The 72,089-nt window shown below is 41.7% G+C and overlaps 2 protein-coding genes and 1 long non-coding RNA gene across 7 annotated transcripts in view; all 3 read left to right on the forward strand.

Moving 5' to 3' along the window:
- The first annotated feature begins 37,072 nt into the window (after positions 1-37,072).
- Positions 37,073-41,908, forward strand: LOC116224356. Of its 4 annotated transcripts, XR_004165549.1 has the most exons (9): positions 37,262-37,314; positions 38,578-38,622; positions 38,744-38,758; positions 38,932-39,089; positions 39,201-39,348; positions 39,544-39,810; positions 39,917-40,225; positions 40,457-40,635; positions 40,741-41,908. XR_004165549.1 is itself a non-coding variant. In XM_031583716.2 (8 exons), coding segments are annotated over exons 1-8 (1,071 nt in total). In that variant the 5' UTR covers positions 37,073-37,207; the 3' UTR covers positions 40,585-41,908. The 4 variants fall into 4 exon arrangements, 3 of the variants coding, with proteins under 3 accessions (XP_031439576.1, XP_031439568.1, XP_031439582.1); XM_031583716.2 differs by lacking the exon at positions 37,262-37,314 and adding an exon at positions 37,073-37,208 and having other exon boundaries at positions 40,457-41,908; XM_031583708.1 differs by having other exon boundaries at positions 40,457-41,908.
- Positions 41,909-46,910: 5,002 nt separating this feature from the next.
- sona (SON DNA and RNA binding protein a) lies at positions 46,911-57,756 on the forward strand. 2 transcript variants are annotated; one of them, XM_031583735.2, is made up of 8 exons: positions 46,911-47,064; positions 49,698-49,822; positions 50,131-50,323; positions 50,425-50,510; positions 51,080-53,848; positions 53,972-54,396; positions 54,510-54,591; positions 55,920-57,756. In XM_031583735.2, exons 2-7 carry the CDS (start codon positions 49,780-49,782, stop codon positions 54,579-54,581), a joined length of 3,588 nt encoding a protein of 1,195 aa, XP_031439595.1. In that variant the 5' UTR covers positions 46,911-47,064; positions 49,698-49,779; the 3' UTR covers positions 54,582-54,591; positions 55,920-57,756. The 2 variants fall into 2 exon arrangements, with proteins under 2 accessions (XP_031439595.1, XP_012697767.2); XM_012842313.2 differs by lacking the exon at positions 46,911-47,064 and adding an exon at positions 47,177-47,330.
- A 7,734-nt stretch (positions 57,757-65,490) lies between these two features.
- LOC105913265 overlaps positions 65,491-72,089 on the forward strand; it is a 6,830-nt gene continuing 231 nt past the window's right edge. The window contains exons 1-3 of the long non-coding RNA XR_001162937.3: positions 65,491-66,012; positions 69,539-69,703; positions 72,053-72,089. The exon at positions 72,053-72,089 is cut by the window's right edge and continues 231 nt beyond it. This is a non-coding gene — a long non-coding RNA (uncharacterized LOC105913265). The remainder of the gene's footprint in view (positions 66,013-69,538; positions 69,704-72,052) is intronic.

Below are 72,089 nucleotides of genomic sequence, written 5' to 3' on the forward strand. Positions count from 1 at the left end.
CATACAGACACATATACACACACCAGTTAAAAGCCTCTGCCTGTCAGTATGTGATTTATCAGACAGTTCAATGCATCGAACTGGCGAGGTCCTGCAAAATAGGAAACTGCATTGACTGCTAGAATGAGGTTGTCTAGACAGGGCATGATAAACACAGTTTTTGTATGTCAGTGTCAGTGCTGTCTATACACACACACACACACACACACACGCACACACACACACACACACACCAGTGCTGCTTGTATACACACACACACACACACAGCCACACACAAACAAAAACAGACACAAACACATTTACAGGCACACTACCCGCAAACAAAGCAAATAACTCACATCCTGGTGCAGTCAATTGGCAGTGCTAATGCTCTTCTTCATGACTATGGGACTGCAGTGCTAATGCTCTTCTTCATGACTATGGGACTGCAGTGCTAACGCTCTTCATCATGACTATGGGACTGCAGTGCTAACGCTCTTCATCATGACTATGGGACTGCAGTGCTAATGCTCTTCATCATGACTATGGGACTGCAGTGCTAACGCTCTTCATCATGACTATGGGACTGCAGTGCTAACGCTCTTCATCATGACTATGGGGCTGCAGAGACAGTGAGCTGGGCTGCTGGAGGAGGCTACGGAACAGTGAGACCCCCATTAACAAGACTGCGAACTGACCACTGGCCACTGAGCACGTGACACACACCCCAACTTCTCCACCACCACCACCACCACCACCACCCCCATACACAGCTCTGCCAGGGCAGGGAAGGGAAGCCTGGTATCCAATATTGATATAGACATTTATTCAATATTAAAACATTAACCATAACCCTGCAGGAACACAAGGCAGCAGCTGCCTGTCCAAAGGAGCAGGGCCAAGATGTTTTATTAATACCTATCTGCTCCTATTAATATGTGAGTGGATAAGACTACAATTTCTTTCTCTTGCTCTCTTTCTCTTACTCTCTCTCTCTCTCTCTCTCTCTCACACACACACACACACACACGCAAACAGTTTTGCTGAGACACTCTCACTGAAACACCAATACACATAGGATCACACACACACACAACATACATGGAATATATTGACTTAAATCCCTTAGAATTCATGCTGCCCTACCAGCTGACAGGGAGGAGGAAATTGCAGGAAAATCATCAACAATACCTTCTGCCAAGTAGACATCTTTGACGACTTCATAAATATCTGTGATTACAGGTATGTGTGCGCACACACAGACTCGCATAAACAGACAAATATTTGTAACAGCCTCATTGCTTGCATTGATGAAATTTGGTGTTGACAGCCAATGCAATATTCAACCTCTTTTGATGCGTTTCAACACATTTCACAACTTCACAAATCATTAATAAAGCCAGACTGCATGCATTACTGACTCGTCCAAAGCAAAACCTGTGTCAGACAAAGCAAACATTCATTACTAAGTCCCACTGTAAATCAATGTAGGACCGCAATCAGTTATAGCAGCTCTCACACTCTCTCACCTCGAACACCCTTTCTCCTTTTCTGCCTATTCTTACTCACCCTTTATCTTACCACTGCTCCATCGTTCTCCTGTCTCACTATTCCTCCTTCTCTCCCACACACTCCTTTCTCCCATCTCCCTCTCGCTCACTCGATACTAGCAAACCAATGCCAATGAGTCTGCGGCATGACCAAAAAAGATGAAGAGAGGGAGAAAAATAAAATGAACACAAAAAAGAAAGCAATACACGATTCTCTCATTCATCCAGTGCTTCCATAGGTCAAGATCCCCATCATGCCCACATGATGCTTTGTGTCTGGTGACATTAATGATGCCTCATAGTAAGCATATATTATGGCTGATTTGTTTGGGTGGATCAGTGGAGCGAGACGACCGTGTCGTCTCGTGCCACAGCACGATAACCACTCAATGCCAGGCGAACAGCCTCTTCTGCTATTTTTTCCCCCCCTTCCGCTTCATAAAGGTCATGTCGCATTTGCTCTATTCAAAACAAATCACTCAAGACAATAGAGGCATACTCGTTATGTGGTGCCTGGAAACGCAAACAAATCAAGTAAATACAATTAGTTCCAGCACAAATGTGGTAAGATTTAAACCTGGATAACAGGCTGTGCTCATTCTTGACGAACACTGACATGTACAGAGAGGGAAATGGCACACGAGGGTTATGGCATATGAGGGTTTAACGTTGGATCCTCCAGTATTTCTTCCCCTCGTCTCTTCCTTATTAACGAATAGGAAGCCACCGCTGAAAAGGCTCCCAGACTGCAACCCTCATCCCTGTCTTGCACTCCTCGTGACATTTATTAATCTTTCATCACCACTGTATAAACCTACGTGCCATCTATCTACTCATACAACATTGATGCCATGCACTGGGCCTCGAGACAAATTCTGTAAAGTATATAGGGAGCATTATTGCCTGTCCCTGAGGAGAAATCTTAGTGTTGAAGTCTGCCTGCACAATGAGGGTGACTTCTCTTGGCTCTCTGCCGGTCACTATTGATTTTTCTTTTTTGCATCCAGACACAGCTTCTCCCTCTTTGTTCGTATTTATTTACACAACACTGAGGATCAATCTTCACATATTCAACAAAACCACACAAACCAGGGGTTAAGTGATCTGGCCATAAAAAATTCATGTCCTTTCATTCCCCCCTGGCTCTCCAGCGATAGGCTTTCGCTGTGCCAGGGCTCCTCTCCGTTGCTCAGTCTCCTTAAAACTTCATTAAGATGTGACAGTGGCTAAGCAGTGCTTTATTGGTGTTGCAAAGGCCACACAAAGCTAATTAATCTGGTGGAGATGAATCTAATTAAGACATCCCCCAACTCCTGCAGACTGGGTATTACCTTGGAAAAGTGGCTTGCTTGGAGAAGGAAGTCAAAACTGTTTTATCTAGTGTGCTCACGGCGGCACCCTGGGAAGGTTAAATGCTGAAAAATTGTTGCACCTGGGGCTTTCCCTTCCTGCCACTCACCCTTGCTGTATGCATCCTGGCGTGGCCACTGTGGCCACATCTCTAGGGGGTGTCACACACTGCAGGGACAAATTTCATCCCTGTTATGTCAGAAGATTGAGGTGGCAAAGTCGTTGTTGGACATGAGATGGATATTGTTCGCTGTGATGGGCTCATTATCAAATCAATATTCTCTTATTCTCAACTATTAAGAGATTACAACCGTATGCGCGTTTGCCGTCACGCTCCGGTACCTTTGATTAAATGCATCAAGTGTATGTTCAGAATAGGCATTTATTCGGACTCCTTGAAATCCGGGCGAAGAGGACAGGCAATTCTAAAGTACTTATTTCATTTTGCTCTCCGACTCTGCCAACGTGCTGCATGTGGGCCTGACATTTACAAAGGCCATAAACCTTTTAACAATGACTGCTATTAAAAACACATTTGCCCATTCCCACTATCCACGAGAGAGTGTGTTTCAAAGAAAGAAACTGCCCATTCATATGGGCCCCAAAAGAAACATTCATGGTGGGGAACTGCCATTTAACCTCTGCTTTTGTCAAATCTGGCTTTAGAAAGCAACATTTATTGGAAAATGGATTGTGAGAAAATCAGAATTTTGATGAGTTCCTCAAGGGAAAAACCTGCAGTGATTTAAAGCCAGGACAAAATGAATGAAAACTTAATGTATTAATCTCTCTATTCAAAATATAAGTCTTGAGGGATGGGGTTTTAAAGGGCAATTCCTGTATTTTTAAACCTGGGACTTATTTTCCCATCTTTTTGGCTCCAAATTTGTACTAGGGACAAAAATGAACATTCTTCCAACATTAACTCTTCTGGACCAGACCGAAAGAAGAGAAAGGTAAGCTAACGACAGTAGAAACAGTCATAATAAAAGGTAGAGGTAGGGATTCTCTCCATGTTCTTTCTCATTTTCTTTGCGCTTATAACAACATTATGAGCCTGTCAGTGGCAAAGAAAAGCAGATTTCTTTGTCATGGAATGCGTGCCCCATGAGATTATATTGTATAGGCATTTTGGGGTTGCAAGTTATAATATTCAATACGTTTTTGTCCCTAGTAAAAAATGTGGATAAGCAACCATATTATATTATACTATATTATATTATTATTATATATACAACAATAACAACACATATAATAATAATTATAATTTGCAATCCTGGATTTAGCTGCTCTGCCCAGTGAGATTAGATGTTTGGTTGCAGCTACTTTAGTGCCTGATTGAGCATTTAACATGAATATGTACCCTTCAGTTCAAATAACTAGACTAGAGTCTGAGCGACTTCTCCAGGGCTGTCTGCAGCTTCAGCACAGTGCCCTTTCCTGAGTACCCTTACCTTGCAGAGAGACGGTCTCTAAGGTCCCTCTGTGCCAACTCTGCCACTGCGTTGCCTGACTGATGTGTGCTGCCCACTCCCCCTGTCACGATTCAAAGCCTCTCTTCGCTCGACGTGCCACAGTGGCAGGCATGGAGAGACGAATCATGGCACTGGAACCCACTCGCTAATTGGCGATCCTTTACCCTTTTTTCACGACATCCCAAAAAGTTTACTCCAGCCTGTCAGACTGTCGCAGAAACCATAAATTCATAATTGTGGGACATTTCACATTCAGACTTTTTTTTTTTCCAACAGTAGAATGTTTTATGGTTGCTAATGTGTTTTTCTGAAGCCTCCTCAGTTTCCTCAGAAACTCTGAGGCAGATATAGTGATTGACAATCTGGAACCAAAACGGAAACAGAAAGCTAACCCCACAGACCAAGTGCGCGTTGAATTATTAATTTGGAAACCACATTTACTGAGAGGAGTTGTAACACTGATGAAATATCCTGCGCATTTTCACATCACACATGGCATTAACGGAATGTAATTACAGCTAATATATGTGATACTTTTACCGAATACTTGAGCGAGTTTTACATGCTGATACCCATCACAAAAATAAATGCACTGAAGAAAAACAAGGTAGTCTCTCGGATTCTCTTGGGCTCTCTAACTGCCGACTAAAATTTTAACTTGGTCTGATTGTAGGCACCAATCAGACAACCTCCAAAAAGACAGACTTGCCAGTGCTTATGGGGGCCAACAGACGTTAGTAAGAAATGCTAACATCACTTCCAGCAGCTGTAACTGACCATGTGATGTCTTCCAGGCCACATGGAGTCCTGGCGTGTGGAGTGATTTTGGGCAGCCAGACCGCAGGCGCATCACATTATGCATTCTTGCCCACGTAGCCACTGCACCTGTCACAATGGCACGGCTCGCTCATGGCCCCGGAGGAGATCTTTCTATCAATTTCCATTTAGTTCAGATAGTATCCCACAACTGAAAACGGGTCTTTGATTCAGATTATATGATATGAATATTTACAAGAAGCAGGGGTGTGCGGAATGGCGATCTTTCAGAAGAGAAATAAAGTTTTCTTTGAGCGTTTTTATACGTTGTGGAGCCACCCATGAGAATTTGCTTTGTACTCTCCAGAACAGCTAGGAGGCAGAAAGTAAACCAGTAGCCTGACCTGGAACTATATTTTTCTCCTCTCCTCAGTCAGTGGATGACATGGTCCTTTGGGCTTTTAGCACATTGGAGCATTCCATACAGAACCCTGTGCGGTTTGGGCTCTCTTTTGGACCAGGAGCTCAGGCATCATCAATCTGTTTTTCACACTGAGACAAAAAATGTGTGTTTGTAGAGTCGTTTTGCACCGAGGAATAAACAAATCCTAAGAACGAACAGATATTGTCACAGAGATAGCACAGTGCAACCCTGGCCCCACTAAATACTCCTCACACGCATTGCTACATTTCCTACATTCTATCAAGATTCAGGTCATCTGATGTCCGCAAAAAAAGCAGGTCCCTCTTATCTCTCAGCAAACGGGCACTGCAGCGTTCCTGAATGGTCACCGGTTTAGGAGTTAAATCAAATTACAGTTTCACCATGTCCAGAAATGGAAAGTGTGTTAACCACCTTTTCAGTGTCTGGAGAAATGGGGTGATGGAAAAGAGAGAAATTGAGGTGAATTCTGTGGGACATGTGCAGTAATTTAAATGTAAATGAGTAATGAGGGAGTGTGGAGGTCATGAATGGAGTTTGCCCTGGGATGATAACGCCACGCGCGTATTTCAATTCCTTTCGTGCAAATACAAAATAGAAATGACATCGCCGGCGTCAGCACAGCAGGGAGTTTTGGGTGGATCATCTGATGGCTTTTGACCTATACTTAGACCAGCACTGGGAACAAAGTCACGGGTCAAAGATCACAGATCAGAGACAGCTTGAGCTGTCATCTTGCATCCAGTCTTTGGCCTTTTGTGGGGTTTGAAAAAGCATGAGAAGCCAAATATATTATTTCAATAATTTATTCCAAAAGTAAGTGATGACCGCATATGTGAGGCAGAAGTCACTGAATTAAATGAAGGATTAAATGTAATTTAAGATTGGATGCTACACAGTACACAATATGCGCTAAATACGCACTGACCAAATCCCTGATATCAAATGTCCAAACCACCACTTTCTCTCTTAACAGGAGTATCAGTTGGGGGTGGCATGAGGCCATATTTGTATTAATCTCTCTGTGGTCAGTGTCTTCCTAATGTGCAGGTAATATCCCACCCCATCAGTGGCGAGCCCCATCCTTCAGTGTCTGTGGGCCGACCCCCTCATCCTGATGACTGCGGTGGTTTTCATCAAAGCCACCCACTAATCCTCTCCGCTGCTGGTGTCAAAGCGGCGGATCATGTCCAGAGTCTGTTAAAGAGCAGAGGCTCCGTACTCACAAAGGCGATTATGGTCTCATCCAATTTTTCCCCACTATTGCCGAGTCAGCCAAGAAAGTGAGCGAAAGAGACAAGGGGAAAAAGAGAGAGATCTCTGTTATGATTGAGGCGGCGAGGCAGTGAATTTGATGGGGTGTTATTTTCTGGTTTCATTTGCTCCACTGGTCCCATAGAAGAGGCGGCTGTGTTAAAAAAAATCAAATATCTATTAAACGTGAATGAATAAATAAATAAATAAATAAATAAAAGTGCCAGAGGTGCCTAAGAGCCAACAGAGATCACGGAGCCTGCATACCTCACACATGCTGTCATAGGCTGGCCACAGTGTGCTCTGATGGTGGTCGGGCAAGGTGACCCTGCCTCTAACACCAGTGTTAATGTGAAACTTATGAGCTGGATAGGATCCCCTGCCATCCGGCTAACGAACATGCTGGACACACTGTGCAGAGGGCCCACACTGACGCTGGGCCAATGTTAAAGCACCTGCTCATAAATGTTTGAATGCAGAGGTCCACTTAGTCATAGAAGCCTTTTATGATTGTGTGATGGGACGGCTGACAAATGACTGTAATGGTTTAAATGAGAGTGAACAAAATAATGGGAAAAAAAATAAATTATGTTTACAAATACGGTTGGGTTATACAAATGCCTTGAAAAGGCCAATATGTGTAGTGTCATTCACAGATGAATGACAAAAGCAGGATGCAAAGAGAGAGGGATGGCTTTACAACACAGCAAAGCAAACAATCAATACTGCTCATATTTCACTGTCTGTCGTCCATTTATGGGCAGAAGCCTTGCCTGACATGGTCACGCAAGACACTGCAGATCATACAAATGTTTCTTCCTTTTAAGTACATTATATCCTATGTGCATATTTCAACTGTTTTATGGAGGTGTTCAGACAACAAACATTATTGCATCTCTCTCTCTCTCTCTCAATCTCAATTTCTCTCTCTCAATCTCTCAATCTGTCTCTCTCTCTCTCTCTCTCTCTCTCTCTCTCTCTCTCCCACACACACACACACACACACACACACACACACACGCACAAACACACGCACACGCACACGCACACGCACACGCACACACACACACACACACATACAGACACACGCCCATCATGATATTGTGCCGGGAATGAACCAAACTATACAATAAGGCATTCTAGCTCTGTAGCCCTCGACCTCTTCATAATGCATCTACTTCAAGGACTTGAATGGTGATCGAGAGATGCACTCATATGGGGAAGTGTTCGTTGTGTCTTGCCCTCCTGGATTCCCAGTGAAAGTTGAAGAGGTCTCGTTATTTTTGCCCGGAGCTCTAGTCAGTGCCAAAAGCATCTCTTCTACTTCACCCACAGCAAGCACTTAAACCAATAGGTCAAAACGATTGGCTCAGCCGAGAAGTGGGAGTGAATAACAAGTGGTAAACAGATTCAAGCAACACTGAAGAAACGAATCAGATACCCTCTGTGGTACTGCAGACAAACTGACTCTGGTATGTAAGCCCAACATTTGCAAGTCTAAATTTGAGCTCTGTTTTTATACCCCTTCCTGTCGTCAATTCTAATTGAATCAGCGTATCCAAATGAAATTTACCTTCTACCGTTCAGGATATATAAACTGTCTGTCTGCCTTTGAGAATTAATTCATTGTTGGCCAATGTACGTACGGACAGCAACAACTCCCGTAAAGCATTCTGTATACACGTGGAGCTGAATGGCGTTAAAAGGACTGCCCGCATACGGACAGGTATTCACCTCCCTTTTTAGAGCCTTGTGGCTTTCTTTACCAGCAGCACGTCTGCTCTGGTGCTGCCTAAAACATAAGGAGCGTATCGACCGGCGCTGGCCCGGGCTGAGGCTGCTGTAAATGATGCTTTTATACGGTGCTTCAGATTGAATTAACTCCCTCAATGGATTTACAGCTCCTGGCATAATGAGGCCTGAGTGGAGCTTTTCCTGCCCGGTTAAACAGTAGATCTAATCTCTCTCTTACTCACTCTCTCTCTCCCTCCCTCCCTCTCTCTCTCTCTCTCTCTCTCGCTCCTCTCTTTTTCTTTTCTCTTCCTTCATCTGTCTTTTTCCCTGCCTCTCTATCTACCCCTCTCTCTCTCCCTCATTCTCCCTCCCTCTGCCATTCGTCCTCTCTCCACCTCTGCTGCACCGTCATTCTTTTCTGCTTTCATGTAAACCTCTCGCTTCTGTCTGGCGAATCTTTACCCCATTCTGCATTGACCTAGCCTTCTAAGAAGTAAAAGGTTAAAGCACTGTGTTCTGTAACAAGTTCTGCTCATTCCAAAACTTGTAGAAAATGACTATTATCCAACCTGCTGGGCATCTAATAATAGGCGTCTCTATGGTCCAACCAAGCCTCTGTAACCTAGACAGTTCTATAAAAAGAAGGGATAAAATGTTCCCCGTGATTATAATAGAGTTTTATGATTACCATTGTGTTCTTGGGTGGACACACTCTCTCCCCCTATCTGCCCCCTCTCTCCCTCTCTCCTTCCATAAAAACAGGGTGATATGAGGCTTTCACCTGGTCCCCTCCCAAAGAGGGCTTTCTATGAATAGTTGAATTAACATGAGGCCCACAATGGCTCACAACCTTGGCTAATGTCACTGTAACATTGCAGCTACTTTCAAACTTCAGGAAAATACTAAAGTGCCACAAGAAGAAGGCATAACACCGTTCCAGTCAAAATGGTTCGTGAAATACTGGCCGCAAGAAGACAAGCCTGCTGCTCACAAATTATTTGGCTCGGTGTAAACCTATTAACTGTGGTACCAAAATAAAAACAAACCTGCATACTAATGAGCCACCTTGTCTTTGGGGGGGGGGGGGGGGGGGAGGCAAAATGTGGGAAAAACAGTCTTCTTTTTTATTTCTCTCCTTCGTCTCTGTCTGTCTCTCTCTCTCACTCAGTAACAGTGTGAGTCTCACATCTCTGAGTTATATATTTAGCAAAGACAGGGACTAAATTAGCCCATTAATTACTTTTTACCGCCACCTACATTCACACCGGTTTAATTAAGGACTCACTGTGAGGGAAGGAGGAAGGAGGAAGAAGTAGGACAGGGGGAATATAGCAGGAGATGGTTGGTTACAGTCAAATGTGTGTGTGTGTGTGTGTGTGTGTTTGTGCGAGTTTGTGCATTTGTATTTGTGTGTATGTGAGTGGGAATGCATGTGCAGTATGTGTGTGCATGTGTGTGTGTGAGTGTGTGTGCGTGTGTGTGTGTGTTAGGGGTGAATAGGGGTCACATCACAATGCATCAATGATGCATCAACTGCCCAGGAGGCACTGGACTCAGGCAGGCTGCTGGCATTCTGCAATACGCATCATGCTGGATGGCAATAAAACATGAGCAAAGCCTCCTGTAGAGGAGGGAGGAGAACGACGCAGCCCAGCATTTCATTGCCCCCAATCTTTTTATTTTCATCCTGTTTTCTGCACAAAATGAAAGCCTGCGATAATGAGTTTCTTAATGAAAGCTGGCTTTTTTCGAGAATGCTACACTCAAGAGTGCATACTTCTGCCTCATCTCTGGTGTAATCTAGTCCATAATGTTGCAATTGAGCCCTTTAACATGCAAATGATTCTCCAAACCCCATGCGTGAAGGCTGAATTAAACAGGCTTTCTGGAGTTACAACTGTTGCACTAATGCTTACAGCATAGAGGTTAATATGGGAAAACACTGTCAAAGATGTCTGTAGCTGAGCCAATTAGAATCAAGCAGGATTTGGGAACATTTCTCCGATGAGGTAAGTTTCAGATACTTGTCAGTACTGGAAAAGCATGAGTGTGCAATTAGAAGGTTGGTGCAGACTTAAAAATAAATGCCAAATCAGTGTCTATGTAGTTCCTGGTTCCCAGTCTTTAGCCAAATAACACACAGGAAGCTGCTTGTTCATTCCCTGTCATAATAAACCAACAAGAATCTAGGATGTAAGAATTTTGGATGTGAGGAGAAACTTCAGTTTGAAAGGAAATCATCATTTAAAAAAAATGATGATGCATTAAAAAAAAAAACTATTCTGGCATAATGTTTGGTGCAAAGCCCAGGCTAAATCAGCATCTCTACATGGAGGGCTCAACCACAACCGACTCCTAGCTTACTCTGCTTTCTCACAGACATTTCACACAAATGCTGTGCCCCTTCCTCCACAGCGCATACCATAAGAAATAAAAAATTGCAAATATATTGTTATAATTCTTACTGTGGGTATAGTAGTATTAATCCCTCGGGATTAATAAAGTATCCATCTATCTATCTATCATGTAGTGTTTGTCTAAGAAGGTCACTTACAGATATTTCACTATAGCATTCTCAGGTGAACAATGGACAAACTTGGTTCAAACACATTACCAGACAAGCAAAATCGCAAAAGCAAAATGCCAATGAATTACTCCCTGTCCTCCATGACTGTGATAAGCAAAATTGTCCACAAAAGCAGCACATCTCTGACCATTTATAACTGTATGGCGCCCTGTTTCTCTTGACATTCTGACCACTCTGTCAAAGGTGTAAGAGGCTGCTCAGCCTAATGGGGCAAATCCAGGATAAGGCCCGGAGCATTCCGTCTACCTCACTTAATAGTCCCATAGATCTACATCCACTCACAGCTGTCGAAGATATGACAGACTATATCACTCTTACACGGTGAACTGGACTAGGATAGCAAATGGCGTGATGCAGCAGGTGTCTGTTATGTGAAATGGTGACTCCTGTGTGTTAACAGGGCTTGTTTAACACAATCTTGTCTTGTTAGTTTTTTTTATTTTATTTTTCATCTCTGAAGTTTAGTCAGGGGTTTATACACATCTGAAACTGTCCAAGAGCTAAATCACAAACTTCTCAGCTAGCAAACACTAATCGCTGTTTCATAACGCCATCCCTTGCTTTGCCATCATTCAAAATTGCAGTCCCATGGAAGCGAAGACCAAAAGTGAGAAGGAGCATCGAAAGCCCTTCAAGCCGCAATGAGTCGAGGACGAGAACAAACACCAGTGATTTAATTTTTTTGCTTGTTTTTTTTTTTGCAGGATTTTTGCCCGTGCGCTAGCAGTTCTAATGACACTTGTGTGCCGCTGAGCCCGGTGTGCGTTGGAACCAAACTGCATATTTATACCCTTGCCTCCTCGGCTGCGCCAGCCCCGCCTGATCTGGGCTTTTCATTTCCCTGCCAGTCGGGGCTCCGGTGAACAGGAGCAGGTGCTGCGCGCCGCACCCCTTTCAGGTTGCTGTAAAAATATTTACATAAATGATCTGAAATATCTGTGTTTGCGTGAGTGTGTTTTTGCATGTGTGTGTGTGTGTGTGTGCTGTCCCATGGTGCTGCTGTTTCTGAAAACAAATATTTTAGACAAAAATATGTCTTTGGTACTTCTCAATGGCTCAATGTTGAATGCTTTTACCACCACTCAGAAGACATTTATACATAAGAGCTACCACTCAATTAGCCTTTAAAGCTTTAAGATGTGGAAACAGCTTGGGGGAAGCCAGTGCGATTGTTTGAAAATAATAATACAAAAAAGAAATGATACAACTGCTTATAAACGTGGCTTGGATATGGATTTGAATTTTACACAGATGCATGTTTTTTCAGCATGAGGCCTAATTACAGATGTCACCCTTATCTCTGCCTCCTCTCACCTCTGCGTGAGGCTCTTGAGAACAAGCCTTTGAAGATGTCTATCTTTCACCTCTCCCTCCTTGTACGAACACACATTTAGCACTCAAAAGCCCCACGGAGGTGGAAGACCAATGGGACGGATGAATACTAATGAAGAGATGAAGTGAGAGGCAAGTCTACAAGGGAAAGCCTGTCTGCTTATCAAAAAGTAAACACAGTTTTAGCGGTGCCCAGGCAGGAGAGCTGAAAATAATTGATATGACCTTATCATTACAGCACATATTCACTGCAAGTACACACATTTAGTAAATATCATTTTCACATCTACCAATGCCATGCAGCACCGCAAATCACAAAACACGACTGCAGTGCTTCAGCAGCTTTAATGTCAGAGGCTTTCAGTATGATATTGGAAAAGCACTACATTCACACCTAAAAGCATTTTTTTTTGCCAAACATAAAATCTAGTCTGTCCGCTGTGTATTTCAGAATGGAACACAAGATCTACAGTTTGTTTTATCATTATTATTTTTTTTCTTTCAGTCTTTTATCCTTCCTACCTCAGATGTAAGGGGTCTTTTTGCACTGGGTCTCTGTAACCTCGAGAACGACAGAAACCAGCTTTCTTCATTACAACTTCCATTCAAGCTGTTTTAGCTGGCAGGAAGGTGGTGGTGCGTGAGGTGTGAGTGCGTGTGTGTGCGTGTGTGTGTGTGTGTGTGTGCCTGTGTGTGTGTGTCTGTGTGCCTGTGTGTGTGGTGGTCCTCATTCTCACAAAACCGCCGGGAGGAGAGAGAGACTGACAGACGCACAAGTTCACCTTAAACAGGCTTTAATTGATTATCCGGCGAGCACACGCTGCTCTCATTTTGATGCTGGAGCTAGAAACGTGAGGGAGTGTTTTTAATTTAATTTCTGGAGTGGAGAGGAGAGGAGCGGATGGAGGATGGTGTGATTACTTTCAGTCCTGCTCACACTCTTTGAGGGTGAAGGGAAAAGGTGTAATACTTGTTTCCTGTAGCCCAACTCTTCAGGAGAATAAAAAGACTACAAGAAGCAATTTAAATTGGATTTAATTTAAAAAATGTCCTGTTCGAATTTGTTGTTTGAAACTGTGTGTTTCTCAACACAGGGGAATCATTGGTGTTCACAGTGTGCAGTAGTGTGAGGACCAGCTTCCGTGAAAGCTCTTATATTTACTGTTTGATTGTTTGATCCACCACCATACCATGTCTCGGTCTATGGAAACATATCTTTGTGATGTGGTTTGGCAGAGCATGATGGAACATGCATTAGAACACATTTCTGTGTATGACTGTTCAGAGAAGCTACAGTCCATTTAATTTGTCTCATTTACACACACACACACACACACACACACACACACACACACACACACACACACACACACACACACACACACACATATATTCAAAACTCATGGTGCATGCATTTCATTGATAATCGTAACAATTGAAGTTACCCGTGTTTTGAAACATCTGTCTGATCAAGGCTGATCCAAGTCTGATCATACCTTTATAGTCGTAACATCTTCGAAAACGTTTTATCTTTTGGTGCATATTTTTACATTCTCCAGCCTGTGCTGTGTGTATGTGTGTACCTGTGCTGTGCTGTGTGTATGTGTGTACCCGTGCTGTGTGTATGTGTGTACCTGTGCTGTGCTGTGTGTATGTGTGTACCTGTGCAGTGTCCTTTGTGAGTATGCGTCGTCTGGATGTTGTCATTCTGAAAGGCTGCTCTCTCTCTCCCTCAGGGCTGCATTATCCTCATCCATCTCTCTCTTGGCATCTGAGAAGTCCTAAATCTCCCTGCATCGATGGTACCAAAAACCTCTTTTGACAGCGCTTATTGTGTGTGTGTGTGTGTGTGTGCTGCGTCTCTCTTGCTCTCACTCTCTCTCTCTCTCTCTCTCTCTCTCTCTCTCTCTCTTTCTCTCTCTCTCCCTCTCTCCCTCTCTCTTTCTCTCTTTCTCTCTCTCCTATTTGAGGCCAAATGACGATGTCAGCCTCCACTGACAGCACATGTGTCTTCTGAAAAATGCCTCCCTGCATCTGATGAAATAGAGCACAAATCTGACAGTCTCTGTCAACATAACTTTCTGCCATGCTGAGTGTGTAACTCCCTGAGTGAGATGTTAGCATGCTGTCCAAGTTTTTAGGGAGGCGTCGTGCTTCAGAGCTACTTCCACGCGCCATAATTCATCCTCCTCCCCTTTCACGAGGAGACAGCGGCATGTTTTTCCACAATGCCTCCAAAATAGGACCATGAGACAGTGGTTGTGCGGACTCCCTGGGTAGAGAGTCATGTTAACACACTATTCTAACTGTGCTTTTAAGTTTACAAATCTACACTCTGGTCTGATAGGAGATGAAGGAGAGGAAATTATATACAGAAAACCTCTTTGTATGGAGTAAATCGGTATAACTGGCTTGGCAGTTACTATGCCATTATTGAAAATCATCACATGCATCATAGTTCACATACATAGGCTCTATCTAATGTATTTTAACTCACCATGTTTATCCTTATCTAATGCTCATCAAGAGACCAACATAATAGGAGAGGGAATGCACCCCAACACACCATTTGCACAGTATGTTTATGAGGCATTAGCAGCAACACAAGTACATATTGTCATGACAGCTACACACAGCACAGTGTTAAACACAGCAATAAGTGATACTTTTCTGGAATGTATTATCTACACTGTCTTAGTGTGATAGCTATCACTGAAATAGATACTCTGAGAAAAACATTTGTCTTTGAGGACCTCTGCCACCCAATTATTTTGCTTCTGCGCAGTGTTTGAAAGAGCGTGGGTGGACTCTTATTAGTCTGGCAGCGAGAACAGTTCACAACAAATATAAAACACTAAAAAATACACTTATATTTGCCTTTTTGCCCCTGAAACTATGAAAAATACTTTAATTTAAGGGATTCTTAATTTGCAAACATGCTCCCTTCATTTTACCTTGAGTTTAGCCAAGCCCTTAGTTTATTTTTAAGAAATGTCCTTAAATATGTGATACAAGGCATGATTCAAATCTTCTCCTGAGTTTATCAAAATTCAAGTGATTAGTAGGGAGTACATTTTTACAGATTGAAGGCCATTTCTTAATAATCCTTTAAGGACAGATGCCTTAAATGTAAAGTTCAAGGTTCAGTTCAAGGCCCTACTCAAAGGGTCTGTGTTAACAATGTTGGGGGGTGTCGCTGCACTTGTTTTGAGCACTGTAAATAAATTCACACAATATTTCACAAATATTTGCTGTGTTCCTCACACCCTCACCAACAAACTCTGTGAGTCCTGGCCGCCACCATCCTGTTGTGGAAGTTTTTTCACACTCCCTTACTTGTCAGAAATACAGAACAACTCTCTTCCTTTCTACATAAAAACAATATCGAAGAAGACCTCCCCTTTTGCTTTAGAGCCCATCACAGCACTGAAACGCCCTTCTGAATGACCTACTTGCATCTGATCATGGGTGCATTTCAGTACTGGTTCTTCTAGACCTTAGTGCTGCTTTCAACACTATAGATCATCATATTTTGCAACAGCGACTTGTTGGCATCAAAGGCCGTGCCCTATCCTAGTTTAGGTCTTCCCTTTCTAATCGTCATCAATTTGTTCATGTCCGTAAGTCATCCAATCACACCAGAGTAAGTTATGCTGGTCCCCAAGGCTCTGTGTTTGGACCCTTGCACTTCTTGTACATGATACCTTTAGGTGCTGTCATAAGGAAGCATGACATTAACTTCCATTGCTTTGCTAATGACACCCAACTTTACTTATCCATTAAACCTGAGGAAATTGTTTAGTTACCCAAGATAGAAGCCTGCCTGCAAGATGTAAAAGCTTGGATGACTAACAACTTCCTGCTCCTTGACTCCTTAACAATTGAGAATGACATTATCTAGCCATCTACCCATACTCAATGGCAAGTCATTAACATCCAACACTAGTATAAAGAATCAGTATAATTATCAACCAAGATCTCCTGCTCCCGGTCAAAAGTAGAATTGATTTCAAAGTCCTCCTTCTAACATACAAAACCCCAAACGACTTAGCTCCAAATTACCTCAAGGAATTAGTTCCTTCACTTCGTTCCCAGAGTGCAGGTCTCCTTGTAATTCCAAGAATATAAAAAAACACAATGGGAGGCAGAGCCTTCTGCTATCGAGCCCCCCTCCTGTGGAATAATCTTTCTGCTTCCATCCACGATGCAGACACCCTTTCCATATTCAAATCGAGCCTAAAGACATCCCTCTTTAGTGCATCCCATAGTCATGAATAATGCATAAAAAACCCGTCACCTGTCGCAACATTCTTCACTTCCTCCTGTTAGCCATGTTGTTGTGTTTAGCAGGAGTGGGCTACAGACAAAGCAGGGCCTTTTACGGATCCTCGGTACAGCATGTTGCGGCTGTCACCAGCCAGTTGTGCACTGCTATTGTATCCTACCACCCTTACTATACTTGCATAACAAAAATCCCCATGCACCAAGTCAGACAACATAACATTACTCATTACAACCAAACACATAAAATTCCCAATATCAATAAAACAGGGCTGCAGACGCATGTTGTACTGTGAATGAGGGCCTTTATGGATCCCGGGTGAAGCATGCAACGCGTTGGACACTGTTGCTATCCTAACTAAAATCCACTTGCACCGTGTCTGCCAACCATAACTAAATATAACTCATCAAAACTAAACATAAACAAAATTTTATCTTTATAAAATTAAAATTAAAATCTTTCATCCCCTTCTAGTCTAGACTGTCTTCACTGTGGGATGCTCCTGTAGTCACTCGACCTGATCTACTTGTAGAAACCCTTGGCCTACAGTTGTGTACACATCTCAAAACTCAATAATCCCCATTTTTTTGCATCACATGGCAAACACAGAAATTCATATGGTTAGACTTTTTTGACCACTAAATACTTACCAGTATGATGAATCTAAAACACTCTTCTGGATGGAATAAAACATATTTGTTACAGTGAAGTTACAGTGTTACAGTGCACTTCATAGAGCAATCTGACAAAAATGGTTACAATAGACTGATTACAGTAAATATACACACAGACACAGTACATTCAGTCAGTTTCAGTCAGACAGTGAACCTTTTAGCCTTTCAGCATTAGCAGACAGTTTTGCAGATTTGGTGTGGGGTTTTACACTTTAAGTGACAGGTTTCAGAAATTTCAGACAGATTTCGTTTCCATCTGCTGTGTTATGTGAATTAAAAATGGACACTCCTAATCAAGGTGTGAAGTTGTGAACAGCCGTGGGATCAAAACGTAAGATTGTCAGGGCAACTCTAATAGAAACACCTAATAAGATTTTATACATAATAATAAACAAAGTTTTATACAAATTTCAAGCGTTTCCACCAGGATTTCTAATTCTAATCGTCAAAATTCACATTACAGTTTTTCTTTATTGCAAAATCACTAAACCAAATGCTCAGTGGCCTGAACCCATTAATTGAATCGACAATTCTTTCTGCAAAATCATCACATTTTGTACTGTGATGGCACTGGTGGCAGAAGTGAAACACGATTAAAACACAGATGTCATAGTATAGCAAACAGTTCACACTTGTTGCTAATGATGTGATGGGATGTGACTTTGTAGAGCAGTAACCGCCGGTGAGACACAGGGTAGGGCGCACTCAAGCATGAATGGGTTGCAAAATTAGTTAGGTGTGGCAAACAAGTCATTCTTTACCAGCCAATTCACATGGAGCATTGTCCCACAATGGGGCAAAGAACACATTTCAGGTCACGAACGGCGGTTCGCCGCTGCCAGCCTCTGACCCCAAATGCCAGGATCTCTATCAGCCAAGAGTTTGGCAGGCTTTGTTGGCATACAAGTTGGTGTTCCAGGAAATGCTGTGAGTTGTATTCATCATGCTGTTTTAAAAAATAAACATGCACCCTAGTCCAAATCAATCACGTTAATTCAGAATACATTTATTGACAAATATAAATCAAATGACAAATTCTCTGTATTTGGGGCCTGAGGCTGGCGTTTCTGTGGAGAGACGGGGAGAGGAGAGGGGGAGAGGAGACGGGGGAGAGGAGAGGGGGAGAGGAGAGGAGAGGGGGAGAGGAGACGGGGAGAGGAGAGGGGGAGAGGAGACGGGGAGAGGAGACGGGGAGAGGAGAGGGGGAGAGGCTGATCAGAGAGACCATTTCAGCATTCTCTACGCCAGTGGTTCTCAAGTGGTGTGCCCATCCGATTTAATCTCTTTGATAATTATTTGACAGTCTGCTGTAGTACAATATGGGTCAAATCTCGCTAATGACATTATTGCCCATCTTAATGTGAGTGACATTCTTCATATCAATAACCAACATTAAGTTGGTGTGCCTTGACGCTCTGGTTTAAGCTTTGATCTGCCTTAGCCCACAAAGAGGTTGAAAACCCTCTGCTCTACATCCCAACTGAGGGGAACAGATGGCCAACAGCAAAGTCCAGGGTGATGTCCTTTGACCAACCACTTCTCCGGACCCAGCAGCTCACCATCCAGAGAGGAATGCATGCGCCAATTAAATGTGCCACCTGACCTGTCCAAGCATCTGAAACGCAAACGCGAACACATGTATAACCTGTAAACTAAAATGTGTCACCACTGAAGTGAATGAGAATGTGTTTACAGTTTTGTAAAAAGAGTAAATGAGATCTGCAAATTGTAATTAACTAGGTGAAATGTTTATAGTTTTGCCAAAAGAGTGACTGATTCAACAAATGGGTTCAGGCCACTGAGCATTTGGTTCAGAGAATGGCCTTTAGTGTTTTAGCAATACAGAAAAACTGTAAGAGAGGTGCTGTACGATGTGCAAGACAGGATGTGCCATATACAGTAGACACATTTATTTTAGTTCTCTACAGCTTTGGTGAGAAGAACATTTTCTAAGAGGCTAGAAAATAAGGGACAACTGAGAAAAGCTTTATTCCTCTGAATTGCATTGAGCTTTTTATACTCAGCTTTTTCTCATTTTCTGGTCCTTAAATGTTTTCATCAAAAGTGCCAAAATTTAGCTGAGGGCAAAAGCAATAGAAACATCAGCAAAATGATTGCCTCCCATTTCAACTTCGGATTCATCTGTTTCGGACTGTTGGATGTTGCCGGCAGCTAAAAGTTTCATATACATTATTTCATTTTCATTTATGCCTTTTCATCTGCTCTGATTTCATTTCCACATGAGCGCTGATTGTCTCTGTGAACTTCATGACAACTAAGGACCCAAGGAATTCGATGCTCGAAAAAACAGCCTATAAATATTAACATAAAAGTAAGCATATAAAAATAAAGACGTTAGCGTCTGCTCCACTCCACTTGATGTCTGAGACGTTTGATATGATCTCCTCGCTGGCTCTGTGAATCCGTTGCCGTTTCCCCTGGGGCCTCCTTCCCCCATCTTTTTCATGTCTGTCTTTGTGTCACCTGAGATCACACCGCACTTCATTTCCAAAGTTGTTCTTGACAAGCCCCAGTAAACAAAGGCCTCACAGTCTCCCGGCGAGAAACCACAAACACTGGACTGGATTTTTAGGATGACATAGGTGCTTGAGGCGGGCCGGATCAATAGGCACTCCAGAAAAAGGTGACCTCATCCTGGGTTCACCTTCATGGTGGTAATAGGGACGTGGTTGGTAAAGGGTAGGGTAGGGAGATCGATACCTGTTCCCGAAAGGTGACCCCTTCCTACCACCTCCTGTGGCGTCACCTGGGCTCGGGGGGTCTCTAGGGAGTGAGTGGAGGTGAGTGTGAGCGAGTCTCCGCTCCCTGCTCCCCCTCGCTCTTAATGACTCGAGTTTATAAAAATAACTCTAGAAAACAATCCCTCACAGCTAGGTGAGCATAGGGTTCAGCTGGTGCCCCATTTATGGAGCCTCACAAGCACTGAATCGTAGTCTAGGTACCTGTTACCATGGCATCGCATAACACAACAGAATGTAGCTATAAGCTACGCTGCTCAGCATGTCGTCATGCCCTTAGTGTGAACAGCAGTTATATTATCAGAAGAGGCTGCTGGTAATGATGACATGACAACAAACTGACAACTTGACCATTTGACTATTACACTGATGATCTATGTTTATAGGGCAGAGTGTAAGTGCATGTTAGATATAAGTGTCATGTGGTTGCAGCAGCATCATTCAACATGTGTCATTTCACATCGCTTCCTTTTGATAAGGGGGGAAAAACTGTCGACTACTGTCGACTCTCCTCACTCTCCTTACTGACCATCATCATCTCATCTCGAACAATGTGGCATTTATATTCTCAGTCATTCCTCAACATGGTCACTCATTCCCACATAAACCTTCATGCCTGAGCTGGATATATGGCCATAATCCTTCTCCCCTCTTTCACTTGTTGATGGAAAGATTGCCGATAGAGGAATGGGGCTATCTCAGCGTTGTCACGGATTTTCTCTGTGCCGGAGAGACTGTTTCATCACACACACCCTGTCACACATATACACACACCCCCACACCCCAACACTCATTGATCGTAAAGATTGTCATCTCGGAATGACCCTGTAGACCCATTCTATGAGGGAATTCAGTGCCAGCGCTCCTTTCACCTCATATGTCAGGGAGCGGGAGCGACGAAAAAAAAAGAGCAAACATCGTCCGGGATTAATCCTTTTCGGCGGGAGTGATGCAATGTGACAAAAAACGGGCAGGGCTAATTTTCTATTTAAGGAGATGGTGACGGCTATAGGAAATGTGCCACTCTGGCTATTTATTTCCCCCATCACTTTGGAGGTGAACGCATTCATCCAGAGAGCCATCCAAAGTGCTTTTAAAGAGCCCAAATGGATCAGCACATTACCATGAGAATGGCTTTTGTCAGCAGTATTGATACATAAGCAGCCCTTCCTGCGAAATCTCTGCCGGCTTAGATTTTACTGCAGCTCAGGTTGGAAGTTTCTGGCGATGCCAGGCAATTAAAAAAAAAACGTAACTCATAATTCTAATAAACAAAGGCTTATCCTCATACTACTTCTCCTCCACATGGCATCCTGACCTTTGACTCAGGGTAGGCACATGCGAAATGAAAAATAAATAAATAAAATATGAATTGAATTGAATTGAAATTGAAAATTGAACACATTGAATTGTGGCTATAAAATCCTAATGTTACAATTAATGAAAAGGGATGAGTTTTCATGCATACATCTTGTCTCCTCAGACAGCCATCCATCAGTTTATAACTTGTGTCATTCAAGAGCCTTGTGTTGGTATAGGCAGCTGTTAGTGACTTCAGCAAGGCATATCTCAAGCTTTAGACTAGACATGCGGAGGAGTGGGCAGGTTACAATTAAGTGTTCTCCCTTTGTTATCCGACAGTTTGATAGAGATATTATTAGATCTAGAGTTTAAATCAAGATTATGGATAAGTTAGGTAATTTACTGGCAGTGTGACAAACAGCCATTAGTTGACCGCAATTTATCATCTGGTAACGTTTGAAGTAGGCAAATTAGCGTACGTGTGGATGTGCTGTGCAGCTACTGTCTTAGCAACATTGCATTTTGGCCCACTAAATAGGCTAATCTGTATCAGGAATAACAATCCAATATATTGTCAATAGTAGCCTATGTGGTAGCTAGTTAAACTGGTGTGCGTATGTGTGTGCATTTTTTATTTATGGGTAAAATGGTGCCCGGCCCCCCAGAAAAGGTTGCATGGTAGCACCACAACTCTAAACAAAGTAGGCTCCTTTTCCTTGGCACTACCATCCTCCTCGCCTCCCCCAGGAAAAAGAAGATGAGCAGGGGCAGATGTCAGAACACCCTCTAAGATGCATGTGTCCCAGGCACAGTGAGCCAGGCACCGTGAGACTGATGGAGATGTTTATTAGGCCTGCTGAGGTGTTAAGAGCGCAGGCACTGATGAGTTTATTAGTGGCAGCGATCATTTAATCAAATGCTTACTTCTCGCTTCTTTCGCTCTCCCTTGCTCCTGTGCGCGTGAGCGTGAGCGGGCCTCTATTCAGGCTAATTGATCCCCAGGGATGCAGAGAGAAGAGGAGAGGGCTGTACCTGTAACAAAAACATATTTGATGACACACCAGGGCAGCTGTCTTAAGGGGGATTTATGCTTGCCGTTCCCGTCCTTGTGCATGGCGGCGTGGGCCAAAAATCATTACTGTTGCCGTACGGCGTGCTTTGGTGTCATTTCGACTGGTCCCACACCTTCCAGTTGTTATAACTTGGCGCGCGCAGCATGGCTGGCGAATTTGCCAAATGGATGAGCTGGAGGTACGAGTCTATGAGCAGGTCCGTCTCTACAGGCATCTCTATGATCCATCAATGCAGGAGTATAGGGATTTCCAGATGGCACAGAACTCGTGGACGGAGATTGCATGGTTTACAAACGTTACCATCTTGCTTGATGAAGACCTGAAGGTCAAAACACACAGCTGGACAAAAAAAACACCATAACGCAGTTCAGAGCGTCTTATGTCAACCTATAGTTAATGTTAGGTAACAGGCTAGTTTTGCAGGTCACTAGTGATGAACACTAACCAGAAACGTTTAGGACCTGTCCAGTTTAACTCACAAATGAATATTCATTCATGAACAGTCATGTATATTTCACTGTGCTCTAATATGGCACATTATCTTCCAGCGGTTTAGATGGTATTTTTTTCAGCAGGGACACCTATTGTATAGGAGAAAACTGAAGCGAGTGTAAAAGGTTATGGTGCTGTGTTGACGTAACAGTTGGTGCATGCAATGACCAATCCCTCCAGCAAACAGACGCCTTAAAGCGAACGTACGCTGGGGAGCGCAGAGTAAACAGAGACTTGGCCAGTCCACAGAAAGCCAGACCCTGGCATCACTACCTTTTCTTCTAAACAAAAATGTAAGCAATTTTCGAAAGTATACAAATGAAAGAATCAACTATTGTCTCTCTTTCCTTATGTGCACGGTCATTCTGTGAGAGTGTACATGCAATGTGTGATGTGAATATCGATGTGTGTGTGTGTGTGTGTGTGCCCGCGCATGTTTGTATGTCTATGTGTGTGTGTGTGACTATATGTGTGTGTGACTGTGTGTTTGCACATGTGCGTATGACTGTGTGTGTGTGGGTGTTTATGTGTGGGACTGAGTTTGGGCAAACATCACAGGAGGCACTGTAGAGGAAGCAGCCCTGGAAACAAAAGCAGCAGCTGGTGAGTAATCACTTTTTTAACCTCTGCTTCTCATCATTAATCACAGTCACAGCAGACGGGGAATAGCTCTCTGATGAGCAGCGCCACACATCAGACAACGCTGAAGCAAGGCGAGGCTCCACACACCCGCCACCACCCAGCATCACGCCACACCGCCGCACACAAACACAGGACACTACAAACGGCCCTTAGGCAGATATATCCAACCGACGACTTATCCCCACAATGTTACTGTCCCCAGAGGTGCATGTGATGTATATAAACCTGTAACTCATACACATCACAAAACGCAGTGCACAACCATATATGACGAACTGAAAATGTAGTTAGTCCATTATATTCACACAGAAAATGTGCCCAAACAGTATTCCACTGAAACACTGCAAAGCATTTCCATTAAGCTACATTTTGGCTTCACAAGGATGTACAGTCATCAAAAAAACATATTGGTAGGCCTCCTCATTCCAAATATAAGAGTCTTATAAAATACAACAAACAACATGGAGGGCAACAAAACCATATCGCCCGCTAACCCAAACCACATGCTGTGACATGTTGTGCTGACACTCAACAGGCTAGGTAGAACAAAGCCAGATGGAGCGAGTGCTTGGATGTCACATTCGGAAAGCTCTATCAAAACATTCTCACACAGTTGCACACTAACACACACTACAAAGACTACAATGTACACACAATGGCACCACACAGAAACCCAACCCAAACAGGCTTAGTTGTGTGTGCTCACACACACACACACACACACACACACACACACACACACACACACACACACACACACACACACACACATACACACGGATATGGCTTCTGTCAAAAGCAGTATTTTCCGCTTTGCAAGAGAGAGATTGGATTCCTGCAAAAGCTCCTGTTATTAGTTTGTGCACAAATAAGATTGAAAATTGTATCCCTATAATTCCAGATTGCATTACAGAAAATACATTTTATACTTCCTCAAGGGGCTATTTCTCAGAATATCAATGGCTGAGAAAGGACCGGAGGAGATGGGGGAAGAGAGAGGGCAGAGAGGGAAGAAAAGCACCAGCAGAGAGCAAGAAAGACAGCAGAAATGAGAAGTGGAGACTACTGCAGTGATACATACAGATATACAGAAAGAGGATCACAAGGAATTGGTTTCGAATCACAAAGTTAACAAACAAGTGAAAGGAACTTATTCACCAGACTTATGACTGTAGATCACATAATGTCCTTTAGAGATTATGAAGATGGGACTTCTCGCTCTCTTTTGTGGCGTTATTGCTAGATGCATTGGGTTTTTTTTTATGAATTAATGATACGAGAAGTCCAAGCACAAGTACAACTGTGTGATTTACTGTTTGTGGCAGAAAAGCATTCCCCCCAACAATTTCACACATCATGTTTTCAGGGGAGCCCATGTCTTATCAAGGAGAGCTAAGCTCCCGCTGGCTCCCCCAATAAATTAAACATACATTTTAAGGTGCAAAAGTGTGAAAAATGTATTTTGTGCCGACATATGGTATTTTTGCTCTTTTTTTTCAATTGTCCAGGTGCTGCTAATTCTACTCATTAATAAAACACATACAATAATCAATCATAATCATATATTTTGAGGTACACAGATTAGAGAATGGACTTTTTTTAAATAGCAGGCCTCAGCTCTTCAAAAATCATTCAATTGTGTGTTCCTTTTTCCTCCATTGATTGTTTGCATAATCTAAGAGATTATGATCCATACAAGACACAAAAGAGGCATAATATGGCATATCTTGCATGAAGGACTCAGTGTAATTATCATACACTGATTGATTACAACCTCGTGTCGTTTGTTGCTCTTCTCTGAGTCTATGGAGGACTCTTGATTCATGTGTTTCAGTAGGTGTACTCAGGAAGAATAGCATTTCCATAATTCCCAATATCAGTCATACAAATGATGGCGCATTTCAAATTATTTTGTTTTTCGCTGCTTTCATTTTCTATGGTAAGTCATAAGATGTATTGCTTTCTAAATATTATTACATTCCAAAATATGTTGTCTATTCTTGCACATGAGGCAATTATATTCTGCATTTAATGTGCTGAAAAACAAGTACTTAAGAATATTTATGCTGCAGGATATGCAGATGGTATATGAAAGATAATTCATAAAGTAACTTCTTCACAGTTTTCACATAAAGCTATTTTCTCACAGTGGTAGGAGCCTATTAATCATGTCTAGATGTGGGTCTGAACTCATGCCAGTAGACACTTCATCACAAGTATACTTGACTAGTATGCTTGATTTTGCTCTGAGGTGTTGACAGAAAGACAAGAAGGTTTGACTTCTTTGTTCTGTAGGAGAAACACAGCAGTCCCTTCTGACAATTAGTATGGGCATATACTGCATTAACACTATGAAGGCACACTCCAGCTGGTGTAAACTGTGATTGTGTTCATTTTGATGTCACATTGACAACTCTGGCAAATAGGATATTTTATGTTAACAAAAGCTACTGTATGTTAGGTTAAGTTCTGGGTTTATATGAAATATCATGACACGATAACTGCTTTTTTCAGCTAAAATATGTTTTAGCTGGTAATATTTGACCTATATATTATGAAAATATAATCACGTCATGAACATCTTGTGGCCGAAGTCACGTGTTGTCATGACTCACAACATGCACGTCATGTCAAGGATCTGTGTTGTATCAACTTCAAATGTTAGCAAAATACTTCACGAATAGATTTATCTTTACCTTTAAAGATTTACTGAGTTGCAGTTCATATTGGGAATCAGTCAGCACATTGCAGTAGACAATGGCTACAGATATGAACTATACAGAATTTGAGGTACATTTTGAGATAAAAGAATCTTTTATTTCAGCTCATGAAACATAAAACCAAAACTTGGCATGTTATATTTTGATCAGAGTACATAATAATAGCCTATGCCATACATTAAAGTGCTCCCATATGAAGACATTTCTAATTAACTCTTCTAATGAAATCTTCTTATTAACTTATGATTTCTTCAAGATCAGCTGCATTGCCCCACGGGGCTTCCCTATGGACACCCTCATCACATCCTTCTCAGAGCTAAGGGTGGAGGCTTCACATGTCTGCCATATCTAAGAGCTTCCTCCATGTCCCCATGGGTACAAGCAAAAGAAGAGATCGATAGAAAGAGAAAAAAAGGAAGAAGGAGAAAGGGAAGAATGTCTAAGAGGTCTGAGCACATTGAGAGCTTGCTAATGGATGCACTTTCATGATATGGAGCACAAAAGAAAAAAAAAACAGAAAGAATATGCTCTTGCTTCTTTCCCTTCTACCTTGAAAAGTTTTCTTTTCTATAAAGGAATTTTTTTTTCGTCAAGGCTAGAATAATAGAATCAGCAGGATGGCATCCATGTGAGTCGCAGAGAGTGATGTCAGGTAGGCATCTATCGCTCCCAATAGACACCGCATCAAAAGGCAGTCCCCATGGGGCTCCACGGAAACATGGTACCACCTGGGCACATGGACCGAAGAGGCAGGATCCAGATAATGGAACAAGAAGGGCTTGACAGAAGCTAGCCTCTGCTCCGGTTACTGTGGAAAAAATGCAGTGATATTAGAGTGCAGTCATTAGGTAGGTTATACTAGTTATACCTGACTCATACCTGTTTTCATTAAGTAAAATGTCAGTGAGCAAATAGCTAATGGAAGAAGTAATTTTCTGGCTCAACACAACAGTCTCCTCACCCCCTGTTTTCTTCCTCCCCATCCTTTATTCATCGCTATAGGATCTCTGTGTCCAGTCATCTGTGGCATCAGAATCAATGTGTGGAGTCACACTAGATAAATTGAATCGATACTCGAGGTTGGTTAAAAAAAAAAAAAACAGAGGCCAGTGACTCATGGAGACATCAAAGTTAGAATAACTCCCAATCAATGGTTAATATGAATTAATCTGCCGTTCAATCGCTACTGTCAAAAATGCAAAAGATTCATAAACTTTTGACGTCGTATTTCATCATTATCTAAACTCGTCATGCTTGAGCCCTATACAGAGATAAATGATGTTCTTGTTAGGGTGTGTTCTCTGTAGAATACAGAAGAGTGTGGTTTTCTACAGTAAATTGACCTCATCATTTATGATTACAGTCCTTTTTTTTTTTTGCCTGGTTGGGCCGTCCCATATATCAGAGTCCGTTACTCTGGCCAATTACACAGAGAAGAACTTATTAGCTAAGAGCTCCAAATCGGAGACGAGTTCAATACGGCACTTTCTTTCCAACATCCTCTCTTATGCCTCGCTTGAATTTGGGGCTCCTCACTTTTCATCCCAATCAACACCACTTGTTCAGAGTCATTCATTATCGTTGTTTACCAGCTGACCACCGTCTGCAGCTGACTGTTCATCAATCAGACTTTCCTTTAAAGCCGCAACATCTCTTATTGAACCTGCAGGTGTGGCCACTGGAGCATTTAAGAGGAGTCTGGAGCCTCATGAATCCAATGAAGGACAAGTTAACAACTGCAGAGTTAGCTGCTTCGCCTGCATCGCGATATGAATACACGTGTGTGGATTCTTCAAAGATATTCTTTCAGTGTTGGATGTTACTTCTTATATGCAACGTGTGGGTGCTTTCCACATTGCATGAAGTTCTTCATGAAGGTACACGACCAAAGAAAAACGGAAGATCTTTGCTCCTTTGATGCTAATTACCTGAATCAGTGCATAAAATGCTTCATACACAATATTATGCACTGTATGAAGTACTGTTATGCACACTTGGCAAGTACTTTTATTAAAGAATTGGTAAAGAATGTTGATATAGTGGAAGAAAGCAAAAAAAAAAATGTTTAATAATGAAGCACCAGTCAGTGTCCAGGGGTGTCAGCAAAACTGAAGCCAATTGCTGTCAGAGAGGATAGGAGAGCCAGCCCGAGTGGAGAGAGCAGGCCTCTTATCTCCTTGCCAATCAGGAAGAACCAACCACACCTGAGCACCAGTTCACCTGCTGCAGACAGAGGGAGAGAGAGCACAGGCACACAAGGTGGGGAGGCCACAGAACGCCAGACAGACCCATAACAAGTACGCTGCCAGAAAATCTTCAAAGACAAAACTAAAATAAACAAAAACAACAGTTAAATAAAAATGTTAGTGCTAATATCACTTGACTGAGAGTAAATTAATGATATAATAAATGGTATGCCAAAGCTTAGGCAAAAGTATGTTAGTCCACACAGTAATCACCAGGTGAGGATGCACATCAGGTTAATCTGGTTTGGTAATACATCTGAACCATGTTGAAAGCTTTCTGGTTTGGGAATATATCTGAAGCATGTTGAAAGTTTTCTGGTTTGGGAATATATCTGAACCATGTTGAAAGTTTTCTGGTTTGGGAACATATCTGAAGCATGTTGAAAACTTTCTGGTTTGGAAATACATCTGAACCATATTGTTAAACATTTGCTGCAGATCATCACAGAGCATTGGAGAATTGAGAGATTGTTTTCACAAAGTATATATTTTTTGTAGTTTCTGTCAGATTGCAAAAACAGGTTCTTTGATTGATTTATTATTAATTATTCACTTACAACATCTTCAAAACAAAATTAAAAGCTCACTGTAACATAATGATCCTTCTTTGGAAAAAATAATTTCTTGATTCAAAATATATGTGGGTCAATAAACTTCATTGCCAAGCTTACTTTTTTAAATGTGAAAGCTGTATTAGTTAAAAAATGAGAATATGGAAGAAATTCCTCCCAGCCTCCCAGCATTATTATGTTTTCAAAATGCATTTAACTAAAATGCATAGACACTAGCATATAGACACATGTTTCACTTTTCGGTTGTGCACATTGGCATGTGAACCTGTGCTGCCATGTATCAATGAGATCATTAGTTTGGCTTTGATATCGCAAGTAATTAATGCTATAATGTTTCAAGATTTGCGATAATCCACTGATCATGGTAGTAAATGGGTCTACCTTATTCAGTGGAGCCCTTCTATAAATTAGAGATCAAGCTCCTCAAAAACAGGTCTGATCTCTTTTGATGTGGGGATTAATGTCTTATCATAGGCCTGCTAAGAGGGCCAAAGCAGAGTTGAAGAGATAAATCCTACAAACTCAAGGTCTGAAGAAGCTTGCTCAGTAAAGATAGCTACAGTCTCTGACCATTCCTTCATTAAATCTGACCTTCACATAACATGCACATCCATAATAGGGGAGGGAGACAGGGAGAGACACTACAAAACAGAACCCCTTAATTTATACCTTAAACTATCCGTAAATATTATACTGCTTTTTCAGAGGGAAATTTAAGTAGATTTGTGCACACATGAACGTTTTCAAATGGGCAAAACCACTTATTTTGACCCTTAAACAGAAGAAATGTACTCCTTAATTAACAGATGAAAAAAAGTCTTGTATTCCTTAATTTAAAAATATTGCATTAGAGTACTTTTATACACACTGCCCAATATTCCTGAATGTATAATATGCAGGTATACAAAAGTTGTGTCGTCTGCGTGTTTCACTATTGCCCATGGGTGTAAAGTTGGTGGTGTGTGAAGTGAGAAGAGCCATGGGGAGAGAACGCAGCCCTCAGGAGGGTCCTGTGCTGAGGGTCAGAGGGCGTGAGGTTCAGTTAACAACCTTCACCCTCTGTGGCCTGTTTCACAGGAAGCTCCGACTCCAGTGGCATATGGCTGGGTCGCTGTTCACGTCCAAGAGTATGATAAAGCGTTTTGAGTGGGTTGATGGAGTTAAAGGTGGAACTGAAGTCAATGAACACTTCAAATCCATCAATTTCCAACAATACTTTTGCTCTAGTGTTCACTCTTATGTTTGGATGTAAAAAGGGTTCACACTAAGTGGGCTATGCATGGTCAACAAGGACCTTTTGAGTAGAGCCTTGAAAAGACTTTAATCATGCCTTATATCACATATTTCAGTGCATTGTTTTTAAGGAGTAATATCAGTAAGAATATTCTTAATATAAATAAAGAACTTTTGCATAGTTTCATGTTTTGTAGTGAGAGAGATACTGTTTCATTCTTCCCTCAGCATTTGTTTCACTGGGTTGAAATCAATACAGCTCCCAATCAGTATACGACAGAAATCAATAAAACCAGATCATATCAATCCCAGAGGTTTTGGGTGATTGGCAAGCAATCAGACTTTGGTGTGAAGTCCAGTCCAGCTCTCGCCACAACCAACTCTGCCACAGGCTTTCAGAGTTAAAAAGGAATAATCTAAAAGAGAATAGCTGAGGCGCATTATGGATTTTACCAAAGCCAACTCACGTCAGATTGGGAAAAAAAAGTCAAACACCTTCATGAAGATGGCATGGTGTTCAGCTGAGGCACTCAATTTTGACTGAAAGGTTGGATAAAAAAATGCAAATTGAGCCTAAATGCATTTTCACCTTAAATTGAAAGCCTTTGAGAGGAGAGGTTATATTTGTATCCTCTAGGGGGAGCTGTGTTACAGCATGCCTTTGTTCTCATGTCAGGCAATCATGGCATCAGGGATTCTATGAACTTCATCAGCATCCCGTACAGCTGACACCACAGAGCTGAGACAAATGCGCAGAAGAAGGTGCAAGCTGTAATCAATGCCAGACAGTGTTCCTGAATGCTTTTGATGGAACCCATGATAGGTCTTAGTTATCAAATTGAATTTGATCATCTGCTCTGACATCCACTTAACAATACAGAGAGACCAAGGCAGGTAAGATTCAGTTGAGCCATTCCCTGTCGTCAGGCAGGTAAGTACTGAAGTGAAACAGAAATCCATACCCGATCCAAGCGACTCAGGCGACGCAGGCACAGAGGTCTTTTACGGCCCTTCCAAATCCCCAAACTATACCAGTGAATGTCAGAATGCTGCAGGGCCTCTGTGCTATTTACTCTACACACTGAGGACCGCAGTAGTGCATTTCAGTTAAAATGACAGATTAGAATCACACACACACACACACACACACACACACACACACACACACACACACACACACACAGAGAGAAGCATAAACACACACGTTGTGTTAGAAAGCCCAGAAGCCTTGTGCATCAGATGCGGGCCCATCACAGCAGTTTGTGGTGATATGGGGCCTTCGGTGGCGTTTGTGCCCCTCTGATAAACTGAATCATTTACTCTCTCCCGGGCTGAGAGTTAATTGCCTGTGGGGTTTTTAGTCTGGCCACCGTGTTTATTTTTGTAACATATTCATCCCCAGGCTTATCAGCGCTCATAATTTTCCCCTACCTCCCAAGCCTGAAAGATATCCACATTTTCCACATACCCACCAAGGGTCAAAGGTGACAGTACTGTTATTTTTCTCAGCATGAATAAATAATTGACCCATTTACATAACATTTGGCTGGACCAGAAATGTCAAATCAAAATAGTGTGGCGATAGAGGGGGGAAAAAATGCTGTAATTATCCAATCACATTACATGGTGGCGAGACATGGAGGCTCAGAGCTGTGTGTGGGGGTCTGGCCTGCAGGGCTTCAAAGAGCCCATTACAAAAAGCACCCTATCAGTGTCAAACAGTTGTCCATCCTGATCAGCCATATTAGATTCGCCTCTGTGAGTTTCAGCACCTACCTGCTTTTATTTCCCATACTCTGAGCATCTGGCCTTTATTGTTTGGCACTGTCCCCACGCCTATCTACCTCAACACTCAACCCCACCACTCTCTCTCACTCTCTCTCTCTCTCTCTCTCTCTCTCTCTCTGTTTGTCTCTCTCACTGTGTCTGTCTTGTTAACGAGCGTGATGGTGTTACCTGAGGACACAGAGTAGTCCTGCGTGATGAGACCAGGAAATGTCGGCACAGGCCGGAATGGTTCTTTTATGAAGTCATAAAAAGCCGATCCATCTGCCGCTGAGATGATGTCATTTGTGGTGGAGGTGATCCTGGGTTTATGACTGCTACCTGCCTGTGCATGTGACAGCAAGGGGGGGAAAACACCGGAGATTAACCTATCTGTCAGGCGATGAGGGTTGCTCACAGATATGTTCTCCAAGGCAAGAGCCATAAATACAGCACCAGATCAGCAGTGGCTGTAACATGTTAAGGAATTGGGATGTGTGATTTGGGGTGTGACTGCATCATTGATTGCTGTGTCAATGATTCTCATGGTCAGTGTCACCATTGTCAACTGCTTCCTGCAAAGAACTTCCAGATGAAGCATATGATGGAAGAAATGTAACTTGTGCTGACGGTTGCTGGATATGTTATTCTCAACTGAGCAGGAAAGTACTTGACATTGTTTGCAAGAGTGAATCCATTTTCAATGGTGAAGTTGAAAAAGGCTGAATCAACCAAAAGTTCCCCAAAGGGGCTATGCCATTTACAACGGTTGTTTTTATAGCTTTCACGGTTCATGATGTCCACTGAAGAACACACTCGATCTGTGTGCTTGTTTAGGTTTCATACCAGTATCTTATTCTGCTGTTTTCGTCAATTGCTTTATTTTTTTGTTACTGAATACTTAATAGGACGGGCATCTGAGGAGCGCAATTGCGAACAAACCGACCTTGAAGATAGAAACACTTGTCTGTTTTCCCATCTATATGAGAATTAACTGCTCAGCATCCCACATTTGTGTTCCTCTGCTTACAAGACGACCTACCCTGCCAACTCTGAAACGAGCCACGCTCATAAAGAGTGGCCTCTGCCCCACCCCTGTGAAGGGTAAACATGCGGTCACCGAATGTGGACAGGATGGTGGTGGGCGAGGTGGATCTGGATACCGGAGACAACTCTAATCATAACATGACCCAAGTATAGGGTTAACATGCACCAATGCTATTTTTGATCACAGCGCTAACTTGACACCGTCCATCAACTCATCCGCAACACAAGCCCCCTCTGTGGCATGAAAAGCAGCTCGGCACTAATGGCTCTTAATATGATACAATAGCCGGCGTGTCAGTCTTAATTGGGCCTGTGATTGTCTGAAGTGGTCTCACCATTCCGCTGATTAGTAACGAGACCTCTCTCACCCCTCTGACCTTCCTCTGTCCGCCACATGCCAGGTGTCCTTTTTCAGAGACTAATTGCAGTTTGTCCAGTGGGATTGCCAGCAAGTGAATCTAACACCATGTCCTCACACCGCACCCGTCTGGATTAAATGCCAGTAAAGTTACAGTAGTTTATCACAACCTACGTTTTTTTTTAGGCCACAGTGTGTGGTTCGGTTACAGCGACAAGAAGATCCTTCCTATACATGAACTGCCACAGTTTTGAACTGCTATGTCTAAAACCCTACAGTAAGTACAATAGGCAAAACCACTGCCCCACTTTAATCCAGAAGAACTTGCTGAAAGAAACATGGTCAGCAATAAATTCAACTGTAAATGCTGACTTCTTTTTTAATCAATAGAAAAAAATGGTTTACAAATAATGTTACTTAATTAGCAGCAAGCATTGTTATAATACTTTCATAGCTATTTGTTTTCTTCTTGGCTTTGTCTATGTCTCTGCCTACGTCTAATAAATCCAAACTTGAAGCACTTAACTATGGAACCAATCACAGGCAAAGAGATGAGCTGACACCTCTAACAGCACAGCCAAACATAATTTTTCAGGAACGTGCACATCGTCTATCTGATTACAGCACAGAAAGTAACCAAGCAATTTCAACAACAATAAATTAATGTGTTTTCTTTTCATTATGATATTGGTACACTAAAATAAAGCCCAAAACACTAATTTACATATTCACATCTATATTCTTGCCACAAACCCTAGGCCTCTATCTTAAATGTACACACAAGTATGAACTATTTGTCATGTCACTCTCATTAGGAAATCCACCAAAACATGTTGAGAAGATCTTGTGTCCTTCCATCCTGCAGTAGTCACTTAATACATTTATTTGTAATAACTTGAAGCTTTGTATTTGAATTAATTATGTTCACGGGTGATGTCAAACACTTGCCTCAAATCAGTTCATATCCTGATATCTAAAGATGTCCGTACAACTATTATTGTGTCTGTTTTTTAACTTATTTATTATTTTATTATTATCTATTATAACTGCTGTCTGTTTACTTCCTTTTATTTTATACATCTTGCTTTCGTCTACTGATGCTTTCTGCTATTGTGTGCTATCCCCACTGCTGCTGTAGCACTGCATCTTTCCCCGTTGTGGTATTGATAAAGGATTATCTTATCTTATCAAATCATGCATTCCGACCTTCTTTAGCTGTGTTTATTTTAGCCTCACGTCTCACGTCTCACTAACTGCAACATCAATTAATATCTCGAGTGAGAGATAATACTTGTTAATTTGTCACAGCATGTGTCTCATATTGAGTTGGTTAGAGCGCATTGGAGAGGTGTTCATTAAAAACCATGAACCATGAAGCACTGTGGTTCTTGATCAACACAGCCTGTCGCACATCAGCATAGTGTCCTTTAACAACAAAGCAGAAAGCTGAGTCACAGAAGAGGCGAAGGATGTTTTTCTCAAAAGGAAAAGAGAGGATAACAAAGATAACAGGTGCTTTCGTGAACACAATACGAACCGTTACATCGTTACCACAAAGTGAGCATTGATCATGAAAGTGAGTGGGAACTTTGAAAACCGTCTTGTGTGGTATAGAGTGAGGTTTTTCATTCTGACTTTAATTGGCTGTCCTGTGTTCTTGTCCCCTTGGCAACAGAGGAGAGCCTTAGAATCCCACTTCCCCTTCTGCCCCAAGCAATTTCCTCTCCTGTCTTTCTATCAGAAGTGTTTAAGATTTCACGGCCGATCACTGGTCCAAGTAACCTCACTAAAGTGATTCCCCTGACCACATAAGCATGAGCAGGGCTGAAATTGACCCATGTAAATTGTTTTAAACTAGACGTGCGAGACGTGTTAGACATCTTGCACATCTGCTGATGCTATGTTTTTGGAACACCAAAGGAAGTTGGCTTTAAAGTCTTAGTCTTAATACTCTTAGTCTATCCTGGGTTTTGTAATCTGCCACAAACATTATACAGGAAAATCAGAATGCAGATGCAATGGATACTCCTGCCCATGTTCATGCATGTGTGTGTGTGTGTGTGTGTGTGTGTGTGTGTGTGTGTGTGTGTGTGTGTGTGTGTGTGTGTGTGTGTGTGTGTGTGTGTGTGTGTGTGTGTGTGTGTGCCAAACATGAAAAGGTGGGTAAGTCTTGGAGAGGTTGGCAAGAAATGCTAACATCAGCTTTAACAGAAACAACTAAGAGTGGCCTCTGTTGCTGAGCAGATGTGATTCTTCTAGCACAGTGTAGATCTTACCACCACATTTTAGCGCTCTCTCTGTGATGAATCTAAAATATCAACTTGATTTATATTTGACACTTACAGAATTGCAGTGATAGTCATCTCCATGCTGAGTACACTGAAGAGAGATGGATAGTGTATAAAGAGTCTCTGCTTTATTTACGATGGCTCAATGCACCAAATACACATTCTGTTGTCATATGGAAGAACCTCATTTTACAACATAGTGTTCAATCATCAAACATGGCAACAGTCTCACAATTGAGTGATTGAAGACGAGCCATACTACACAACGTGTCTGAATTTTCCCAGCTTAGTATACCAAAAAGTAGACAAACTATTTGGAAACATTATTGCATATATTTTATACACCCTTAGCATAGAAGTCAAACACTGGTTGTGTACTCTTTACATCTCTGCAGATGACCTGACTCCAATAAAGTGACTTCAAAACTCACTTTGGGAATTTCACCAACCTCATTCATCTCAATCAGCTTGTCCATGAAATTTACCATGCGTCTTTACTGCCACCTGCTGGTCATTCTGTAGGCTACACAAGCTCTTTCTTGTCCTCCACTGACTGGGGTTGATTGGATTCTGGTAATCTCTGACTATTTATTCACCTCATCAACAATGACCTGTTTTCACCATCTATCAATTCAGGCATTGGGCCATTAAGTAATACTTGGCATAAGGTAACGGCTGGACATAACCTTTGACCTCAGTGAGACAGGGACTGGATCATGGATATAGGCCTAGGCGGAGTTCAGAGTGCCCTAGAAACTGTTGTTGAATCTCCAGTGTTCACTTGCCAAGTGTTCACACAAACTCTAGATCACTAGCCCCACTAATTCCACTACTAATTCTAACACTAATTCCCTGGAAGTATCACTTGACTATCTTATTTTAGGTTTGTTTCCTAATCCCAGACACACAGGATTGGCTATACGCAGAGAACTTTCATTAATACAACTTTCTGGATTCAGTCTGCAGAGTCTGAACACTTAAAAATGTCAGTCATCAGTAGCCTCCCTGAGCATGTTGTATATGATTTGTCTTGGCGCGTGGTGTGTAAGTGTAGACCATGCTCTAAAGAAAAGATATTCTTAATGCCACAGAAGTCAAGCGTAAATATAAATAATCCTGCCAACCAGGCCAAGCCACGCATACTTATCTTCCAGGCTTTTCAAGTCTATAGGTTTAAGTAGCCGAAGTGGATAAATCCATGACTCCGCCTCTTGGAAGTAATCAGGCACCTTGGACTAGAAATTCGTTTCGGAGCGCACTGGTTTCCCTCCTCTGATATCGGGTGATGATTTACAAGTATGAATTAACTATTTCATTTGGATAACTAAATAGTTAATTACCTATTGGTGTATTGTGTTAACAACTGTTTATGGAATGAATGTGCTTTTGAGGTTAAGTACTTGTAAGTCCTGCTGCTTTCTATTAGTTGACTTGTTGATATTGATGTTGACATATGGTACTACTGACGGTGATATTTGATTCTATAACCTGGTAATGTATTTTTACACTTTTGACTTCATCAAAGCTTTTTAGTGGCTGCAATTTGAAGAATATATATCACGAACTACATGTTATAATACATTTAACCAGGATTTGCAGACGGTATCTAGCCTATTACAAAAATGTTCTGTCTGCTTTTCGGTCCCTTTGTTTGGGTCAGTCATATAGGGGACAGTTGTAAAATTGCTATTTTGTACTTTTTGTCTTGTTGCAAATACACCATTTGTCTCTAATACACCATTCGTCTCTAAATGTAGCCTACTTCATTAATTCCATCCCATGTGCCTTAGGTCTACTTATTCTTTGGTCTTCTCTAAATGCAGCGAGTGCCTTGGGGACAGTTGTTATGTGTTAGGGACAGTTGTAACAGTGGCCGAGGATAATTGTAACATGCCAGTTTGAAGGGGTGAAGTAAAATGTATGGCAGCAGCCATGCATTATTCTAACCAAATACGTGGTGGATAAGGATTTTTCAGTAAATTGTAGTCTTGAGAGCATATTTTTTCAAAATGCAAATGAGAACCAAGGGTGTCACATTTTCGCAAAAGTGATCAGATTAGTGATCAGAAATCAGTTATCAGAACCACCTGTTACTTGTGTCAAAACACATCAACTGTGCTGTCAAAATCTTGCGTAAAACTTCAAAGTTAGGCCTACACATTTGTGCCACAAAATTACTTCTGTCTATACATTTTGACAAAGATTGAGGCACAAGCTGGGATTTTGAATGTAGCTTGATGATGCCATCACACATGTCTGAGTTTCATCGCATTACGTTAGATACGATTTGAGAATGTAAGCAAATTACAACTGTCCCCGTTACAACTGTGTCCCCTACTTAACTTTAATTGGCTGGACTGGAAACAACACGACAATGTCAAAGGGACGGGTTGAATGCTTAAGACAAGCAAAGACAATGACATCGTACCTTTGAATTGTGTAGTTTTTTAAAGACGGGCGTATTTCAAAGGGACAGATTGATGTCAGCATGGATATCTGCATTTTGGCCTATTACAGTATGATAGACTGTAAAGGGAACAAGCGATTTTCTTAAAAAAATCTCGTTCATGAGTGAATAGATGGGTCTTTTGTCATCTGACTTAGTGTTGAGACAGTTTGTTGTGAGTTATTTTTCACGGGGCAACTTGCGTTTTTTCTACTGTAGTGGCCATGATTCCCTGGTTGCTGTTGTTTGTTCTCCTTTTTCTCGGTGAGTTTTGTGTAAGAAGAAAAAAATATATATATAATGACCATATGTTATTCATTTAATATAAATTATTCATAATAACCAATTGTGTTACTAAATTGATACCTTCCTTGTTTTCTTGTAGATGATTCCTTGGCAGGTGTGTGACTGGATGAAAGTGGGGAAGAAGACAGGGAAACAATTAGATACCAGGTGTCATGTGAACATGTAGTTAATTAATGCTTTATCTCTCAGGATTTCACATACACCACACATACACAGTAAGAGTTGTAGAAGGACAATGATGATGAAAGCCTATATTTTGTTTCCTAGATAATCCAGAGGATGTGGGTGGATGCTACAACAAGAACTTCAGCATCCTTCTCATTGAGTATTCTCCAACAGATACCCCTGACCCTGCAACAGCCTCAGTCTATTTCACTCCCAGCATCCCTGCTGGTCCTCAGAGAATAGTGTTGGAAAATGGACAAGTAAGTGGCTTGTGTTTGGGCATGTCAATGGATGAATGTACACTGATAAGGTACATACAGTAACTGAATTGATTTCTGTAATGTAACTTGCATGCATTTCTGTTTTTGTAGATGAAGGACAACCGATACAATCTTGTGTCCAACAAGTCAGGAGTCTACTTTGAAGTACCTCAGCTAAATGCAGAGGATCAGGGGTTATTTTCTGTGATATTCAATGATACCGATATGGAGAATGAGACATACTCCCTTACGGTGACAGGTGAGCTATCGATTAACTTATTATTGATTTTTTTCTTCAACTTCAACACATGGAAGACAGGTGGAAAACATACAAAAGAAAACATTGTATTTTCATGTTAAATATAAATAAAGATCAGAAATAAAGCAGGCAAGGCTTTGTATCATTGCTGTGTACATCTCATCAGTATTGTATATTACCAACTGATATTTTCAGAGTGCGCCCATCTGGAAAATTTGGATTATGGAAGTAATTTCTCCATTCTTCTCAACGGAGACATTTTGGAGTTCACCAGAAGGGGCTCCTACTTGGAACCAGCGCTTTTATGGAACCGGAGTCACCCTACTGTCAGTGAGAGGAGCAGAGGTCGAGCACAAGCTGGACACTGGCTATCAACGAACATCACCCAGACAGACCAGGGGAATTACACCGTCCGAGATGTCAAGGGCAAACCTGTGTCCACTACAGTCCTCATTGTCACTGGTAAGTGAGGATTTGAAAGAAAGAGGATTGAGAATCTTCCTGTGTTTGAAGTGATTCTCCTCAGATCTTTCACATAACCCTCTTGTCTCCTTTCACCATCCCCCAGAGATCCATACCTATGATTATATGGAAATTGACGAGGATCTGATCATTGACCTACCCTTCAGTCTCTCCAAAGTGACCCTCCTCTTCCATCCTGAAATTGCTAAGTGTAATGTGAATCACCACGTCAGGCCAAGGGTCCTGGTGCGGGACGGGGTGCTGGTTTTAGAGGAGAAGCAGACCTATGAGAAGAGACTAAAGATGTCCCACTACCAGATTGTGTTAGAGGAATTCCAGATTGCTGATATAGGATCTTACCATGTACATGACCCCCAAGGGAACTTGGCTACCACTGTTGAGGTGGAAATCATAAGTGAGTTCTATTTGTCATTATTTTGTTGTCTTTGACTTCAATCATACATTTTTAGAATTTAATGTTGCAGCAAATTTGGTTTACATTTAATATTTTGGTGGTATGTCACATATTGTCAATGGCAAATTGTAATAGGCTTTGACAGTAAACTAATAAATAACATCAATAAGTCTAAACTGGTCCTGACATCTGAAAATAATGTTGACATTTTTTCTTCCTGTATCCTTGCAGTGCCCTCTGAGGCCTGGAAGACGGCAGCCTTACCTGTGGTTGGAATTGTATTCATGTTACTGGGATACTATTGGAAGGCTAAGGGTATTTCATGTTGCAAAGGCATTAAAGACCCAGAGGCAGCTTAAGCCTTTGTGGCTAATGACGAACAGCAGAGGAACATGAGTGTCTTTGTGTGGGTGAGTGTGTGTGTGCCGTATAAATTCTGGTCAGATTTTACTTTGTGTACAATCAGTGTTCATGCACTAGACTCTATATTACAAGAAACATATTTTACTCTACAGTTTCCAACTGACGACAGCTTTCTTCATGGTCCTTCTTGAAGGAAAGGAGTTACCAGGCAGTAGATTCCAGACACTTTAATATAGAGCAGTTGGAAGTGCAACATTGCAGAGACTTATCTAGTTCATTCCCAGCCCCGTATACAATCTTGCTTGAAGAGACTGAGAGTTCCAGCAGATACCTTACAGATTTTGCTAAATTGCTCTTCCTCCTGGACAACTTTTTTGTAAGCTCTGTGGAGTAGTCTTGGTATATGAAGAAAATTCTATCAGTGTTCACCATTTCGAGTACTATTTTGATCTGTATGGCATTTCTCTGGAAAAGATTGACATTTCAATAAGTTGATTTTTGCACCACCTACCTCACCATACTGAAGCCTGGTTGATAAACTGCTTGCATCTGTTCCTCAGGTCAACAAAAGGTTTTGCAAATATTGTGGGCAATAAATATGTGGACTTGATAGTTATGGGATATAGCAAGGCACCCACCCTACTTGAGCTGCCTCACAGTCAGTATAAAATAGAAACATTTTACTTTGGCCCTCAAATATTTTACAGAACTGCCATATTTCCTTGTCATTTTACTCTCTCTCTCTCTCTCTCTCCCTCTATTATAAGCATGTTCTTGTTTGACTAAAAAGAAGAGGGTAAATGTTGTTTTTAAAAGAAATTTTTGTTTTGTAATGGTTTACATTTTTGTCTATGGGCTAGTAAAAAAAATCACGAAGGAATAAAACCATCCACTAGTGACACTTGGGATTATATTATACTGGTACAGCGGTTTTGAAATAATCCCATGGAAGTCATTCCATAAAGGGATGGGTGCCATCAAAAGCGCACAAATATTGAGATTATTAGTCCACAATTTTGTACAACTGAAGCGGTCCAAATAGTCTGTGCCATAGGCAGAGGAAATGTAAGACTCTCCATGTATTTTTACAGAAAGGGTAAGTACATGGAGCAAGTGTATCATAAGAACCAGATTTTATGCAGAATGTTAAATCCCAACTACTTGAATAGTGTCTAGAGTCAAAGTTTTTTATGTGTGCATTTGTCAACATTATTATGGAGATTGTATCTAGTGGTGAAGCACTTTGAAATGTCTAGTTTTATACTGTATCATTTCTCACTGGAAACATTAAATATCTATACTCCAATTGAACATCTTGAACACTCGACGTCTTGTTCATTTCTATAGCCTCCACAATTTCCCTACCTAATAACCGGCTACTTGGAAGAGTACTGTCATCTATAGCAGCCAAGAGTTCATTCATGTTCAACCTTACATTTAATATCAGCAAACTTTTAAATGGTGAGAAATATTACCTTCACAGACTACGCAATGAATGTCTAAGGGATCCAACCATGAGGCAGTAACATGAAAGCTAAGGGTCACTGGTTGGAGAGAGAAGAGAATCTAATGATCAGGATCTCTAATCCCCAGTGACAGTGAGGTCGTTTTGCTGTTTGTCAGGCCATCATTGGTTAACACCATAAAGGCAAGGGCAGAGGGACGGAAGGCAAGCCAAAAGGAGATTGCTGACCTGACATGCTCTGCAACACAAACGAATATCCTCTGTAAGCCATCTGGGAGAATGGGTCCCTGACGTGTAGCTCTGTAAATCCCTTTGCTTCCTTTTCTCTTCATATGTCAGGGAACAATTTGATAATAACAGCAAATAATCCACCCGCTTCAGTTAGGTAATGGACTGATCCAAGCAAAATAGCTTATCAGAAGAACACTGAAAGACTGAAGTAGCTGCCAAAATCAGAGTAATAAAGGTTACAATTATGAAACACAGGGTAGTCACAAACACTTGAAGTAAATATTGTTTTGCTTTTTTTATTTTAATTGTTAAATTGTTTTCAGAATTATGATCACATTATGCATTCAAGATGTAAAAATGCCGTTTGTCTTCATCAATGCATTTCCAAAAGGAACCACAGTGGTTGTTTTGGTCTTCTTAAAATCAACAAATTAAATTTATATTTGCTTGTTTCGTATAAAATGTTCACATATTCTGTTTTTATGTATGGAAGTTATTTTCTCTGTTCTCTGAAATGTTTTCTTTCTCTAGGTATCTGCTGCAAAATCGTAATTTCACAAAGGTCAATTTCATTTTTTGTTTGTGAATGGAATGATTGTACAAGATAATGTATTACTTTCTACAGGGTTTTTGCAGAGGTCCTTTTTATTGTCAGCATTACCTCATCCAGAAGTTTCTTTCTAATTTGCTTATGATTACCAGAACCATTACAGCACACATGTTCTCTGTAGTGTGAACATTCATTTCAGGAAGGAAAAAGCCATATTATAAATGAACATTGGTTTTATCAAAAAGACTCAGGAAGCCGGAGTGAAAGTAAACATTTTTAATCATCAATGGGATTTTACAAGTTGAAAGATAATAATTAAATAAAAATTCTTGGGCGTAGGTTCCTTCCTGGGTCCAGGTCTTTTTTGCGCAGAGACCCTTGCAGGTCCTGCTGGATCTTGACAGAGGGGTGGAGCCTACCCCCTGGACAACCGGTTAGGGACAAAACTGGTGGTCGTGGGGTGAAGAACGGGATCATCGAAATGTCAGCACCTGAAAGCAGCAGGGCAGGTCGAGTCAGACCGGTGTAGGCCGGTGATTGGTCAGGAGAAATGAATGGATGAATGGCGTATCATGACAGTCTTCCCCTCAGATCAGATCAAAGTTACTCTGAGTGTAATTCGTCAGTACAAAGACCAGCTATCACTTAAGATGTTCAGGGTCAAGGCTAAGATGGCTACTGAGAAGTCTCTAGTGGTCATTTCTGAGTAATCCATATTCACCAGGTGGGCTCACACAGATTACCTGGAAGAACAGAGGCTGTTCGTTCTCCTTGTCAATTGGTTGGCAGAAGGCAAGGTCAGAGGTCAGGTTCAGTTTACTTGGCCAGTTCTTTGAAGCGAGGGGATGAGTAATGGCTCGTCTGTCTCTTTCCACCCCCTAATACTCTGCACTGTCATATGTGAATCTCACTTGTGGGTCATTGATGACTGTAGGCCTACTCCTAAGCTTATTTCCTGACTAGACAACATGGGCTATACGATCAACAACAACAACAATTATGCAGGTGAAACATTTGGAGAAGGCATACCTAAATGCCTCTACATGTAAATACAAGTGGCTGTCTCTGTTCTTCGTGTCTCTGACTGCATGGCCTTAAGAGGCCTACCTCACTTATGGACTCACTGCAACTGCATATTATTATATAGCCCAATGGAGATCCTCTTCCATGTAGGTGAAATCACACTATGCAGTGAGCAGACTGAGGGGTGTCATTGCTATTTTGTTTCGTTTACTGTTTTAACACAGTCCTGATTGGTATTAGGATACTAATTAGCTAAATCCAGGAGCATTTATCCACTATGGCCCAAGGTCTCTCTCTACAGGCCACTCCATGTTTTTGCACTGCAACAAAGTTGCTTCCTCATAACATAGGCCAACAAATACAAAAAAGTAAAAAAAAAAAAAACGTTAGGTTAGGTTCTGTGGACACCTATTTCAGGCCAAATGAAATGTTTAGTCTGCTAAGTCTGAGGTTGATGCTCTTTGTAGGTCTTCCATGGGCATTACCAGGCCCCTGGTCTATGTGGAAAACGTGGTTAATGCCGGCATTTCAAGCAGTGAATTACTTACACAAAGCTTACAGCTGCAGAAATTTAAATATTTCTTGAGGAGTGAAGTCAAGGCTCTTTTCGCTCATGGTATCTTGGTGGTGGAATGAGGTAGGCCTACTTAGTGCTGTTATATCTGTTATATAGTGCATCATCGCCGTGAGAGCAGCTGAGACCACGCCCACTCGAGGGAGGTCTTCCCGTCACCACCGAGGGACCCTTTCAGCACTGGATCCTGAGACCAAGGTGCTCCATTGCAGTGGCCCTGCTCACCATCCAGAATGGGCTCCTATATCGGTGCTGGCAGGCTCCTAGGAGCCAGCGTGACCTCGTGCGGCTGCTTGTGCCTTCCTACCTGTGTGCCCAAGGCCTCCAGTTGGTCCATGGCTCAGTGGGAGACTTTGGCACTCACTCACTTTGGCATCACCAAGACGCTGGTCCCGGTTCTATTGGCCAGGCTATTGACAGGACATGGAGCTGCACGTCCACCAGTGCAACACCTGCACGACCAAGAAGGGGAAGACTGCGCTCCCATGCCCCACTGTAACAATATCGAGTGGGGGTGCCTATGGAGCTGGCTGTGGATGTTCGGGGCCCGTTTCCTACCACCGACTAGGGGAACTGCTATGTTCTCCTGGCCATAGACTACTTCACGTAGTGGCTGGAGGTGTACACGATGCCTGACCAAAGCACTACTACCACTGCTGAATGCTTGGTCTGTGAAATGTTCTGCCGTTTTGGTGCGCCTGAGGAGCTGTGCAGCAACCAGGAGCGGAACTTCAAGGCTGGTGTGTTCAGCAAAGTCTGCCAGCGGCTGGTGATCCAGAAGACTCTGACTGGTGGAACGATTCAATCGCACTCTGGCCATCTTGACCAGCCGCCAGCAGCGTGGCTGACACCTGCATCTGCCCCTGGTTCTATGAGTGTACTAGAATTCAGGGAGACTACATACATTAAAAAAGAGAATATGGTGCCCAAGTGGCCAAATATGTAAGAAAGCATACTATTTGTGTTTCAGTTAGTGGATACACCACGCAAAAGACACATATAGTTTTCCCACATGGATATAAAGTAGCTAGCCTAAATGCCAACCTAGCTAGCGAAGCTAGAGATAGCAATGTAATGGTACTCACAATAGGCAAGGGAGCTAATATTATCAATAGCAATATCAATCTAGCAATTAGTAAATAACTTAGGCTGTGCTCTACGTAAACAGTATAGCTTACCTACGATCAGAGATTACATGGCGTGAACACCCCAACCAGTCAATGTCTAGGTATCCAATAACAAATAAAGTGATCTACACAAAAGCAATGCGATAACTAGGTTATATAACTAGGCAATATTAATAGGTATGCCTCCAGCATATCTATCAACAACAGCAAGCTAATGATAGATCCTCAGTGAACTCCAAAGGCATTAGAGACATTAAGCCAAGCCTAAAAATACTAAAACTAATAAAGTCTTGGGAAGACATCAGTCGTGCAAAAGTTTTAATGTTAAAACACAACTATGTTGTCATTTTAACACATTGAACTTGCTCAGACTAACATTGAGCTGAAGACAACTTGACTTGTAACCAGTCTGTAACTTTAGCTCAGTGGTTCGCGATGAGTGACGTCATCAGCACCATTAAATCTCTAAACCTAACCAACAGCCTTACAAATTTGACAGCAGCTCAGTGGTTCGCAATGAGTGACGTCATCAGCACCATTAAATCTAAGTCTCTAAACCTAATATTAATATACTATTATTATTTAATATTCTATCTTGTAAAAAATGTGTCTTTTATTCTTGTTTTTGCTATTTTGTTGGTATGTTATGTGTTTTATATCCTATGCACCAACCACACCAAGTTAATTCCCTGTATGTGTAAATATACTTGGCCATTAAAAATGATTCTGATTCTAACCAACAGCCTTAAAAATTTGACAGCAGTGCTGTTCTTATTTGTATGGTGCGATAGTCTAAAACAGAATTAAAATTACCAGGGAAAAAACCTATACTCTATAAAAATAAGAATTTTGGCCCAAAAATTCATTTTGATTTGGCCCAAAGATTCATTCCATTCATTTTGGACTATCTTGCGCATAGACATATATAGATCTATAGATCTATAGGTCTTAACGCATAATGTAGGTTTATTTAACGTAATATTTAATAATGTTGTAAACGGTTTGAACGTCAACATATGGGGCTTGTCTTAACGCATGATGTGGGTATATTTAATGTTATATTTAATTATGTTGTAAACGGCTAACAGCATAAGGCTCTACGTCAACATATGAAACGAAACTGGGGAGAGACTTTTTGATCCTCCACCTCATCTGTTTTGTCCACTGTGACATCTTCTTTGTTTTTAAATAAATGGTCATGTTTTCAAAAAACTGCCTTTCGTCGCTTTTCTCCATGATTGAAAACGGATCTGTCGTTGTGACGCATGCGCGCGCGGCTTCGCTGTCGACAGCAGTCGACAGTGTCGCAAAATGACGCATGCGCAATGTGAGGGACTACGATCCCCCAAAGGACTACCATCGTGTAGCGACAGTACCCGGAAGTTCTCCCCCTATTAGAAATTATCTGGTTGAACTTGTCTCAACTTCCTACCACAAGCAAAGCGAAGCAACAGAACCACAATTCACAAAGTGAATGGAAAGCGTCTTCGTTGAAGCCTCCAACATGTACGTGTGAATACACTGTAAGCTAAAGAAAACACAACAATTTGTAGTTACAAGCAACTATGGACACAGCTGAATTTTGTTTGGTGGGGGTGGGATCAATGCGTCTCCATGGTTGCAAGCATAGACAGACTTCTGGGAAACTTTCTTCGCTCGCGGGATGCTGGGATATTGGTGGACTACTGTTCGACCTGACTGTCATGGCGACTAATTTTCAGCAAGTTTCCAGGATATCGCAATCAATATAATTCAATAAATCGGAGAACTAGGTGAGAAACCTAAACGTTGTGCATGTCTCGTGATATTTATCAGTGGAATATTTGCATATTAGTCGTATGTGTCTTGAAAGAACGGTGTGTTGCTAATGTTAGTTAGCCAAACCTTGATCTGCTTGTGATGCTAAGATAAGCTAGCTCGCTATTAGCTCAACGCAAATGCGAGGAGGCCGGTGTGGATGTGATGCGCACATATAGGGAACGTAAATTAGCGATAGCTTCTTTGTTAGCACGTTAGGAGGCCATTTCGACTAGATTGGTTGATAACATTGGTAATTTGTACTTTGGCAAGTATTGATTGGTAATGTTTTATTACACTATAAAACCAGAACGTTCTAGGCAATATCGTTGTGTTGCATGATATGTGAACTGTTCTGTCCGAAGGGAGATCGTTATGTTATTGTTTGCTCTACGAAGCTTTAGCTCGTGCTTAGCTACAGTCGATGTAGGCCTGAATATTTTTTAGCTAAAGGCTAGCTCGCTCGATAACGCTACCCAGATGACTTAGCTGCTAATCGCCGATAGTGAGCCGCATGAAATTCAAACGAATGATATTATTACGGCAATCGAAATGAAATTCGCAAGCAGATTACTTGCGTGGTTGTTTCCCTCTGCTCCAACTGCCAAGTGATTATTTATACTGTTTACTAAACGTTATTAACATGGCAGCTACGGCAGCTAGTTCCCGTAGCCAACTGTGTAGAGCTTACACGGTGTTCGTCACAGTGACTATAAACTTTAATTAGCATTAGTGTGGCGTAACCGTAGCCAGTAAGATACTTTGGTAGCTCTTTAAAATAGCTATGTAAGGAATTAATAAGATTAATCATTTTGTTTTATCTGTAAAGCTTGTGGTTGTGTTCAGCTGTCTGTAACGTTAGCTGGGTTTAATCTCGCATGTAAGCAGCCTTGCAGGTTCATTCAAGCAACTTAAGTGACAGTGGGTATCCTAAGAGTTTGTAGCATTGGTATCTAATTAATAGCAGGTTAGTGCAACAGATTTGTTCTGGTATTCTGTGGCTACTAAAACGTGGAATCCAATAGGCTAATAATGCTAACTGGGCTAATTCGTTGGAGTGGTGTTTTTCCACTGCATGTAGCTAACATTTAAATGTTTCAGCACGTAATCAGTCCTGTTGACTTTAGTATGTTTTTCATCCTTTGTTTCACATGTGCATTGTTTGAGATTTGAATGATGCCTTAGAAAATGTGCAACTTTGAATGTCAATCATTCGCGCCAAGTACGAATGTAGGATCCAGCTAGTCTCTCTCATTTGTCATACTCAGTTTCCCGCTCGTCTACTTGCTTTAACGGACGGCTGATGATCCGGAAGTCAGCAACCGTTCATTTCCATGTCTTAAATACTGTTTATGAATGTTTAATGTTGTGAATTGAGCATTACATACATGATACAGTAGCGGTTAGGCCTCTAATATAGTTTATATCAAGGTTTTTGGTGCATGTATACTTATCACACAAATAAGATTTTGAAATTATGCTTACAATTATGTCTCAATCTTAGTAAGTCATTTATTGAAGGTGGAAGTATCCAAGTCCCTTAGTTTATGTTACAGTACTGCACTCCAACAGCCAAAATTATTACGCCAGAACGGGTTATTCATAGGTGGGTAGAGTAAGCAAAGCTGGACTCAGGTTAAAGTAACTTTAACTCTTAACGCTTTCACTTTAATGTTAGCATATCTCATGCTAATGACTAGCTAGCTCTCAACATAATGTTATATTAGGGTACCAAATAAAAACAGCACAAAAAAAAAAGACTGCAGCTTAATGTGTAAAATGTAATTCCCATAAGTATGAAAAGTGCTACAGAAGGCACACCCCCATGCAGCCCATATTTCCACTCAGAGATTTTTGTGGTCGACTTCCATAGATTTCCACTGTCAAGTGCCCTGGTTCAATATAGCTGCCCCACTGACTCATGAACCAGAGGCCAATGCCTCTGTGTAGCCAAAACAGTCGACATTGTAGGCCAGAAGCTGTGCAAGTGTGTGAATTTAAATTATTGAGAGAGTGAAAAGTATTGTACGTTAAAACTGCTCCTATAATTACAATTTATTGGAAATATATACGTAACTCTGTGGGTTATTTATTATGTCACTGTGGCTTATTATGTAACTATTATTGATTTGGTAAAGGGGTGTACATCACACACACACACTTTGACTGAACCTGGACGATGGCAATGTAATCCACATATTTTGTTTTACAACCCAGATTGATCCTTAATTTTGGACAGGTCTCAAAATAATTGCTCTGGATGAACACAGTGCAATAAAGGACATTAAATTGTGGTGCATAAGCTTCCAGTTTCTGTGTAACATTTTCACTGTATCTTGCAGGTTCCAGTGAACTGTGACCTCCCCTTCTGTGGTGGAGAGGGTCCAGCCAATTCTGTGGCCAGCAGAGATCGAAAAGGACACGATGTCAACTGAAGTAATGGAGTGTGCTTTGAAGACTGCACCAGGTAATCCAAAAATCCATGGAAAAAATATGAAACTCAAATATTTGGACTCTGTATGTCAGTCTGCCTTGCAAGTCAGATGCATTTATACAAATTGGCGATTTTTATGTGTTATGTTTTTTATGTGACATATAATTGATGAAACTGACAAATAGGCAACACACATTTCAACATTTAAATCTCAAATTCGAGATTTCATCTTCAGCCTGTGCAATTTTCTTGCTCTTATGTAAAGCTAACCAGCTAGTTGAATATTTATGAAAATGTTAAAGGTCACACATGAGATTATGGTAATGTGTTGTTTTTCACAGATGATGAGGAGGCCTCTGATAATAGTGCTACTGTGGAGGTGTCTGTGACCAAGGAAGAAAGTGAAACTCCTCGGAAGAAGATGAAAAAGCCAAAAAAGCACAAAAGTAAGAAGAAGAGGAAGAAGCGCAAGAGTGAGAAAGAGAGCAGCTCTGAATCTGGGGAATCTGACAGTGGAATGCAAACGAGAGCCAGGTGAGGTGGCCTGATGTAGAAAATATTCAAGATTTTTTCTTTTCTTGGCTTAATCAAAAATGTGTCCTCAGCTGATGATTCTTGTCTTGATTTCTCCATAGTGCGAAGAAGGTTGAACGTGTCTTCACATCAAAGGGAGGCGAGCAAATTCAAATAAAAGATGAAACAACAGGAAACTCCATAGCAGGCAAGTGTATATCAGTCAGGACCCCAAATGTACTTATACAATGTAATATTTGGTGAAATATTGGTTTTAAATGTGTTATGTCTCTGTATGTAGCTATGTATTTTGCATACCCTCTCTGTGTTCTCAGGAACCATTACATTCTTTTTCCTAAAATGGTTAACTTTTGCTGAAAAGAAAATTGCCATCCTTATATTTACATGTCATGCACCATCATGATGCACAAATTCTTTAGTGGATCTTCTCTGTCCCAGTTGCTATTACAGGCCAATAGATAAATGAGCTTTGGTAACTAATAGTATAGATCGCAACCCACGGCTAGTTTTTCTCTGTCGTGTAAGCACAGAAGAAGACTGTTGCCTTAACATGATGACTCAAAATCAAGGGCCCGTAAGTTATAAAAACAAAGGCAATGTGATTCAGTGCTTTGAATGCAGTGCTATCATAGTCAGCAGTCATCATGTATAACATATCTTGTGCCCATTATTACATTTCAAAATGTGACTTCCTAAGGTAAGGTGAAAAGTATTTAAAGCGTATAGTTGTGTACTAATATGTATCTATTTTTACAGACTTGCATGGGGGTGATGGCAATGGGAAGGCCAAAAAACCCAAACGACATACCGGGAAAAAGAAGAGGAGGGGTAGGAAAAAAGACGATGAAAAACAAGACAGAAAATCCCCCTCTCATTCACAGTCAGAAAGCAGTGCTGCTTCGGGGTCCGAATCGGAATCAGAATCTAAACAGTTGTTGGCTACTGACAACACGGACCAAAAGACTGCCATGGATTCTTCTGAGGTACTTTCGAAAGGCCGGATTAAGCCTCATCTTGAAGAAACAGTTGATGCTAAAACTATTAAGTCAGAACCTTCTGTTGAAAAAACTAAAGCGGTCCAGTGTGATGGCGATGGATTGCATGAGAATTTGGCAAAAGGAGAGGACCACTGTGAAACCACTGTGAAGGCGGTGCAATGCTTCGGTGAAAATGGGAACTTTAGCAAAGTGCAGGACCTGCCTGATATAATTCCCAAACAAGAAAATCTTCAGAAGGAGGATGCTACGTCATGTTCAAAGGAAACAAATGGAGATCAGACAGGAAAGAGTGGTCTGTGTCCAGCGGAAAGTCCCTCTCCCTCGCGATCTCGGTCAAGATCTTTCTCGGACACCAAAAGGGTGAAAACAAGCCCAAGTTGCTCGCCAAGCCCTCGCCGTCCTCTTGCTAAGTCAGCTGCTCGAAAGCAACGGTCTTCCTCCAGGGCTAGGTCTACATCAGGCCCCAGGAGGAGAGCTAGTCAGAAAAGGAAACCTTCAAGGTCACCATCACCAAAACGTAGGTCGAGGTCCAGATCAGTCAAGCGGTCAGGACGGAGGTCTAGGTCCCTTTCTACTAAGATAAACCGCCACTCTGTCTCCAGATCAGGCAACAGAAAGAGAAAGTCTAGAACCAGGTCACCAAGGCATGGCAGGCGAACAAGATCAAAGTCCATTGGGCGTATGCGTCGGTCAAGATCCAGGCAATCTTTGTCACGTAGAAGGAATCCCAGATCCAGGACAAGGTCACGCTCTCTAAGGAGAGGCAGAATCTCAAGATCTCCTTCACGCACACGCAAGAGGACACCAGTATCCCGGTCTAGGAGGTCACGTTCTAGGTCAGTTCGGAGAAACAGGCGGACACGATCAAGATCTGTTGTTGTTCTGCGGCGGTCTAAGTCTGACTTAAGGAGAGCCAAGAGATCTACGTCACGGTCCACCCGTAAAAACAGGTCGAGTTCCAGAACACCAAGGCGACTAACTAAATCTCGCTCGAAGTCCCCAGCAAGACGAATGATATCAAAATCTAGGTCCCCACAGAGGACTCGTTCTGAGTCTAAATCTCCCAAACACAACAAACGATCAAAATCCAGATCCACGTCAGGTCCTAAGCATTCAAGGTCCAGATCACCTGTGGCAAGCAGCAGACGACTTAAAACTGCCAAAAGGAGAGAGCATTCAAGATCAAATTCTCCAAACAGAGACAAATCAATATCTAGATCTGTCTCAGGTGGCAGGAGGTCCACATCTAGGAGTCTTTCTCCAACTGAAGGGCACTCGAAAACACGTTCCCTCTCTAAAGATGAGAAATCGACTAAAACTCAAAAGCTGAAGCATATAATGAAAAAAGATGATGGATCCCCCTCACATGGAACTACAGGCAGTAGTTCTGATAACGAGGACATAGTAGTATCTCCTGCAGGACCATGGAAAAAGGTTCCGATGGCTGAAAAGAGTCAGTTCAAGTCAGGTACTGAAAGTACGTCTCAAAAGACTTCTAGGAGGAGCCTCTCGGGGGGTTCATCAGATGAGCAGGAAATGGCAGCATCTGAAGTTGAGCAGAAGCGAGATGACTCTAAAAACCCAACTACTGTACCATGTGATGGAGACAAACAATCTACCTCACATTTATCTTCACCTGAAAAGGCATCATCTCTGGCCACTTCCAAGGGACACCATGATCTCTCTAAGTCAAACAGGAAGGAAGACCTTGACCGTGATGGATCCGACCATTCAAGAGCGTCTTCACCGGGTAGCACCAAACATGAAGAAACTAAATCATCCAGCAAAATAAGAACAAGCTTGTTGAAATTAAGACGGTTGTCAACATCACTATCGCCTGCAAGGAAAAAGCATTCAGAATCTAGGTCTCCCTCCATAAGAAGAAAAATCTCAAAATCAAAGTCCCCTGCACGGAAAAAACGCTCCAGATCGAGATCATCCAGCCGAAGAAGACATTCAAAATCGAAATCTCCAATTAGACGAAGAAGATCAAGGTCTAGGTCCCAAGCACAGAAAAGAAAGTCAAGGTCCCCATCTCGTGGAAGAAGAAAAAGATCCAAAACAAAGTCTCCGGTGAGAAGGAGAAGATCAAGGTCAACTGCACGAAGGAGAAAATCGTGGTCCAAGTCTCGTACTCGTGCAAAGCGTTCTAAGTCTAGATCACCAAAAAGAAGACGATCAAAATCACGATCTCCAGTCAGAAAGAGACGTTCAAAGTCACGATCACCAGCTAGAAGGAAGAGCTCAAAATCCAGAAATGACAGTAAGCGCTCCAAGTCTCGTTCCCTTGGCAGGAAGAGGAGGTCTCGCTCCCGATCCATAACACGGAACCGGCGATCTCGCTCAAGGAGGTCTCGCTCCGGTTCTCGTCACCGGAGGCCAGCTTTCCGAAGTCGCTCCTTTGATCGGCGAGACAGATGGAAACGTGAACCAAGCCACTCTCCCATCCTAATACTTCGAAAAAGGAGATCCACCTCCCGAGCTCGCCGGAGCAACAGCAAAACACCACCTCGCCTCACTGATCTTGGTATGGTCTCATTCACTCACCTATAAATGAATAAATAGTAATACATAAAAAAAAATGATATATAATGTCTGTGTTTGTGGCATGTGTTACTTATTAATGCATTTCAATTTGTTCATTTGACAGACAAGGACCAGTTACTGGAGATAGCAAAAGCTAATGCTGCTGCTATGTGTGCTAAGGCAGGAGTGCCCATCCCTGAGAGTTTGAAACCTAAAGCTATTCTTCAACTGCCTCTTCCAACCCCAACTCCTCAACCTCTGTCATTACCCTTGCCTCTACCCATGAATCTGCCAATGAGTCTGCCCATGGGTATGCCAGGGATGCCCAACATGCCCATGAATGCTGCCATGGCCAGTATGACTGCAGCTACAATGACGGCAGCCCTTTCCAACATGGGTGCATTGGCAGCTATGCCCCCCATGCCACCACTTCCCACCATTACCAACAAACCACCTCCTGTGCCCACACCAAATCTTGCCAATATTGCGGAAGTGAAGAGAAAGGTGACACAGCAGGCCAACAGCTTCAGCATCAAGGAACTCACAGAGGTCAGTATATTACATATATATTATTGCTTAAGAAAAAATCCCAGTTCTCTATCCCTTTCGCATAATTACTTCAGTTGTGGAGTGTGAAGTATCTTGCTTTCATGTAATTTCAGAAATGCAAGCAAATAGCAGCATGCAAGGAGGAGATGGCCATAGCCGAGCCCCACGTGTCTGATGATGAGTGATGGGAAACAGGTAAAGTCAGTAGGCACCTTTCCACTGTAGGAACTAGCAGGCTATGTGTGTGTGACTGCAGGAACCACCACTGTAGGATCCCTTTCAGGGCCCTTTTCGAGGGAGACATTAGTACCTACTCTGGGGTAGCCCTGAAACTGCTGGGTGGGGCTTGCAGTGATGGATGACTCATATTGGTTAAAAGCAAAATGAGTTAGACAACAACAAGCACCATTTTTAAAACCAGCAAGAAGTATTACTATTATTATTAGGGGTGGGAATCTCTTGGCACCTCACGATTCGATTCCGATTCAGAGGTCAACGATTCGATTCTAAACCGATTATCGATTCTAAACCGATTATCGATTCTAACCCGATTATCGATTATCAATTCTAAACCGATAAAACGATTATCGATGCATCGCGATTTTTAAAACATTTGAGTTTGCTACTCAGTCTCAAATCACTTCCTACTTTGTGTTTGATAATTAAAGAAGATCAACAGAGGAATTACCTTCTCTATTTTCTTATTAGAGAAAAAGTTTTTCCTTGTCACAATTATGACTTTCTATGAACAATGCAATAATCGATGCAGCTTGCATTTCAACACAAAATGAAAGTGTAAAAAAAAAAAAATTGAATTATTTTTTTTATTTTTTTTTATTAAAAAATCGATTATGAACTTTTCTGAATCGAGACAGAATCGTTCTAGAGAGAATCGAGAGAAATCGAAGATTTCCCCCACCCCTAATTATTATTATATATTTTTTTAAACCAGAGGTTACATGGTTAATAGAGCAAAAGGAACTATAGCTTATGGCGTTGACATGTTGAAGTAACTCGCTAAATGAACACACGCCAAACGTCAGCTGAAATATAGGCTTTAATTAATCAGCTGTGGGGCTGGTATCTTCATCTATCAAGTAACTACAGCTGCCATAAAGCCATTTAACCAAGTGTTAGGAACTTTCCAAAATTCAATTGTCGACTCGACCTCCAGGTAATCCTACAAATGTATGGGTTGAACTAATGTTGGTGCTGATGCTGGAGAAGTATATCGTTACTTTGTCGTGCTCAGAAATTACGTTATCAAAGAGCAAAAGTATTAGGTTACTTCAACTACATCTGGTAGGTCCTGTACCAGTGGTGAGAAAAAAAAAAAAAAGGGCCGAGCGGTGAACAATGTTCAAGTCACTTGAGTTCCTGCAGTGGAAAGGTGCTTAATATTCACTTTGTTCCAAAGCCATAGCCATTATGCATGTTGGACTGTATTGGTTTTAAACTATTGCTTTAGGTAAACCGTGTCTGCTGTATTTTAAAATATTGTATTGTATGTTCCTTTTTTGCAGTAACCTTTTCTCCAGTCCCATCCAACTTTTGCCATACCTCCTAACCACTTTTCTGCCCCTTGATGCGACTTCGTTTGATGGATTTGGTGATTGCCTTTGTAGACAATGCTCAGATGAAATAATTTCAGTGGATCTTCAGAAAGTGGAACCTGACTGACCACAATTTTTGGGGCCAGCAGTGATCAACAGATCTAAAACGGCAGGTTTTCATAATGCCTCTGGGGAAAATGGGAGTATTTCTGCAAGAGAGTACATCTTAACATGAATAGGAAAAATTTCTGAACATGTCCTGTCATGCTGTTGTCAGGAGACACTTTGTGATGCAAAACATTGCCCTTTCAGGATCTCCAATTTTGTATAATTACGAGTGTTTACTTGAAGGAACTTATCGCATATTCCCCTACATGACATTTTACACATATATTAACTGCCCCTTTGATTGTAGTGCAAACCTGTCTTTAAGACTGGGGATAAGTGATACAAATGTTGTAAACTTGTAAGGTTTTAACCTTTTTTAATTTTTGTGTTAATTTCTCATGGATAGTAAATTGTGGTCCTGGTTAATACGGCCCATAGCTCATTAAACCATCTCTACTGTAATATTCTGCCATGTTTGGTTGTACTGGTATAAAGACGAGAAGGCGGAAGATGGAACCTCATTATTTTTCCGTTGTAATTTACAGATATCTTGTATTTAATTGAATTTGCTTGGTTGCAGAACTTGCTCTGGTGTTACTGGGGAACTGTGCTTGCTCTACTAGAAACATCTTTTGAATCCTTTTTCGTGCAGGCAGTTTAATTAAAAGGCAGTTTCACAAGTGGTTATTTGTGGTGTTGGAGGATATTTCACTTTTTTCTTTTCATCCTGGACATGCAGTGGGACCTTTTTGAATGATTCAGATTCTGCTTTTTTCTGTGGTTGACAAAGTTATACTTTTAAGTTTCAAGTGAGTGATGTGATGGAAAACTATCCACCAAGGCATAGTATCATCCAAGTATGAAATTGCTGGTTTGGCATTTTGGTGAGAAGTGACAATCAGACCGCCATGTTGTAAATATGGCCAAAGAGGGCTGAAGCTAAGAAGGATGAAACTGATGTTATTGACACCTGAACTGTAATTTGTGCTGTGCTGGTGTTCATTTCTGTGCGTTTTGTGTTTTGTCGTCTTAATGCGTAGAAAAAGAACAATTAGCAAAGGCTCACGAACAGTGCCCGTTTCAAAGGGATACTTTTTTTTCTTTTCCTTTGTAAATGAGTGACATCCTCAGAATGTAGTTACCATTTTCACCCTGTTTAACTGCACCCTACACTACGTCTCCCCACACAAATCTATACATAGATGAGGTTATTGTATTGCGGTATGGTCTATGGTGTTTATACAGAATAAAGAAGAGAAGCCAGCTGTTTTCCCCTTACACAGCCTATATACACAGACTTCTAGTCGTTGACTGCTTGGTAGCAGAAGTTACCATGTACACAATTGAAGTAAAATAATCAACCAGGTATGTTTTGATAACAGAGCAGGGAATTTTATTTTGGGCAGTTTTTTATGGTTATTATTAATTCACATTGCTGGCTTGAGACTAGGGCCAAGAATGGTGGTGATATTCAGAACACACTGTTGATCAGAGTATCGGCCTGTATGCCCAAAGTAGTAAATCTATATTGCATTGTAGAGTTTAAAAAATTTGCTCTGAACCTCAGTTATTCACCCATAGCCCCTTGGCATTTTAAAACCACATTTCAGTTTTTGCAGAGAAACTAGAGACTAGAGAATTAATTTGCTTGCTTTGTATACAATGCCATGTTGATTATTAAATGAAACCACTAAAACCATTGGTGTCCTAAATGTTCTCTTTAATTAGTGTGTACAGTAGTGGCACAGCAGTGGCCTCGATGTCCCATCCCATGTGCGAGCACAGTTCCCACTGGGACCCAGATTTGGGTCCGGCCTGTGGTCATTTCTCAAGCCCACATCCCTTCTACTCCTACTCAATTGCTGATCTTCACTGTCATGTTGAGTAAAGGCTTAAAAAAATAATGGATATGAGCTGTATATTCGTTGACCCCAAACATGTGAGCTAATGGTGTGCTTGTTACTTCACTTCACTGTTTTATGGTTAACTAAGGTCTGTTTTGCCATGAATGTGTTTCCAAGGAGTATTAACCAAAGATTTGGTTTAAATTCTTACAGATAGAGCGCTGCCTAAACAAACAAATTAGAAACAAGATCAATGTTGTTTACCTTTGAAGGCTGAAGTTGTGTATGTGAGGGTTTTTGTCAGAGTGACCTGTCTTTATGTGGAGACTGTTTGTAGGGAGAGGTGTATTTTGCAAATATGAATTGGCTGCTTACACCATGCATGACAAACTGTGACATAAGCCAGTTCATAGTACATTTTATAGATGTAATAGGTTTGATAAAAATAGTTAATAGTTAATAATCAACTATTAAACACAGCTTTACACATTACACTAACAATTACACAGAAAAGTCCTAAAGGAAACAAACATGATCATTACACTGTGTACTGTTTGTACAGCTACGTCTCAACCCTAAAGGCCTGTGTATGTTGACTAGAACGTTGGGATAGTGAATAGAATGTAGTGGTGGAACAGCGGTGGAACATACGCTTGTCTCTGATGCAAATGTGAATTGTTTGGCTACATCACAGTTTATCTAGTTGATTTACGAGTTTGTAACTACCGGTAGTTACATTTTTGTACCCTTGGAAAGTATTCCAATATGTAACACAACTGATTCTTCACATGATACTGCATATTAATTGCAAAACATCATAGCGATGAAATAACATTAGTTGACTTGCTCTGACATTTTGCTGGGTAATTTGAGAATCATACTATGTGCCTGTCTTTTGCCCATACTTCATAGGTTGCACAGGTAGAATAAGCGTTTAAAAAATAATAGTTCAAGTTCCTCTAACGAGCTAAAATGAAGTTGTCTTAACACTCTCAATCTGTGTGATAGTGAGTACACAGACTTGAGGGGATTCAAATTGGATGAACTCATCTGTCAAATTTGCAAATTTAGTTTATTTTGGATTCCAGGCGCAGCATGCTCTGCTTGCCCATGCGTTCATTCTAATCTTTGCCAGTTGGCCTGTGTTGATTAACTACAAGATCATATCTCATTCAAGTTAATGGGGCAACAGTTAACCTTTAATTCATACCAATAATGTAGACCATTAGCATTCCACTGGAGATATTGTATAAATACTTTACAAAAAACTGTTATTTTGTTCCCCCTCAGTATGTCCCACAAAACTAAAACTCGTTCTTATGGCACTTTGGCACTTGTGATGTCTGCCTTTATTGAGCTATTTTCTCAATGTAAACACAATGTGTACAGGTAGGAGCTGTGTGAATTCACACACACACACACACACACACACACAGTTAAAAACTAGCCAATCCAAATGTCCAACTTTGGTAAATTACAGTTTCAAAACACTCTTTTGTTTCAAACTTGGGAATTATTAGAAAATGATCAATTCAAGTACATTTAAGATACAACATTGATTTACAATAATTTATATATATATTGGATATGCAACTTTCTGAATGTATGAAAATGTAATCATACTATGCCAGATGAGTCCAACGGACAGATGAGTTGTAGTTACCTGGATGGAAAATTTAGATGTGGGTCTTTTCATCCAGCCGAGGTCAGTGATCCAGGTCATGTGCTCAAGACTCAGCAAGCTCAACTTCAGGACTTCACTTCTTCTGTGAGATTCAACCTGTTTGGACTCTTACAAATAGACAAGCAGGGTTGTGAGCACCTCCCATGCAAATGTTCATTTGACAGGTCATCATTTCATGTTTGTAAATGAGGACCAGATGGCCAGTGTTTAGAAGCAGAGAGGAACTCCGGTGAACACAAGTTTATCTGTGGTGTTTTCTGGTGTTACTAATTTCATACCATGGGCTAAATAGAGACGCATCAAGGGAGAGAGAGCACAGCCTCATATAAAGATTCCCCAGTTTCTCTCATTAGAACAGAAAGAGTCTCAGTTTTAGTATCCCAGGTCTGACAGGACAGGGGCTAATTCACCGAGCCCATCTTACGTAGGTCACATTGAGTCGGGAGAATCAACAGGCTACCATCATCAATTGTTATCCTGGCAATTTCTGATAGATGTCACACACACACACACACAGTCCAGGGTTTGGGGGTTTGGGTTGTTGACTGCTCTTATGGTCTGCTGCCTACCCACAAGTTAAGAGTTTGAAGCCGCCTGGTAAACCGTGGAAGACTAGCAAGGTGAAGTCAGTTTATGGACAAGTAGGCAAGGTGGGGAGTAGCTCAAAGCCCACACAAAGGGATTATTTGCCGGTGACCCACAGTGGGTTTAACTCGCAAGGTTTGTTTGTTTCTTTTATTTTTTTCCTGGTGAGAGAGCATTTATACATAGACCAATATTACCATTTCGTCATAGATTTTTATTTTTAAATGAAGAGAATGTTTTCACAATTGCTTAATATTGGTATCCACAGCACTGCCCATGAATACACAAAAGGATATATTCATTTCAAAATCAATTATGTTCATTTTATGAATACTGAATGCAGATCACAGTACAAGCATATGCGAATGTATGTGTCTGTAATGTGTGTAGGTTGATGTTTTAAGAGTGGAAAACATTTCGTTTGTGGGTTTTAGAAAAGAACGCCTACAATGCAAATGCATATTGCGAGCAGAGCAGTAACATGATTACATGTTAGAATCACAAAGCATACGCGACAGGACAGGAGGCTGAAGGTCATCAGACCGCAGTGTCAGTGAGAGCTACTGTAAAAAGCGAGGGTCAGGGTAGGGTATATTTAAAAGTGATGCAGCAGCTTCAGTGGAGACCACTCATAGTTTTGGTTGGCTGGGCTCAGTGACTGGACTAACAGCACACTGAATAAACTGTTATGTCTGTTATGCACAAGCAGATACATTTGTAAACATAGTGCAGTATGAGGTATGTATTGTGCCATTTGCTTTTAAACAAAAATATGAACTGGTGGGGATATGATCACTGAATACTAACACACAACTGTAAAGTGACAAACTTAACTAATACTGATACTTGACAAATACTGATGTGTAAAGTCTGTCAATAAAAGTAGATACATTGGTGATGTAGAGGGGAAGCTAGCCTAAAATTAGAATGTGGTAATCAACCCACAGTGTGTGTATTTCTTTGTTTCATGCCATGTAAACTTGATCTCCTACCTTTCTCTTCTTCATGCTGTTGAAATGTAGTGACATAGTAGATGTTTGTCACGTTATTTTATTTGCCACATTGACATGAAGGTCGTCCTTTCCAAATCATTCTGAGTATTCATTCTCACCAAGTATTTACCAAGTATATACCAATTATTGACCGACGGAGAAAATCCACACGATTTTCAGTTGTAAAATTACCATTAAACTGAAAGAGAGACTGTAAAGAACCACCAGAATTATAAGAGGAACTCTTTATTTATTAGAAGAATATAAATGAAAAAAAAAGACAAAAAAAGTGAGCACAGCCAAACACCTAATGCATTTAACAATGGCAGAATAACTAGGGGAAATGATAACTTTTAAAAAGCTGTAGGTAAAAACCCTATGCGGTTTATATAATAAGTTAATAACACCATATGTACATATATTAAGCAGTAAAGGATTAGACAATAGCCTTCACGGGCAGCACATTAACTTTGAGCCTTAAGTAGTCATCTTCACACAAATAAAATCGTATCATATGATAATGTCAATATGAAATATATGGTATATTTTGGAGAAATGTATCTGGAAAAGAGCAAAAAAACTATCGTGCAGCAAACAGCTTCATGAATAAACACAATTCAAAGTTAAACCACAAATGTATCTTAGTAACAATAGGAGAAAAAAAGGAGACAATACTACTTACACTCAGACACTCCTAAGAACACAGAATGGTTATGGACCTTCTTTACAAATAATTACCAGTAGATTAAGATCTGACTCTACTCTGGTTTTTTAAATCACTATCTCCACAGTCTGAACCTTCATCCATTAGATGGAGCTATTGGCTAACTATGTAGACTAAAAATAACCACTGATCTTTGGTCTGATAATACAATGTGCTGAACATTTTGTACCCCCATTTCTGTACAGAGACTGACACCAAATGGTAGGTTGCACCGTTTGAAGTGAAAATGTAAACTGCCTTTTTATTACTAAGCATTGTACAACCCCTCGAATGGCTGACTTTAACAGTGTCTTAAAGAGCTGTCTAGCAGAACAATTCTCAAACTTAGGGCCACTCTGTTTCAATAAGCGTTTTAAGCTATGGTTTGATTCAATTATTAAGTTTAAAAATATTTTTGACATGCGTGTCAGTGCTATCCCTTTTACTGAGTTAACGCTTTTATGGTTTCACCTCTACAATATGCCTGTAGTACTGTCCATAATGGATCCCTGGATTACAGGTTGACCCTGCATAAGGATTCACATTAGCATGAGCATTAGAAATGAGTTAAATATGTAGGCAGCTTAATTGGGCTCCAGCTAATTCGGTTCACATCTTACACATTGGCCCCATGTGTGGATGTCAACTTGGGTCTAATATGGGACTGGTGTGTACTGTATACTGGACTGACTCAGGGTGTAAGCGGCAGCAATGTGAAATTTTAGGTGGAGTGAATGCAGAACCATCTGGGCAGAGATGTTGAGGTAACATGAGACGTACAACCCTCAGGAGGAAAGAACACAAGAGGCAGAGAGACAAGCAAAGAAAGAACACAAGAGGCGAGAGAGACAAGCAAAGAACGTCAGAAAAGGTAACAGGTTGTGTCTGAACAGTCCATCCAACTGGTACAGATATTGATCCAACTTTCTTGACATTGATCTGAAAACAATCTGAATTTGTTGGTTGTCAGAAGAGAATACCCAGCTTACAAAGAGTAGACATGTCGATCCATCTGGTTGTTTCAAGTTCAGGTAAAAAGATTACACATAAATGCAATCTAAACTTTGTACAAGCATGAAGGCTTGTTTATATACGGTGTCTTGCCAAATGTAACCTTGTCTTCCTTCCATCTCCCTTGCCCCAGATCTTCTCTGAAATCATGTGTTTGTGCACTGAGAATGAACAGATTTACCCGTGATATTTATGTTATTTTTTACAAAAGAAAAGTAAATTACTGGGCGGCTCCAGGCATGACAAACACCAACAGATGAACCAAGCAACCTACAAATAAAGATATACACATTTATGCAGAGGAGATGCATGCATTTTGACAGAAACATGAACAGCAAACCGTTGTGGGGATAATGGACATCCTTGTCGAGTGCCTCTTTGTAATTAAAATGGTTATAAGTGAAATATGGCCGGAATCCAAAGTGATTGAGGCAGGTGGAGAGAAGAGAGCAATCTACCCTGCCAAATGCTATGGGTTGCTATGATGAATGGTGGAGGAGAGGTGCTATTTTTATAGAAATCGATCAGGGTAAAGAATCTTTGTGTGATTTATGAGGAAACCCTTTAATGAACGAAGTATGATCTATGAGTATTAATGATGAAATTACAGATTCCAGTCTGACTGATAATGGATAAAGCCTTGCTTAAAGTTTTTGCGTCTGTGTTAGTTCATGATATGGGGCGATAGTTGGGGCATTGAGTGGGGTTCTAATGTGGTTTGGGGATGAGTGTAATATAGGCAGTATATAGCTGGGTTTCCATCCAACTCATTTGCTTATTTTAAGTGCATTCTGGAAAATCCAGCTAAAGAAAATGTGAGACTGCATGTTTCCATCCGCTGTGTTATGCAAATTAAAACTCCAATTGCAATCCGATCACCCAAAACGCATCTTAATGCCAGGTGTAAAAAGCCCCTTAGTCGCATTGTACTCTATACGAACAGCGAGTTAATCCACCCCCCTCTACCAAATCGAATTTTTATTAACATGAAGATTTTAATGCCAATTTCAGGTGTTTCCAGCAGGATTGCCTATTGGAATGCTCAAAATGCACATTAAAAATGTTGGATGGAAACCCAGTTTCTAATGGGGTATGGTGGTGTTTTGGTGAATATTTAAATATCACTATAAAGATGTGAAAGACCGCTCAAGCCTCCCATCTCACCATGTGGGGTGTAGCCTGGTAGAATGGGGGTGCAGGCACGAACACACCACGCAGGAGACAGTGGCTTTCATAAAAATAGCTAGATTTATTTACAACAGGGTTTTTTAAAAACCCCAAAACATACAAACACAAACTGAACACGCTAAAGCCTATACTAGACAAGGTACACCTCTGAGCATTCAGGTTTTGTCTAGTACCTTGTCCAAGCTCCATCCAGCATGTTCAGTCTGTCCTCCGTCTCCATGAAACAATGAGGTGCACCTTAAGTAAGGCCACCTTGGTCCAATTAAAAGGTAATTGGACCCCTCCACAGGGGTGGGGGAATCCGGACCCAACCATTTAGGTAGGGGAGTCCAGTCCTTCTTCCCTCCTGGACCACAGTGAGAAGAGGGAGGGACTTCACCTTTTTACATTTCCCTCCCCTTCTGGAGTCTCGCCACCCAGTGGCGGGGAAAGTTGGCCACCCCGTTCTGGCTCCATCTGCTGCTCCAGCTCCTGCTGCGGCTCCAGCTGAGCCGCTGGTAGGCCCTCCCCTGCCAGTGTTGGTCGCCGTTTCCTTGCCTTGCTTCCCCCCAGTATCTCCGTCAGCGTACCATCCCACCGCTGCCACCAAATGTGAAAGACCGCTCAAGCCGGCCATCTCACCATGTGGGATGTAGCCTGGTAGAATGGGGTTGCAGGCACGAACACACCACGCAGGAGACAGTGGCTTTCATAAAAATAGCTAGATTTATTTACAACAGGGTTTTTTAAAAACATTTGGGGCAACATTGCAATTTGGGGCACATCTAAGATCCTTTTGTAGTTTGTTTTGGTTGTTTGCAGCATAACAGCTAAATGCTGTTTCACCCTATTTAGTTAGGAGTCTGGGTCTTAGCTGAACCAGTCCATGGGTCTAAAAGCCCTACCCAGTGTATATATTTTTAAACATATTTTAGTTGTATTCAGGACCTCAACCATTCAGTGATTATGTAACTACCAGTGTAAAGCATTTAGAACTGGAGTAATGTGTTCTGTTCTCTTGGTCCTGGAAACATCTCTAGCAGCAGCACTTTGAATGAGCTGCAGCTGTTTAATGGTCTTTTTGGGCAGACCCAGACTGGATATAAAGCATGGCTGAGCTTCTCTTGATCTTTCTGGGCCATGAAAGTCCAGCTGCCTTTCTTCACCATGGGCGACCCGAACACGTATGCAAACGACACTCACCCCCAGCAATGAGTACTCTTCTAGGTTTGGCTGTCAGCGCCAAGCGCCGGTCCCCAGACGCGACTACCCACGATCAACTCACCCCTTCAACGCTAGTCCGTCCCACCCAGTCCTCATCAGGCACAGGTGAAGTCACTGATGCTCCGCTCCCGGACCACTGTCACTTCGTTACAGGAATATAAATGATTGATTCAGCACAAAATTGTGCCATATTTCAGTAATACTGTATATTACTTGTAGAACAACTCAAGACAGAAAAGAGTGAGGCGACGATGTGGACAAACTATTGTGAGCTGCTGCACAACAGATTTCATCCGAGGCCACAACTAGTGCTATCAGAATTCATTGGCAACATCCTCAAAAATGGATCATTCATTTCTGAGCAAAAAAGTTTTTGGGAGATCGTGCTGCTGAGTGTGAACTATCTAGCACGGCTCTTACAAGACGTCATAACGTCCCTTGCGTGTGGGTGTGACTGAGCGATTCGAGGAAGATGGCTGCGAAAAGGGAGAGTGATTGAGAAATCTAACCAACGTTTGTTTATGACTGGCAGAATTCTGCGGTTTACAACTGGCCCGGAAGATTAATGATATGAATGAGTGTCATCTGCTGCCATTGGTTTATGTTTACCTTTTTTTCAAGAAAAGGCACCAGTGGACGTGATTGGAATTTATTTGCTAGCTGCCCTTCTCGGGCAGTTTACTCCGTAGAAATCTCTGCTTGGCAACCCAACATTTAACGTTGTGAAATACTGGAAATAAAGCAGGTGGGTGGCTTCATGTATAACCAACGCTGAGATTTGTTGCATTTCAAGTAGTAGACTGTAACATTTGCGCTTAAAACATTTAGTTACCTGTGTGGTCCACTGCGACAGAAGTATCGTTAACGGTTATAATGCCAGTTCAATCTGATCGCAGTGGATGGTTTTGAACAGCCCTGCACCCGGTACTGGGATGTGTTGCGTGGCGTGATAAAATGTCATTTTGTTGGACCAGCTGCATTTTACTCTGCTAAAGAGACCTTGACGACAACCAACGGCAGCTAATGGCACGCTGTTACAGATACAAGCTTGATCAAAATAGTAATTCCCATACATCCTCAACGTTACTTCTATATGGTTTATTGGTAACATTAGCCAGCTAGCGATAGCATGTTTACCTCTCAGTTAGCTGGTCTATGATTGTGGTACATAGCATCACCGCCCGGATAACTTTTAGCCATTATAACGTTAATTTTAGCAGATAACCTTGATTAGATTAGGTCCGATTAAATGGTTTGCTAAGTACTTAACCGTTTGTTATTGTCAGGCAAGTGTGGCGGGGGGCATGCATCAAATCCATTCCATTACGTCTATAGCTGTTTATGTAGATAGGTGGCTAGCTGGCTATCTAGTTAGCTAGATAACATTAGCTAGTTTCAGTGTGTGAAGTAGTTAGATTTGTGCATCGATAGGTGAATTATCTTTTGGTGGGCTAATGTGAATAACTCACTACGTTAATGCATGATGGATTACGTTAGCTTTTTAGCTAGCGGGCTAATTGAAATCAGTTCACCACTAAGCAATTAAGCCAGTGCTGAAATTTCGCACACAAGACGTTAATTACATATTGAATAGCTTGAATGCACCAACAATTGTTTATACTATTTCAGTAATTGAATACTGGGCTCGTTGATTATACTTATGAACTCAACGGTTCGTCAGATAACGATGTTGTCGAGTCGAATAACAGTTAAATATAACGGTCAGGGAAAATCACTGCTACTTAGCTTGGTAGCAATGCCTTGGTGTCATATCCAGCTAGCTTGATAGCCGACGACCTATGCTTTATGTTCTCATGATGTCACGTACATCTGAAACACATTCGATTCTGTAACTGACAAGTTAAAACTTGCATGAAGTTACTTAACGTTCAACTGATTTCTGCAGTGTTGGCTAATCACTGTCGAGACGCTAATAACTAGTTTGAGAGCTACTTTACGTAGTAGGGTGAGGGTCATTTAGGTAGTTGCTATATTGAATCCCCCACATGAGTTGTGTTTTTAGGACCTAAGATACAGTAGTGTTATGGTAGGGGGTACTAGGCATTTATGGGGCCCAGACATCTTGCACTTGTGTACACGTCAATAAAAATACGTTGCCTTAACGTTAGCCTACTGTCCCTACTCACTCAATCGACTGCGGTTGCTTTCCTTATGATATGCTGATCAGTGTGATCGTGTTCAGTAACTAGAGTGTATCCCGAGAAGAAAGGTATTCACTGTTCGTGAGACCTTAATGATACCGGTGTTTTTTTATTGCATTTGGTTTGGTCACATCTTTGTTTGCGATCGCGAGACACCCTGCAATTTAGTGCTTGCCGAACTGAACTTTGCACCTGTCCAACAGCATAAGGGAGTGGAAAGAATGCGACCTGCCAACAGAAACCTTTGTCTCTCAAAACCTGTAATATATTCACCCAGAGTTTTCACAGATTGTCCAGTTGTCAGCGTTGTGGGGACTTATTTCTCTTGCAAGCATCACTGTGTTTTTTTCCTTTCCCCCCTTCTTTCTAATTTTTTCTCTTTGTGAGCTAACTGCCTAAAAGTCATGCATAAACTTTGAAAACGCCTCAAACAGCCCAATTGGCAATGATTGCTTGCTAAAATGCTAACTAGTGTTGACACCAGTGTTGTAAATGGTTATATAGTTGGCAATGTCCTGCTGTGAAAGCTTTTTATTTTTTTTTACGTTTTTGTGGCGTGTTCCACACCGGAACACAGAACCCTTGTCAGGGTATTTTTTAAAGCATGTGAAAGTCAGTCAGCTAGGATGTAATGTGTACTAAAGCATTAAGGCTTAAATAGTTTTGTTAGGCCCTCTTTCCCTTCCAGGTCTGTTGTTTGAACATCACTTGTAACTGCTACAGAGTGACCATACAATCCAGCTCTCAGGATATCAACAATCACACAATATTATCTGAGAATTCTCTTTTCAGTGCGACCAGTGTCCCTATAATACCTTTGAAGATGCTTTGGTGTCTTGACTGTTCTGTTGCAGTAGTGTAAAATTCATTGTCCGTTTGCGTCATTGACCAGGTGAGCCGCACACCTGGCTAATGCTTAATTATAGGTGGGGGATAGAAGTGACTTTCTGTCTGGTCCAGCAAGCTTGCCTCTCTCACACACTGAGGGAGAGCAAATGAGAGTATCAAGTTTTCCCGTCTAGGGTTTATACATTTGTCCAAAGTAAAACCACAACGTCAGCTAAAGTAATGGTCAATTTAGTCATCATCCGGCGAGGCGGCGACTGACTAATTTAGAGGACAGTGCTGTCACATGAATTGTATTGTTTCATGTCAGTGTTTTATTATTAGCTTTGTATTAGTCATGGTTTCCCCTCACACAGACTTGAGTGGTGGCGTTGCGTAAAGTTTAGCTTTCTCTGAATTCAAACTGGGCCTGCTGGGAAGACCGATACTATCAAGTTAGCTTTGCATGGCTAGTGCTTGTTTATCTCCAGGTGTGCTATTGTTTTGTGTGTTTTTTTGATGGACTGCCCCTCTCTCTGTGGTTTTCAGGTTGCATGGTAAAGAGGCAGTGCACTTACCAAGGTCTACTTCGATTCTCTGTCCTGGCAGGGCAGTATTTTTATATATTGTCAGGGTCGTTGAGTGCATCTTAACCAAGCCGAACCCTACCACCTTGTGTCCTTTCTGTCCATATTCAGTCTTGCTTTCTAGTGCGAGTGCGGTCTCAGCAGGATCACAGTTGAATAAACAAATACTAACGCAACACAAGGAAGTGCCTGTTTCTTCATGGCCTCTAGTCACTGAGCTGGAAAAACAAATGTGTTCCACTGCTTCAGGGATCCCGCAATGGAGAAAAAAGGCTTTCTCTTCTGTTCACACTTGTTAGAAAGGGAATGGCTGTCACAAAAATATTTAGGTAAATGGGAATGGACTCTTTTAGGGCGAAGCAGATGGAGCAAAACTGGTGTTTTTGGGTGAAGATGGTTATCTTTTGTAAGATCTGTCGGGGGGGGGGCTTTCAGAAAGCCAGACACACGGTTAGTTATTAGGTTTGAAAGACTAGGAACCAGAGCAGGTCTACCTCATTGATGAACACAATGTACTGAGTGCTTCCTTCAGTGTAAACACAAAGCATATTTTTGTTTTCGTTCAGAAATTTGTGGAACATCTCTGTTGCTATTAGAATAGATACACAACTCACAAGCATGCTTCTGTTTACCTAAGGAGACCGGTTATTATCCTACATTCTATTCAGATTGGACTTTATTGATTTTCCCTTTACAGGACGTTGGCAACAGCAAGCGACCACAGCACAGGCAGCAGCAGCAGCAGCAGCAGCAGCAGCAGTGGGAAGCACGTTATTGAAAGTTCTGGAGGGACCAGAGATATGACTCAGAGCCCTTGAGGACGACATGGAGCTCTAGCTTGCCACACCAAACCTCAGCTCAAGTAAGAGCATGTTCTCTCTCTTGCCGGCACACCGACACACTTTTTCCTCTCTGTTCCTCTCCCTCTTACACATACGTACACACACACACACACACACACACACACACACACACACACACACACACACATACACACATACAAAAGCAGTGAGGACACTGAAGGTGCCCTACAGTTCTCGGCGCTAAAACTTGTCCTGTTCTCCAGAGAGCGGGGTGAGAATGGAGAAGGTTATATTGGTGTGTGTGTGTTTGTGTGTGTGTTTGTGTGTGTGTGTTTACTGGAAGCCATGGTCATGAGGAAGAGATCTGGATCACAGTGCACACAGTCACGTATACTAAGACGGTTAGCTATTTCAATGACAAGCTTTCTGCTCGACATGACCTTGTTAAATCCTTTGTTGACTGCTGTCAAACACTTTGCTGAAACCATAATTCTACTCTTCTAATGTCTCTCTCGGCTATCTTCCCCCTTTTGAGTCATCAGCCTGTCTCTTTCAAGAAAATTCAGTTAAGGGAAATTAATTTATGATGTCTTCGAGTGCTGATATGGGTTAATTTTGTTAGTCCCGGCTCTGTCTTTTTGTCTGCTGTTGATGCTAACAGCTTAACCTCTTCCCCTGTTGTCTTGAAGCAGCCACGATGGTGAAACAGCATGATAAAGGTGCCTTTCTTACTTGCCTCAGTGCTTAGCCTGGTTACACAATAGGTTGTTCCTTTTGACACAGACAGTAGTAGTGGTAGGAGTCAGCTGATTATGACCTGACACAGCTGATTAACTCAAAGTGAGGTGAAAGTTGAAAGCTATGTGTAGTCAGAGTTCCAGAAACTGCATTATTCAGCTGTGTGTGTGCGTGCGCACACTTGCCTGACAGGGTTCCATTATGTGTTATACTGTCTGACCCAAAGAGCCCTTCCTGTAAATATATACACACACGCATACATACGGCCAATATGGGAAACTTGACCATGCTGTGTGTAGCAGTCTAGCGGGGAAGAAAGTGACTCGCCCGATCTATTTACCTACATTCTTCATCCGGTCGGCTTTGTCGATTTGTTTGTTTGCCCTGAGTGGGCAGTGTTTCACAGTTCAAACGTAGGTCATGCCTCCAGCGGAGGTGAATTGATTGTGATTTATCTGTTTGGGGTCACCTTTTACATGTATATTGTATGTGATTCTATCTATAATGTGTTTGCACATAGGTTAGTTTGCATGTTTTATAGTGTACTTAACTGTTTCTCCGTGAAATACTTTGGTGGGAAGCTCTATTTGGGCTCGTCCGTTTCCGCACACTGGGCTCCGCCCGTGCCGGTCCGCCTGTGCTTCTTGGAGATTATGCCAGTATGGCTCCTCCAAGGGAAGGAAACCTGCAGTCATGTGAGATTCCAGGAAGTTTTTTGGGGATGGCAGGGTGGAGTCGTCCACATGCCATTCTGGTGTTTGGATTCCATGTCTGCTGTTCCAGGCTTCCTAGGAAATCCAAACAGGCCTGCTCCTTCTCAAGAGCAGTTCTCAGGTGGCAGAGAAAGGCCTTTTATTGTTCCTCAACCTTCATTTGAACTCTGCTGTTAATTTGAATCTGTTCCTCTAATATGTGGTTGTGGAGGTATTTAGGGGCTGCGTTTTTACCCAGAAAGTCAACAGACAGTTCAGCAGAAACCTTGGTCATTCCCAGTATTTACAAAGAATTCTGAGAAGTAAAACTTGAGAATGGGCCCTGTGGTTTTGTTACCGTCATCTGTTTTTAATTGCCTGTTCATAGTGTGTTGTGGATCGATTGTCTCATGTTCCTTGAGCGCGGGCTCTGCTCTACTTCTGCTTGACTACCTCAGTTACATATTATAGGGTGGAAGGCTATTGAATGTGCTCATGTTCAGGAAGTGTTCTGACATCACAGGAAGTTTGAGGTGAAACTCTTGAGCTCTTCCTCTGATGGGATCAGTGCAAGCTTACAGTGGATGTTGATAAAAACAGTGCATTTTCGCCGGACCTCGCTGACCTTTTTATTATTCCGTTTGGTTGTGGTAGGTTCACTTTTCTGCCAAGATGTTAGTCATAGTTTCTGCACAGTCTATTACTGTATATGTAAAGGGTTTGTGTATTTGTGTGGGCTGTTGGTATGTGGACATGCGTATAGATTCCACGACTGATGACTGTGCTGTGCCCTGCAGTAGTGCTTATAATCAGTAAGGTTTACTGTGACATGAATAATATATTGACCCTGGAGTAATTAAATCAGTGCTTTAAAAGGCTGTTTCTGTGTTTGGTTTCAGCTGTTTGTTTACTCTCCATGCATACTGAATTAATGTTCGTTTCTCTCTCTCTCTTTCTCTCTCTCCCTCTCCACTGCAGGAGTGTATCTGTCTGAGAATGGAGTGGTGCAGGTTGC

This window comes from Clupea harengus, chromosome 2 (genome assembly GCF_900700415.2).
Source record: "Clupea harengus chromosome 2, Ch_v2.0.2, whole genome shotgun sequence".
Lineage (NCBI taxonomy): Eukaryota > Metazoa > Chordata > Actinopteri > Clupeiformes > Clupeidae > Clupea > Clupea harengus.

Bases quoted from the DNA above. Each gene is read 5' to 3' on its own strand.
- LOC116224356 (XM_031583708.1), top strand. From the start codon at position 37,287: ATGAATGTGCTTTTGAGGTTAAGTACTT. The intron at 39,090-39,200 runs GTAAGTGGCTTG...CTGTTTTTGTAG, and splicing joins TAGTGTTGGAAAATGGACAA to ATGAAGGACAACCGATACAA. The intron at 39,349-39,543 runs GTGAGCTATCGA...TGATATTTTCAG, and splicing joins ATACTCCCTTACGGTGACAG to AGTGCGCCCATCTGGAAAAT.
- sona (XM_031583735.2), top strand. From the start codon at position 49,780: ATGTCAACTGAAGTAATGGAGTGTGCTTTGAAGACTGCACCAG. The intron at 50,324-50,424 runs GTGAGGTGGCCT...ATTTCTCCATAG, and splicing joins GGAATGCAAACGAGAGCCAG to TGCGAAGAAGGTTGAACGTG. The intron at 50,511-51,079 runs GCAAGTGTATAT...CTATTTTTACAG, and splicing joins AACAGGAAACTCCATAGCAG to ACTTGCATGGGGGTGATGGC.